Raw genomic sequence first — 72,089 nt, forward strand, 5'->3', positions numbered from 1 at the left:
TGCTGTACCCTTCCATTTTACATTTTTACCCGTTATGTCTGTTTGTTTTGTTCACAAATCGTTGTAAATATAATGGATTTTGATGCGACTATCATACAGGTGAGAGGTTTAGCTAGCTATAAAATTAGGTTTATTCCACCATTTTCTACATGCCTGTACAAAGTCAGGAATATAACAGTTGTTTTTCATTCGTTTGATCGATTATGCCATTTGATTGCGGATTTCCGTTTTGATTTTCCTCGGAGTTCAGTATTTTTGTGATTTTACTACCCAAGCTGCTTCATCAGGCCAATAAAAATACCTTGTATATATTAATGACCCATAATTTAAAGTTGTGACAACTGAACAAACTCAAAAGCCAAGAACCATATGACTCCAAAATAACAAAACTTCAACAGGAAAATTACCAAGGTGTACCATTAAAATGGTTGAACTCAAGATCTATGAAATTATTTTAGGACAAATCCAAAAGTAGTGAAAATTAATACATATCACAGAATGCAGCCATGACAAAGAGGGTCATTCCTGGATTATTGCAAAATAGTTCTGAAATTGAACCCATCATTCGAACACGAGATAACACTATTAGAAAATGAGAAATCGGCCAATCCAAAGCTTAACAAAACAGAATGTGTCTAAATTGATACATATTAGAAATGTAAAGAGGATTTAATAAAACCTGATCAACTACATCACTTGGTCTCTGGTGGATATTTGTCTCTTTTGCCAATAATGTCTAGAGCAATTGTAGAAAACGCGAAAAAAGAGTTATGTTGGGTATAGTTCCAATTTCAAATATTAAATACGTAATCAATGAAGATGTCTCTTTATTAATAATAGCTTTATTTGCAAAATGCATTCATATAGGTCAGGCAAACACAAATACAAACATATCTAATAAAGATAGAGAATCAATCGATTCTATTATGTATTGTCAGTTTCCCGTTAAATGCGTAACATAGAATTAGAATTTTTACTGCTTATGGCACTTGTTCTTTATGTCTGTAGTCTCTCTATATTTCATGGACCTTCCCCACATTTGATTCTTGATTGGCGCCAAGTAAGTTTTGTATCTTTTAAAGATATACGTTTGCCAGAACAGATTTAGAAGAAATGTAATTATAGCCAATCCAACAATACTGACATATACTAAAAACACTCCAGCAATGCTATCCATCCCAAGAGGATTGGCTCCACCAGTGCGAGATACTGTAGAACAAGTATTTATCTTTGGCCACCATTTATCTTTCCAGCGCTCTGTCATTCCAGCCTCATGCATTTTCATTATGCTGAAAAATTTAAAAATACAATTTACTATTTAAACATGTGTTTTATTAAAAATGTCTTGTCTTTGTTGCGGTTTATATATTTTTGGTTGCATAGATAACGTTTCAAGCAAAGTACATTGTATGCGATCATTACTATGCTTTATTATCTTCGTGACTGTAAATTCACTTCTTCGTATTACATTTTATTTAACTGATTAACAGAAATAGAATTTTTCAAGTCGTATTTAGCACAAGGTTTTGAATTGTTCTTTTTTTAAGCTCCAACTTCGTTATTTAGCAATCCAACTGTTTTGAGAGTCACTGATAAGTCTTAAATAGAAGACATGCGCGTTAGACATAACTAATTATCAGATGATATCTTTGATGATTTTTTTATTTTAACATCTTAATTATCAAATAGATATTGCAGGATTCATTAGGTTTCTATTTTTGTTCACGTTTGTATGTGCATTGTTACAGTTTAAAATAAATTACATATTTACAACTCATCGAAGGCTTAATGTGATAATTTTCCCAGCATGTCATTGTAAATCTGTGGACGATTACATAAAATTTGATAGATACCATTCCGTCAGTTAAATTAAATAATTCTGGTATAAAACCAGTTTTGCACATTTAATTTAGAAAACAAAAGACATCTACAGTCTACAGATCATGCATGCTGATTGTAAAAAAAAGGAAAAGAGCTGAAAATGAAAATAAATTTGAGTTTTATTACTTCAGATTGAAAGCTTCCTTGTACGGTGCGTTTTCTGGCATGACAAACCCCAATCCAGCTTGGTTAAAAACTTCCGCAGCTAAAGCGAAAGCTTCACAGTCTTGTAACTGAATGAACTCTAACTGACTTATGTCCGTCATAAAAGCGTATTCCCCAGTCCTTGCCAGTTCTACAGCAGTTGCACGACTTGTAACGTACGGCATCGTAGACATTTTCTCCCATACTTGTGTGTATACGCCAGATGAAGCTGTCTGAAAGTAATCATAGCCATTGAACGTGCAGTGATGTATGATCTTTGCTCTATGTTGAAGGCTTAACAATGATAAAGAGCATTATAAAACGCTATATATGTTCCGTTTTGAATTTGGTATTTTTGTAATTTTACTTTTGACTTAGAGCTTGTTTTTTTTCAAAAAGTGCTGATGGGATGTAATGATTAAATAAACCATAGCTGCTTTTATTTGTCAAGCAAACATCCTAAGAAATTCGGAGGAAAGATGTACACATAAGTTTAAAATAAAATTATCTCTGAAATAATGTTTAAATGTTTATTTTTTTACTGCCATTTCAATTCTTAAAACTGTTACTCATTGGAATTCTATAAATAAAGTAATCTCAAAGTAGTTTGGGCTGATGACTATGTCATCATAAACATAATTATTCACAGCAGTCATATTTAGTTATTAAAGTCATTAAAATTGTGATACATTTCGAAGTAATGGCAGTTAATAGTCGAGGCCTGTTGTTTAAATGTAATTTTTCACATTTATTTTATGTTTGGAATAAAGTATGTTTACGGTTTTTTTACGGTAATTTAACCATATGAGACTTCCAGTGCGTCGTTAAACTAGTTTTTGATTATCAATATAATAACCAGGGAAAAAAAGCATCGGCTGCTATTTTTTTCAGTTAAAATGTCTACCGAATTTTTATATTTTCTATACTAAAACAGTAAGTGGATCACCATATGCTCAATGCATCACTTTATTGTTTGTTCTAATGCTATTCTTTGATCTTGAGTAGTCTTGTATGCGTTTTAAAGACACTTTCTTAGACAAGTTATAGTATCGGCATTCTTTAAGTAGTAATATACAATTTTATACCTTCCCCGTCTTTTCATTTAACTAATGAAAAATAGTATTTACTTGAAAAAGCGTATGAAGGCTAGTTCCAGTCTTCACCAAAGGTTTTATTTTATCTTGCGCAATGAGTTCCGACAAGCTGTTAATCGGCTGCACAGTAATACTGACTGTCAAGTAGGCCGCAAGGTTTGCTGTATAGCTTGCTAACATCAATATGGTAAAAACCCACCAAAATCCTAACATAACTCTTCCAGAAGTAGCACTTGGACGTGGATCTACAGCTAATGAAAAAATATCTTTTATATGTTGTTACAACTTCTAATCGTTATTTGATTATAATTTGTTATTTTTTTTATAAATAAAAACAAGTTAATATCGTGTTCTTGATATTACAATACTTCGAAAGGTGCTGAATAGTCTTAATTTCTGTAACGAAGAAAGTATGTAAAATAAAATTTGCAAGGGGTTTATATCATATAGTGGCGTTTCTCGCTCCTTAATTTTGATTAAAAGGAGAAGTAGGATATACGTCATTTCGATGGTAACGCAGCGACGACATCTGAGGGACAACATGTGCATGGTACTCATCAATAGACAACTATCATATGATATCCACAATTCATTTGTATCTTAATCTTTTATTTATGGAAACAATATACAGTTAAACCTGCTTAAGAGACCACATGTATTAAGCAAGAACATCTGTTAAAAGACCATCAACTTTAGATCCCTCTGTTGTACATTTCATATACAATTGAACCTGTTTTAGAAGACAACCTGTCTTAAGAAAACACTTTTTTGTTCTCCCTTAATGAAGTTTGCTTGTCATGTTTTGGATTTTTTGTCAGATTTTCGAAATCCTCTGGTTTTATTCATTTGAATGCCTTAAAAAAAAAATGCCCATGAAACCTCATTTTTCTTTTTATAAATCTTTTACATGTATAATTATAAGCCATTTGTTAAAGTCTTATAAAATCTTATTTATTTTTAATAGTTTTTGAGAACTTTAACTGGGCAATGATTAAGCTATGAAAGTCAAGAGAGAACATTTTCCAGCCAAAATTCCAATGGCTAATATCTCGAAAACAAGCACATTAACCCCTTTTTTTCTTTTTTTTTTTGCTAGTTTTATGGAAAGTTATTTATTTTTAAACTGAGCAGCAAACATCATTAAGTGGTATCTTAAAATAGGTTTAAATGTAAGTAATAAGGTAGTGAAGTGAAATCGGTATAGAAAAAAAACCAAATAAGACGTATAAAACATTTTTGCATTTATGTTATGTAAACATCTACCTTGTTCGAGAAAGGATCCATAGATTAACCACATGTTTTCTTTTAATTTCTTTTGCTCATGAGCTGTGTCCACCATAAGGTCTTGACCATCGACAGTGTAAGGACTGAGTCGATTAACAATATACAAGAAGATGCCGACAACAATTATCACCATTCCAATGGCACCCCAAACTTTAAGCGTGAAAGGCTTTAGTGTTTTAAACAATTTATAAGGTTCCTCGGTGACTTTCTTGGTTAAGATTCCCACACCATCCTCCATTATTGGAACAGTAAAATCAATGACGGATTCCCTTATACTGGTGATAGTAAAAGGGGCAGCTGCAATGTCTATTTCCTGCAAATGAAATTCATATGGTTTTTCGATCAGCTCGTAGACGAATTAGTTTTGACGGAAACTCATTTTACTGAGTAAAGAGTTTATTTTTATTGTTTTTACCGGGGGATCTCAGACACTAACTACAAGTGTTAAAATCGATGTCCGTTCATAGAAAACAGTTTATTTTGTATTTGCACAATAAGAATACAGTTCAAGTTTGCATTTCAAACTTGGAATCATTTAGTACGAAATAACCATTTTATCAATATAAATTGGAAGATGTGGTATGAGTGCCAATAAGAGAACTATCCATGCAAGTCACAAGGTATAAAACGATAACAATTATAGATCAACGAATGGCCTTTAAAAGTCCTTTTTAAATAATATTTACATGCATTTAAGGTGGTACCTAACACTTTAATTAAAATTAATTTGGCTCGTTTAATTTTCTTAAAATTTTGACAAAGTATTTACTTTGACCCTTTGACAAAAATATAAGAATTTCAAAAAAATTGAACCAACCGTTTAATCAGAAAAATTACACTGGTTATATAGCAGTTTGACAAACACTTATTTTGATCATTGAGAAGCTTAATATTCCCTTATGAACACAATGTCATTAAAACGTTATGCTGATTTTACAGAGTTATCTCCCTGTAGTGTTAGGTACCACCTTAACCCCCTCAACATTTTGTAGGTGCCTATTTAAAATCTTACTGTCTGCAAACCCCTATACACTGATATTGAATGGTTGTCGTTTTTGCTAGATATCCTATTTGTATGTCGTTTGTTGTTTGTAAATTATCCAGTCCGTTTGTTTTCCCGTATAATTTGTAAAACATTTATATTTATTAATTATATACTGTCTGCCATGCAAAACTGGTTTTGCTCATGTTGATGACCTAACGGTGAAATTTGTTGATACTTGGCATATAGTGAACAGTTGTCAAATTGAATATTTAACTTTTTTTATGTATATATTAAATAAAAATATATAAAGGCAACAGTAGTATTCCGCTATTCAAAAGTCTAAAATCGATTCAAAGAAATGATCCGAGTTACAAACTACAACCGCGGGATAAAATCGAACTATAAGAGGATGTTTGTCATATACAAAAAAACCTACTCCTCGCATGATCATGCCCACCATTCCGGTCCATGCTCCATCTTCTTTAGGACCACCATATTGTCCATCCGAGGGCTGAACTACTTTATAACTATATCATTTGGAACAGCAGAAAAAAATATACAGAATATGAATAAATTATAGAGAATATGACAGTTGCTATCCATTCGTTTGTGTGTTTGAGCTTTTGATTTTGCCATTTGACATAGGGACATTCCATTTTAAATTTTCCTCGGAGTTCAGTATTTTTGTGATTTCCTTTTTTCATACTCTTAAATTTAAGACAGTAATTTGTTTATAGATAGAAATTTTATCTAATCTTTAAAACATTTGAAGTGAAGATATTTGTTATTGATTAAAACCTGTCATTGGTTGCTCAAGATTTTAATATTTAAATTTATTGTATTACGGACATGCAAACAACTGTTAGAAAAAAAGTAAGAGGAAGTTTCATAGGCATTTGTGCATCTTGTTCATTTTTTTCACATAACCGGTCAAAAGGTTGCCGTATACTATTTATTCAAACTTACCTAAAATTAAAACGCTTTGCCATCTCATTCAATATATCAAAACAGAAACCTTTGTATGTCGTCACGTTGTTGTTAGTTTCGATGTAAATGAATGGTTCTACCTGTAATTATATCCAAATATATCAATGAAAAACAATATGAAGTAGGGAGCACCAGTTCAACCTGAATGTATTTGCCATCAAAACTAAATCCATCAGTATTTACTTAAAGGGAAAACGGTACTATTTATTCTGCCATAGGCGACAATACTAACAATTCCTAAATTTACCACTTTTTATAATAAAAACCTGGATAAAACAGTTATGTGTGGTGTTAGTACTTTATTAATCTATTTTAAAAATTAAAGCCAAATAGTATCATGACCAATTTCCAGCGGAGCTTGTTTATGTTATCCATGCCCACCGTTATTTTACAACAAATTTTTGAAATTTTGGAAGCCTTTTCGAATAATTCTCTAGAAAATATTTCAATAGGTTTTAAAATTTATATTGTAAATTTACACACTGCTGTTATTCATAGATAATTAAAAAAAATATATTGTACCCTTATATCCAATCACAGCGCTCCTAATTTGACTTCCTTCACCTGCATTGGGTACACAAAAGGTCAACCTAATGCTGGGAAAATGTTATACTACCGTTTTCCCCTATACACTTACAGGTGTATTCATTTTTGTTCAACATGTAGTAGTAATATATAGCTTTTGATTTTGCCATTTGATTAGCAACGTTCCTTTTGGAATTTTCATCGGAGTTTAGTATTTTTTTTTATATTTATATAGCGTGTTTCAAAATCAGAATATGACCAATTTATAACTGTTTGCATTATATGACTTAAAACAGCAATTTCTCAAATTTCTCAAATTTCGAAGAAATAATTTGAAAACGTAAAGGAGGCTAATCTTAACTTGAACGATTTTTTTTTTGGAAGTAGAAAGTTTGTTTAATGTGTTGTCTTTAATAACAATCCCGGTACCACTTTTCATGCATCGTGTGCACATTTTAACAATAAATTTATGATCAGTAATGTTCGAAGCCAAATGTTTTAAAATGTACTGATAAACTAGAAAGGAAGACTAAAGGAGACCCTAACCTGAACATGGTTGAGAATCAATTATAAAAAAAATTAAAATGACGTTTATTATATCTTTTACACAAAAACAGTAAAATTTATCATGGTATATCAACATTATCGTAAAAAAAAACAGTACTTAAAGCTGAAAACAAATGTTTGTATTAATACATGTATAAATTATTGTGAATTTTAAATTCATATAATTTAGACTCTATAGATTGTAATAAACTTCCAGTCGATTTAAACAAATGTTGGTTTCCGACACTGTGAGATATAAATATTCAGGGAAAAGTCAACCTAACTACCTTGATATCCTTACAAAACGACTAGTTCTCTTCAATTAAATCACACCCAGTGTCCTGGAAACGAATATACATCAACTAAGTTGCTGATAACTTCTCTTTAATCATTCATTTACTGTCTTGCATGATGTTGTACGTTTGTTTCTGATAATCTTTAATGTCATCAGTTTACATATGGACGACATTTTTTTCTAGTACAAATAGTTAATAATTGTCATGAAAATTAGTTCATTCATTTTTTATATAAAACTATTGTGACAATAAATAGATTGGGAAGAAAAAAAGTATTTACACTTGCTTAAATTAAATTGATTTCGAGCTTGTATCAAACAACTATTTTCAAACGAGATTTAGAAATTAAAAAACATAATAATATAAGATATATAATGAAGAATCAAAACGTTTGACCTGCAAAGTTGCAACTGTCAAGGTTTTCCCGCCAAAATTTGTAAACTCGTTCCCAAACAATACATCATCTTTCAGTTGAAGACTATTTTCTGTTGTCCATTTTCCCATATGGTGTAAAGAATCTGTACCACCTTTTATACTGCAGAGTTGAAGTTCAGCTTCCGATAGATAACCATGTTGATCCCAATTTAAATTACCTGTTAGACCTTTTAAGTTTATCTATTAAGTGAAAAATAGAAAGAAAAAAGAAAACGAATTAAAAGGTAAGATTAGTACTGTACTTTGGTTGGGATCCCGCTAACATGTTTAACCCCCCCCCCCCTTTCCACAGACACACACACACACACACACATTATGTATCTGTGTGTCTGTCCCAAGTCAGGAGCCTGTAATTCAGTGGTGTCCTTTGTTTATGTGTAACATATTTATTTTTCGCCCATTTTTTTTATATAAATAAGGCCGTTAGTTTTCTCGTTTGAATTGTTTAACATTGTCATTTCGGGGCCTTTTATAGCTGACTATGCGGTATGGGCTTTGCTCATTGTTGAAGGCCGTACGGTGACCTATAGTTGTTAATTTCTGTGTCATTTTGGTCTCTTGTGGAGAGTTGTCTCATTGGCAACCAAACCACATCTTCTTTTTTATATTTATTCTTTGTGTATTAAATGTAAAGAATTTGGGGAACTGTTTACAAAATTTCAATTTTAATTCCATGTGTTCTGTCGATTTATTCAGTATTCTTAAACAAAAAAAATATCCAAAGATTTTCATATATCCTAGCATACTTTGGTGAATAAAATGCATTTTCATTTTCATTTTCGTGATTGTCCTTTTCTAGATTTCGGATAATTCAGTTTCACATATGAAACTCTATACAAAAGAGTTAGACAAAGAGACAATTATTTTTCGTTCTTCTTTTTTGACAGTTGTGTGCCTTTGATATATCGTGGCCTGTAGTCTTTTAAAAAGAGTTCAACATAATCTGTGTACAACTTGTCAATTATCTAGTCAGGTTTTTCGTTACCACAAGATACTTTTGTATGTGCATAATATATTTCCCTGTTGATACGATATTTGAGGGCTTGTGTTTCCTATATCGTGATTGCTTTGATTGAGGGTTGCAGCCAAAGTTGTTGATAAACAATCAACGTTAACACATCTTTTTGTCTATATTACTTTGTTCATTTGTTCTACATGTAAATAACTCGTGGACAGTATACTTTTTACTAAAGTACTTTTGCCCGCATTGTTTGAATAAATTCAGCAACATTGAAATCACTAAGAACTCGCGTCATATGACTTGTAAACGTAAGAACTCTTTTCAATCAAATGATAGCATATAACATCCTTTCATCGCCTTTAATTGAAAAATAATCGGAAGTTTTGACAACTGAATCATTTTCTGATACTGCCGGTGTATTTTTTAATTTTATTTGGGTCACATGTTCTCTATTTCTATTCGTGTTGACGTATAATATTAAAAGGTCATTAAGGTCACATCTATCACGTTCACAGCAATAACTTTGATAAGATCTTATTCAATTGTCTATTCAGTCACAGCAATAACTTTGATAAGATCTTATTCAATTGTCTATTTGTCTTTGTTATTTTCTAAATTAAAACTTCAATCAATCAGTAAAATATTCTATTTTTCTTTTTTACTTTGATCCTTTTAAAACAAGTTTCTCAATAACAACTATCAATAAACTGCACGGAAGTTTTTTCTCTGAGATGAGAAAGACCGAACGTAACCGGTTATTGTATTTTCGGATGTATTTTCTAAGATAGAGTCAAACAATGTTCAATTTACCATCACCATGACTAACATTACTTTTTTTTAAACCGAAGATGACAGTTGTAAAGTTATGGCGCGAATATTAATTATCTAAAATAGTTTACACTAATAATACGAAACAGATTTGTTCATTTTGTCTCCCTGCATTGACATTTGTAGGGCGTCCATTATTATTCCTGAAACATTTCATTCTCAATATCATTATAACATGTAACACGTATATTCAAATTATAAAAAGTTTGTTCTCCTCTTATATTTATGCGTTTCCCTCAGTTTTAGTTTGTTACCCCGATTTTGTTTTTTGTCCATGGATTTATGAGTTTGAACAGCGGTATACTACTGTTGCCTTTATTTAACAATTTACGATGCATAAACTCGAAATTATGTATAAGCATTTCTGGTGTTTTTTAGTCTATGCGCCATCTAATTTACCATCGAGGTGACCTTCCAACGAATGCTGACGTTTATATAACCCGTTCTAAACATAAACATATATATAAATAGATGGCGAACTCGTGCAATTTGATTTTTCTAGGTATGTTTGAAATGATATTAAAGATTTAAACAATATGTTAATTATCGTTTTGATCTGTAAAAGAATAAAATTTTGCAGATTGAATCAGTGAATCAAATTTTCAACCCTTGTTTAACTTTCAATGTTGATATTTTTTTCCTGTTACTAGCTCATCAAACCACCTCTAGCTTACAGGTTGAATTGAAGTTAACATCAATACGGATTTCATGATGTCGAATTATTCAGCTATATATCTACTTTTCTGTTATAACATTTACTTTCGAGACTTTTTGTTAACGCTTTTATTATACTAACATTTTCATAGAAAATTAAACATTGGTTGAGATAAGTTCTAAAACTGGTAATCAGGTTTTTCTATTCTATATTTCATATTATATCGTTAGGAAACTTTCTACAATTAATCCGACCGTGTAACAGATAATACCTTTTTCATTTCTGTAATCAATTCGTCACCAGCTGGCATAATGCGTGTTTGATTTCTGCAATCAAATGGTTTGAATGAAAAACTCGGAGAAACAGCTAAAATGTTTTCTATTGCTTTCTTATATACTGTTTTACCATCCTTTAGAATTTCAGTGATTATCTGAAATATTATTTGATAAACATTCTAAAAAAAATTAAAAAGCATCAAACTAAATTTAAAACAATAATTGAAGTTGAAACATTGTAACTTTTGTCTCCTTCAAAGCATGGAAATGGATAAAGAATAAGTGTACTTCTTGTGTTATTCAACGAAAAACTGTCAAATCTGATATGAAGGTTGAATGTGCCCTTAACATGATTAAAGGAATTCCTTCATGGTTATGTCACTTTCTTCTTATCCGACTGTAGTATTTAACGTCGTTTGCCATCAATTGAAAGGTATTGTGTCTCATAAAGTATGTTTTCTCTGATGTCCAATTTGATATTTACATACTGTTTGATCGAATTATGGGAAAAATATCGTGATTTACAAAAACTGCCATTGGGATTTGTAATCATAACGGTCTAAAGTTGAATATAAGTCATAGAAAACAAGAAGAAGTTGCACGCGATATAGGCTGAAGTATATCCTTTTTTGTTATAAGACATTGGCGAAAATGCTCGTGCTGAGTCGATGATGTCATAACAAAGAGTATCACCAAACACGAAGTGGCTGTCCGAAACATCTGTTACCCCGCTGTGTTTAATACTTGTACATTCAACTTGTATATTTATATGTTGTTTAGTATTAATCGTATGTAAGCTTTTCTACATGAAATTAAAGATAACTCACGCATGATATCTGTAAGTTAAGTAGAAAAATGACAAATGAACTGTTTCTGAATGAGATTGACAACAAAACGATATAAATTACGTTCTTGGCATGATAAAATCAAAGGAAGTAATATCAGATAGTTTGATTATTTTCTTTGATATGTTCCCAGAAGTATACCTTTTTAATATCTTAATTGGTATTTTGAAGCAATAAAATTCGGTATTGTTCAATATTTGATAAATATGTTGTTTTTTATTACTTGTTGATTTTAGTGTTACGTACACATTAGGCATTGAAGTTCAACATAACCTTTTAATAACAGGTGCCACGAGGATCTGGATGGGGATTCACAAAAGAGGGTACATTTGACAAAATAAAATAATGTTAAGGGAATAATGAGGTTCTGAAATATAAATAAAACGGGTTTTGATTTGACAAAAAAAAAACAGTGCAGAAAAATCTATAAAAAGAGAGAAAACAGAAAAAAAGAACATAAAAAATAGGGTGCAGAAATATAATGAATAGAGAATAAATGGCAATGAAAAATAACAAAAATAGAGAAAAATTGCCTTAAAATAAAGGATGTTGCAAAGAAGAACCCCCCATCGAAATCCTCTTATTTTATTTTTGTTATTCAGTACCGTTGAATTGTCTGGTAAATCAGACAGACATTTCTCGTTTTCCATATTCAGCTTCATGTGATATTGACGTAAGAAAAGTACTCTGGAATCTTGAGAGGTAATATTTATTGACTGTGGTAGTCTTATATCAGGTAATATAAATATCCAGGATTTCTTTGGGGTCAGTATCCCCTGTGCTTCTGCCTAAACACAAATATAGCACGGTGAAATTTTTTTAATTTAATTGTTGTTTTTTAAAAATCCGCATTTTATTTGTAGTCTTTCAAATTCGAAAATCAATATGTTTAAGCTACTTTTTAAATATTTTATCATCAGAGTAAAATAATTATTTCAAAAAATGGTCATACCGGTCTTGCTCTTAACGTGGACTCGTTTTCAGTGCTTACACCTGTAACATGGTTTTTTGGTTAAAGACTTCATATAACTTCTTCCTATGTGACGTATACATTTTCAGGAATATGACAGTTGTTATCCATTCGTTTGCTGTGTTTGATCTTTTGATTTTGACATTTGATTAGGGTCTTTCCGTTTGGAATTTTCCTTGGAGTTCAGCATTTTTGTGATTTTAATTTTTTTTTTGTAGTGAGCGAAGCCATAAATTGAACAATCATATTCAGAAAAAAAGAAAAACAAATACAATCCAAAAGCAGCGATTGCACACAAAAAAAAGATATATTTTTGTTTACATGTGACTATGTAGTTTTACTAACTTCGATTAAAATATCTTCCACCCTTTCTTCGTCTACAAACACAACAATAATACTGGGATTGTGGGACTTTGTTGTTGTGACAATCTGCTGGTTTGATAAAGTCGACGTACTCAGCATTCTTGACCTAACCGCAATCCTTGAAAAACGTGCAACTAGATCTTGGAGACATCTAGATTCTAGATTAATGCAATAATTTGTGTAATTTTATATAGATACATTCAGTTTTTGTTTCATCTTTACAGTTCAATATAACTAAATGATATTCCTATTGCAAATTGCTAAACCTTGTTGACCAAATTCTTGGTGTTATGATCATTTGTTTGAGGGAAAATATAAAATTGTCCTATAAGAAAAGAGCTGTGTAAGTCTGGCGTACCAAATTATAAGCCTGGTATCTTTGAAGAATTTATCCTGATCATTATCATATTAAACATATCTTTACTTAAAATATAAAGAAAGGTTGATGAGATCATCCCCAGTTCTTGGTGAGGTTATTGTTGCTATGTCTTCAGTTTTATGTTGTGTTTTGTGTACCATGAATTGTCTGTTTGTCTTTTTTCTATTTTTACCAGGGCGTTGTTGATCGACGAGTTTCCTTGTCCCTCTGGTATCTTTCGCCTGTCTTTTAGTGAGAGATATATATATATTCAAATTACCCAATGACTTGTCGTGTATAATGAATACATCCAACCAACTAAGCCTCGAAACTATGTTTGATAAAGCTTTGTTTACTTCTTTGCAATTTGGAATTATTTGGAATGTTTCTGGCTGATCACCGAGAAAGCATGGTTTTCTAGTGTACATAATATGAGGAATCTTTCTCGACTTGGCTTGGAACTCTACAGACAATGCACTGAAGCATCCAAGAAATGAAATGAATCCACCATATCCTTGACTGAGAAGTTCACAAACTGAAACACAAAGTGTAAAGTATCATAATATTAGAATATTTTCTAATGTCACTCTCTTTTTGCAGCTTTTATCTCAGCTTCTGATGTGGCCTTATGTTGGTATATCAAATATACCTTTAAATTCAAAGTAAATGGTCGATAAAAAATAAATAATCAAACTGACATTACCAAGAGAAAAAAAACGTAATGTAAAGCTCAAAAGAGGAGCTGGACGGAATGACTTAAGTCATCATAAGTTATCAAACCAATATTACCGAGAGAGAGTAATAAAATACCAATAAGGAAAATTAGCTAGACGGAATAACTAAAGGCAAAGCAGAAAGGTTATCTTACTATGACAGTTTGTGCGTATTTTGAAATGGCTTTCTAGTGCTCTGGTAGAACAAGAACGTCAGAAGCTGTATTTTGAGTTTTCCTACTTGAAACAGTACATTCTTTGTGCATTATTATTTTACATTTTTTACAAAGATTTCCACGGTTAGGACGAAATTGGATTCAGCTTTACTTTAAAAAATAAAATACGTTAAAAATATTTAATTTATCTGTCTAACTGTTCTCCTTATTTAAATTAACCTTATACCATTTGATTTCTCTGTAGAAATAGTATACCTTTGTTAGTAATTTTCAATGCATTATTTCCTGGAATTATATATGTGATGTATTCTATTCCTGATGAGACGCCATCAAAAGCAGACAGGTTATCATCAATCCAGTCTGTGTCAACAAGAACTCCTATAAATAAGTAAAAATTGCGTCAAAAAGGGAGTAGGGTATGTTTTAATGAAGTGTTTCAATTGATATCGCTGTAACAGAATGTTGGAAACAAATAAAGATGCGAACTTTTCAGTAAGTCTCCGAAAGTGTGTCAATAATGGAACAATACAATGCATTGCCAGCTTTTAAAAAAAAAACAACACACGGACCCCTTCTAAATTAAGTATTTTTCTAGTTTTCAGTCGCATGACTGTCTTATGTGCATCAACTAAATATTTTTGTTTCAAAACAAGCAAAACAAAACTCATAAATTTCATGATCGTGTACGAGGTGATAATACCGCATAATAAATCATAGTTATTTTTATTTGCGTCCAAACATTTGTTCAGGTTTCCTTTAACAAAGCTTACAGTTCTTGTCTAAAAAGTAAAAGGACCAATAAAGGCAACAGTAGTATACCGCTGTTCAAAACTCATAAATCCATGGACAAAAAACAAAATCGGGGTAACAAACTAAAACCAAACAACTGCAATCTTGTAAACAATCAATCATAGAGATTTAAAACTTATATATGTAATTCAATTCATTCCATAAACGTCTTTAGATTTCAGACAGCTTACCTATCTTGAAGGGTTTACAGGATATAATCACAGCTGACACAATTAACAATCGCCACATTTTTAATGACTGCTTCAACCTGAAAAGGAAGTGTCTTTGTCAATGTGCGGAAAGTATGACTCAAAATAGTGTTGCCTTTGTTAAATGCAATCGGACCAAGGAACCTAACCTCTGCATGATTATAATACGTTGATGCTATTTAAATTAAATTGATGTATACTTCATTGACAGCAACCCAACGATACATTTAAGCGAACGGTATGTTATTAAAAGGTCATGGTGGTAACGGTCGATAACAATATGAAAATGGCATATAATGTATCAAACTGTACATAGCCCCAAGTCTAAAACTTTTATTAATAAATTCAACAGATATGATCAAATATCCAAAATCAATTCTAAATCATTCAAGGACAAAATCATTAATATGAATTATATATCCAACAATGACCAATGAAAGGGTAATTGTATAAACTTTTGATACATTCTAGATTTAATTTTTGTTGGAAGCCTTATGTTCCATGTAGTTGTTTACATCCTTACTTTCATGGCTTACAATGCGGTTTTTCTTTCACTCATTGTTGAATGCTGTATGATAACATGCAGTTGTTTAACTCCTTGTATTCAAATCTTTTGGTAAGTTGTTGCTCAAATGCAAAATTACAATGTATTTCACGTCTTCTCATATTTATATTACGTCAACATTAGTCGTTTTAAGTATACCCAAGAGAAAACATGAACAGCTTTAAATGGCATAAAAATTGGTCTGAAGCTAAAGTTCCTTCAAGCAAATTCATTAAAAAAAAAAAAAAAGAGATTGTTCATCATTAAACAGAAAAGTTGGTTTAAAGTCAAAGTGCTAATAATTTAAATTTGTTTTTTCTTCACTTGTGTCTTCTAAATACACATTATCACTCAAAACAAAATTGTAAAATGCCTCATTCGATGCACTTGTGTTTCGCTATAGGTATAAATGAAAGACAGTTATAATGATCTTTTCTTCTAAAACTACAATAAAAACTGTCTGAGAGTAATATATTGTTATGCTCATTTGTTTTTAATGTATTTTTAATGCTTACTTTAATTTAGTCTATCATATTTTTCCCTAGAACATTGAGGTTTTATACGGGAAAAATTCGTGATATTATATTTAAGATTTTGAATACTGATTAATTGATATTTATCTTTGCTGAATCTCCAGTCAATAACTAATTTCCAGGTATTATCCACTGCTAAATTAATATCTTTAAAGAGAGTATAATCTGTTCTCAGCATTTTGATTGATATTGAATTTTGAAAGTATCCAAAGAAAAAGCAAACAGGCATGCATTTCAATGTTATGTTTGCTCTTACTTAAAGTATTTCCGGTTTCTTCCCACGGGGTTATTAATTAATGAAATGTTTACTGATGACCCCGGAGTAAAAATAATGTTTTCTAATTTAATTATACATATACAACAAGAAGATGTGGTATGATTGCCACTGCGACAACTCTCCACAAGAGACCAAAACTGACACAGAAATTAACAACTATAGGTCACCGTACGGCCTTTAGCGTCACTGATGAGTCTTCTGTAGACGAAATGCGCGTATGGCGTATATACTTAATTTAGTCCTGGTATCTATGATGAGTTTATTTACAACCACTGGGTCGATGCCACTGCTGGTGGAGATTTATTTCCCCGAGGGTATCACAAGCCCAGTAGTTAGCACTTTTTGTGCTGACATGAATTGTCATTGATATGGTTGTATTTATAAATTTAATGTTTACAAATTTTTGAATTTTTTGAAATACTGAGGCTTTTATACCTCAGGCATAGATTACCTTAGCTGTATTTGGCAAACCTTTTAGGAATTTAAGTTCTCAATGCTCCTCAACTTCGTACTTTATTTAGCCTGTTTAACTTTTTTGGATTCGAGCGTCACTGATGAGTCTTTTGTAGACGAAACGCGCGTATGACGTATATACTAAATTAAGTCCTGGTATCTATGATGAGTTTAATTTCAACAATGAGCAAAGCCGTTACCGCATAGTCAACTATAAAAGGCTGCACTTTTGTAATGACATGCAGTGTGGTGTTTAACATCTGCTGTTAAATCTAATGTACAGAGTATCACACATGGGTTTTTTTCAGAATTAAACACATTTTTACGCTTCAATAATTACATTAGATGTATGTTTCATTGTCATACGTTATTCTGATTGGCTACACTGCAATCTCGCGTTATTCCTTAAGCAACTTCATTACATAATAAAATTTATCATTCATGATGACACGATGTTCCACAATAAAGTGCACAGGTAAATTAGATAAAAACTTGCTAAAAATGTTTTTTCACTTCCTAGCTAAAAATTATAATTATAAGTATTGAATTCTTCTTTTTGTAATTTCATAGAGTTGTAAAAGCGTTGACCGTGCGCACATTATTATAATAAAGCGCTTCCGCTTCCGCGCTTTATACAAAATGTACTTCGGTCAACGCTTTTACACCCCAATGACGTTACAAAATAAAGCATTCAATTCTTAAGTACTGCACTGTGTATTTCCCATTGTGTATTTTTTGTATGAAGGAAAAGGATGGCATAGCAAAATGTCAAAAATCGATAACATAACCTAATGGGTTCAACAAGACAAATCACTAACATTTTGTTTAAGCTTCATTGTACGTTCAAGAACCCTGTCGACAAGTATTCGGATGATCCTTAATTTATAAGATATCAAAATATTCTTACAGTTGTCTTGATATAATTGCTTACATCATCTTCATATGAAATCTGGCGGACAGTTGCCTCATTGACCAGCTAGGGTACCACATCTCCTCATTTATATTTATTATTCATTGAAGGTTATGTGGTTAGTTTAACCTTTATTGGGATTAATTTCCCTGGGGAGTATATTTAAATTCTCAAATAAATCTTTGATTTAACATCATTCATATTTATCTAGAATGTATTTAAACTGGAGTTATTTACAAATTTAAAGATGATCGCGTCGAAAAAGAAATTAACTGTTCCACTATTATCTAACTAAACTTCTTTGTGTCGATCATTACATAGCAAATGAACCTCATTGTCTTAAGACGTCTCGAGACAGTCTTGAGACATACACCTTATGTCTTGAGACATAGAGCATACATCTTAAGACATGAAACCTTTTAAGATGTGTCTTGAGACATGGAATATATGTCTTAAGACATATATCTTCAAGACATTTTTGCAACTTCAAAAATTGTATCCTCTTATCCAAGACGTCTTGAAAAAAAATGTAAATGTCTTGAAGACATTGAAACAAAAAAATACCAGTGGCCCTTAAAATATATTTTAAACACATAAAAATCGTTTTTATATGGGAAAAATATTTTGTTAGAAGACAGCTAACAGACAGAAGATAATTTAAGGTAATTTCCGTGAATAATGACAAGAACTTTTTATACATACAATTGATGATTTTTTACTTCTTCTGAGATCAACAATGCTTCCTGATTAATGTTTTTTAGAATTCTAAAGTTCCTCTGATGTTCTAGGTCAAAACATGTCATGGAGGATTGAATTGTGTATACTTCACTGCAGAGATAAGTGGATGTTGCTCCACAAATAACTATTTTTTTTAACTTGGAACTATTTTTAATTATGGAATTTGCATAATTTCTAGTGTTTAAAATTTAAAAAAAATCCATGTTTATTTGGTATTATGATCATTTGAGCGGTTCATAACATTTTCCATATATTGTATTTTGGTTAGACAGTGTTCTGCACGGCACAGTACATTCTATTGAAAATATAATATTTTCTTTGTAATAGAAAGTGTTGTGCGCAGCACAGAACATTTCAGTATAGAATAAACATGGAATTTATAACAAAAATTCAATAACAAGAAATCAAGCAAATTCCATAAATCAAAGTAATTCCAAGTTCAAATAATAGCCTGTTTACTGCAAATGTTAACCGACCAGTCAATCAAATTGACATGTTCTCATTCTGATATGCAGGTATTTGCTACTGGCCTTAAAACACAAACCTAACCCTGTGCCATCAGCATTATCACCATATTTTGTCTAAGCATCATTCATATTATATATATAAAAGCCTTAAATGAAAATAACCTTCAAACCTGTGATTGCGATTTTAAATGTGTGCATAAATAAATTTCTTGGAAGAGGGGTCTAAATACAGCACAAACAACATTTTCAATCACAAAAAAATGAAAAAGTATATTTTAACAACTGCATTTGACTAGCATACTAACAGGTCCCCCAACAAATGATCTTAAACCCTGCTGATTGCAAAATAAATAGATCACTAGGTGTACAGAATGGATCTTAATATACTAAACAAGTTTAAATTAACAGATTTGGTTTGAATGCCAATGAGACAACTCTCCATCCAAGTCACAATTGGTAAAAGTAAACCATTATAGGTCAAAGTACAGCCTTCAACAGAGCCTAGGCTCACACCAAACAGCAAGCAATAAAGAGCATCAAAAATTACCAGTCTAACCCCTTTCACACAGGAAAATCAATGATCTAAGATACATAAAAATTGAGAAGCCAACAATTATTAAACACATAATAAGCCCACTTAACATCAGGTTCCTGACATAGGAAAGGTGCAAACAAATGCACTGGGTTTAAACGTTTTATCTGGCACCAATCTTCACCCTAACCTGATACAGTGGTTCAATCATTTAAACCAGTATTGTTCTTTATTGAAAATGTATAAACACTTCCATGACTTTAGTTGTCATATCTGATTTTATAGCCATACACATGATACATGTACCTTCCAAAATAAATGTTTCTCAACCCTACAAATATTCACAGATGACAAATATTTCAGTTCTGTTTTTTCAAATAAATATAATTGTATAAGCAACAAAAATGAACTAAATTAATGTCAAATATTTGGTTCCAAACTATGTTTCTTTTTTCTTGCATGCTGGAGTTGTTTTCTTGTCTGTAAATAAAGATTGAAATAAAATATTAATTTACATAGCATTATGAGTTTGTTTATTGATAATTTCAGCTTTTAAAAACAAATCACCACAGTATCTACTTATAGGTGTATTATCTGTTCTTGATATGAACTCCAACATATAGTATTACCATGATTACACTGTACTATCTTTGCATAACTGAACTAAAGCAGAATTGAAAATCAATAAAAGAACAGATTTCCAGTGTCCCCCATGTTGCACATATTTTATCTATTAAAAACAAGGCCAATAAATCAATAAATGGTGAATTTGTTCATGTGACACACATATCATATAAAGTTATAAAGGGACATAACTGAAGAACATGTAAATGTGATGCTCCCCAAATTTGTACTTTCAAGACCAGAGTTTTGTGGTAATAAGTATGGTGTATAAGTTTCATACCATTTTGAGAAGGCAAACTCAAGTTAGTGAACCGAAAGGAAAAATTCAGCAATTTTTCCATGTTTAAAGGATCATAATATAGATAGATTACAAGATGTGGTATGAGTGCCAACATGGCCGATGAGACAACTCTCACTCCCAAGTCACAATTTGAAAAAAAGATTATAGGTAAAAGTATAGGCTTCAACATAGAGCTTAAGATCACACAGAACAGTAGGCTATAAAGGGTCCCAAATATGACTAGTGTAAAACTATTCAAAAGGCAAAACCAACAGTCATGACAGTCTAATCTATGTAAAAAACAGAAAAAGTTTAAATTCTAGATCATTAAAAGCAGACAGCAACACCACTTAAATTCAATCTTGCTCTGGTTTTTTTGGTAATTAGTATTGTGTTTAGTTTCATAACTTTTGGTTGAGGCTAACTTAAGTTAGAAATGGAAAATTCAGCAGTTTTTCCATTTGTAAAGGGGCAAACTCTAAAACTATTAAATTGACGCCACCAAAATTCAATCTTGACACACGTTTGGGCTAAAAAGCATTCTGTATATCATGGTATATGTTTCATAATATTTGGTCAAGTTATTCAAAAGTAAAGTTAGAGATTGGAAACCAACTGTCTTTGATCATTGAATATTGTTTTTCCTGGTATTAATATTGATTTTGTTATCAGTAAATTCATGAAAATAAAATTAAAGCAAACTAAATATTACTGTAATATATATACAGATTCATAGATCTATATTCTGTCTCTAACTGTATCTGGGCATTGCACAAAGTCATGTTTTTCTATTAATATGACTGTTTATGACTTCTTAAACTAAATCTATTGGATGTTGGATGTGTACTGATTGATAAATTAGTCTGAGATGCATGATTTTTTTATTAGTCTAGATGATAGTGGCTTTGAACTAGCTGCCAGTAACTGTGAGTACTCTCAGATCTGCACTTAGTGTCTTTTTGTTGTTGGGATAAATATACAAGTACTCAGCTCATCTACTCTGTGTTGTATTTCTTTTTGTCTCATTTTATGAGTCAATAAGCCTTTTTCAACTGATTTTTTTAGTTTGTTCTTATGACATGTATGATGTACTGTCACACCACTGTCCCAGGTTGGAGGGAGGGTTTGGATCTTGCATGTTGAGCCCCAACCCCACACATTCTGTATGTATGTGCCAGTCCCAAGTCAGGAGCCTGTTATTCAGTGGTAAAATGTTTGTTGATGTGTTACATAATTTTTTTCCCGTTAATTTGTTCATGTTGTTGTACATACATGTAAATTAGGTGGTTTGTTTTCTTGTTTGAATTGTTTTACATTCGTCATTTCAGGGCCTTATATAGCTGACTGTGGTATGGGCTTTGCTCATTGTTGAAGGTTGTACAATTAACTATAGTCATGATCATGATGATAGTTGTTAATTTCTTTGTCATTTGGTCTCTTGTGAAGAGTTGTCTCATTGGCAATCATACCACATCTTCTTTTTTTATATTTGGGACATTGAAGGAAACAATTCTTTTAAAAATATTTGATCTGATATGATTTTCAAAATTGTCTAAAATATTGATGACATAAAACTTAAAATAAATTTCATAACAAGAGTGCACAAACTGAAATGTCTCGCCTTCTTTACTAATCATTGATATTATGTTTAGTCCTAAATATATAGACATTAACTGTTTAGTGTCTTTAAATATCAGTTGTATTTGTACGAAGCTAGGAAACAAGGTGTATGCGAGCTTTTAGTGAGCTGTGCGACTAACATATAGTTCATACAATATTTCCATACACCAAATAATTAGTTGACCATATAGTTTTTAGAAAAAAAGGCCAAAACTTAAAAACTTACCTTTGACCACTGAACCATGAAAATGAGGTCAAGGTCAGATGACACCTGCCAGCTAGACATACATGTACACCTTATAATTATTCCATACACCAAACATAGTAGACCTATTGCATACAGTATAAAAAAACTGACCAAAACTCAAAAACTAACTATTACTGCTGAACTGTTAACTATTTAGTTTAGGAATTTAGATATCATAGTTTAGTCTATATAGTCTTTAGTTCTATTTGTATGTATCTTTGTATTTACAGTGACTTGGTGGGTTTAGATTAAAGATGTACAAAGAATACTTCAGTCATTTATAGCCAAGCCAATTAACAGAACCATAAAAATTAGGTTAAGGTCATATGACACCTGCCAGTTTGACATGTACATCTTTAGCTTACAATCATTTCATACACCAAATATAGTAGACCTATAATTTTGCATACAGTTTAAGAAAAACAAGACCAAAAACACAAAAACTTAACTACAACCACTAAACCATGAAAATGAGGTCAAGGTCAGATGACACCTGCCAGTTGGACATGTACACCTTTCAGTCCTTCCATACACTGAATATACAAGACCTATTGCTTAAAGTATCTGAGATATGGGCTTGACCACCAAAAATTAACCTTGTTCACTGATCAATGATATGAAGTTGAGGTCAAGTAAAAACTGTCTGACGGGCACAAGGACCTTTCAAGGTACGCACATACCAAATATAGTTATCCTATTACTTATAATAAGAGAGAATTTAACATTACAAAAATCTAAACTTTTTTTCAAGTAGTCACTGAACCATAAAAATGAGGTCAAGGACATTGGACATTTGATTGACGGAAACATCATAACATGAGGCATCTATATACAAAGTATGAAGCATCCAAGTCTTCCAACCTCTAAAATATTAGGCTTTTAAGAAGTTAGCTGCTGCCGCCAATACCACCGGATCAATTTCCCTATGTCAAGCTTTCTGCAACAAAAGCTGCAGGCTCAACAAAAATCTGGATAAGAATTGTACACATTAGAGCACTCATAACTTCATAAGGCAATTTTCCATTTGATTAATGTTTCTAAGGGGCATGTATATGCATTACATGTATATGCATTATCTATATATATACATGCATATCATGTAAATGTTAATAGTTAAGTCTTAATACCTTAAACAAACAGCCTTCAAGTTCCTCAGGTATGCCAGGATTGCCCAGGAAACACTTTCTAGTAAATAAGATGTGTCCTATCCCCATTGATTCATTCTCTGGATTTTATATGCAAAATATTCCCCTGAAAAAAAAATATATGATTACTTATCTAATTCATGTGATCATGCATTTTTATATCATGAATTTGTTGTTGAATAACTCAATGACATTGGAAACAAATGTATTGCATTACTTATCAATGTTTATTATAAATACATGTACATGTACTTTGACCAAGAGGATAACATTCTGTGGAAAACTTTCATTTCTTTTACAATAAATATATATTTTGTGTACATGTACAAAAACAATTTCATTAATCTCAGGGATATAACTTCCAGTGCATACATGTACATATTTTTGCCAGCTGGAACTCATTTACTTTACTGAATAAGTTAGTTTGGACGAAATTTTGCAATTGGTATACATATATATTCAGGGATGATTCCACTATATAGTTTAGGGCCGCTTAACGGCCCTTAAATCGGCCAGCGGCCCCAAAAAATGTTGTAAATATAAATTCCCAATTCACATGATTCAGGAAAATAAAACAAAAATCGGTATTTCCTGAAAAGTTTCCGTCACCGATTAAAGCAACTATAAATTTCATAGTTTGTCGTCAAAACGTAGTAAAATCCTGATAAGAATGCTGACTATGATCGCATTTTATTAACAACGATTTAATTATGTCAACATGAGGTAAACAATTTTTGCGGCCGGATTCTATTAAAGTTAAAATGTTATCGGGGTATTTAGTCTCGTAAAAGTAGATCGCTCAGCAGGTTGATCAAAAATATGCTTTTTGTCAAAATGAGTGTCAAAACAGACCTCGGCAAAGAGCAAATTCAAATTTTGATATAATAATAATAATAATAATAATAATAATAATAATAAATTCTTTATTTAAAGAGGGTAACTCAATTAGAAATAGTCTAATTTTCATTGAGGCCCTCAAACAAAATACATGCATACAGTTAACATTCATACATTCATACATTAATTTACAATATACATTACTAGTATATACACAATTCAATCATTGAAATATACCAAGGGTAATAAATGACAATATTTGATATAGTTTTGTTAGAGGAAAACAAATTAGTTAACTTGCATATAATTTTCAAGAAAATGATTATAACTATGTTTCTTGAATAATTCCACATTAGGACATTTCTTTATTTCGAGTGGTAAATTATTCCATACTTTGGTTGCAGAATAATGAAAAGATTTTTTATAAAAATTTGTATTTGGTCTTGGAACAAAAAGATCATTATTAGAGACAGATCGTAAGTTGTGGCGTTGCACATCATCAATATTTAGTATTGCTAAGTAATCAGGTGTTAGCCCATTTACAATTTTATACATTAGAATTGATATAACATTGATGAATGAATTTTAATGTTAAGCAGATCGCCCAGCAGAACCGGTTATGTAATTTGATTAAAACTTGTTTTGTAAAAGAAATTATTTTATATATTTTTCACTTTTTTCCGCAAAAGACAAAAGTTTGAGCGTTTTTGAAAATAAGTTGATGATAGACCATTCATGAAATGAGACCACCACCCCCCCCCCCCCCTTCTCCCCCTTCCACTTAGAATACGATGTCATCATTATGGAACTGTTTCAAAAGATATGAAAATGATCCAAATAATTTTAAAGTTCACTGGTTCAATTGCTTCAAATATCTTATTAATTAAGTATATATATATACTTTTGTAATTGCTTTTCTGAATTCGACAATTGGCCAGTTCTATTTGAAATACATTTAAATCAAGGTAAGTTTATAAAGATGATCTGTTGAAAAATACCCAATGGATGATTTTTTTTTTCACTGGTTAATATGGCAAGCCGTTTTGCTATTTAATCTAACTTCAAGATATATCATAAACTTTATAAGATATCTTATATAATAGTTCATTAGATAATTGATATAGTTTGAAAGATATCTTATAAACTTTATAGTTCATGATATATCTCAAATAATTTATGAGATATTTTATAGTTTATAAGATATCTCATATAATTTTCTTTATCAGATATCTTATAAATTATATAAGATATCTTATAAACTATAAAAGATATCGTATAAACTATATAACATGTAAAAGATATCTTATATAAAGTAAATTTGTAAGATATCTTATATAAAGTATGTTTGTAAGATATCTTATATAAAGTATAATTATTTATAAGATATCTTATATAAAGTATATTTGTAAGATATCTTATATAAAGTATATATGTAATATATATATTTTAAAATCGATATTAGATATCTTCTTTATTATATAAGATATATATTTTATATAAGATATCTTATAAAAAATATTATTTATGATATCTTATATATCATAAGAAATATTATTAGAGATATCGTATATAAATTATAAGATATTTCATATAATTTTCTTAATATGATATCCATTAAATTATATAAGATATTTTATACAAAACATATTTATAAGATATGTCACATACTTTAAGATATCTTAAATAAATCTTATATACTATATGAGATATCTTATATATTACATAAGATATCTTATATATTATGAGATAATTTGAAATTCGAATAAATAGCTAAACGGCTTGCCATAGGTTTATGTTAGCTGGTACTTGTGGTATATATGTTTTTGTAATAGGCCTCGTTTACCAAAGTTAAGATGATAGTGCATCATATGCAATGATATTCATGTATTACAACTTCCCAGGTCCGAATCCAATAATTTCTTCAATCAGTGTACAGGTGAAATTAACTTAATATTCATTTCTGTTTTTACAGGAAAATGGTATTATTTCGTCTTAGATTGTTTGCATAAAAAATTCCCAATTGGGATAAAAATTCCCAATTTGATATTCAAGGGACCATTTGAAAACACCTGGAATCATCCCTGATATTGTAGTTTGCTGTACATGCCATAGTCATGATAGTAATGCATTAATAAGTAATTGGTACTGAATTGTATTTCAAATAGTAAATCTAGCTATTTAAAATGCAAAAATATTACTAGATTTGTAATTGCTAGCAATAACGGATGGCACCCTCGTCCTCCCATTGCCAGGCGATCGGCAGCCATTTTAAAATTCCAAAGTCAAAGAGTGCATCTACACATGCAAGTTATCATTTTTGTTAAATTTCATTAAGTTTGGAGCATTTTGAAATTTTGGACAATTTTGCTGTTTCCATGGTTACGGCGGCCATTTTGAAATTCCAACTTCAAAATGAAACTCTGCACATGTCAGTTACTATTCCTGCAAAGTTTCATGCAGTTTGCAGCACTTTATTTTTTTTTTTGAAATTTTGAACATTTGTGCTGCAACCATGGTTACAGTAGATAATTCCAAAATTCTAAAAGCAGACATCTCATTGCCACATGTCATGTTATATATCAATACAGTTTCATTTACTTTGGTGCAATACTCTCTGAGAAAATGCTGATTTTATGCATTTTTCCATAGGGTCAATGTTAAACTTGTCCCCAGTTTCCAAATATCGTCTTGGCATCTTGGCATACTGGGTAACATTTTCATTAAGTTTCATCTAGTTGGGTCATATAACGACAGAGTTAGAATTTTTTGATATTTTAGCTGTTTCCATGGTAACGGTAGCCATTTTGAAAATTCCAAGATCAAAATGCAGCTCAGGCCATGCCTGTTACTATTTAAGTGAAGTTTCGTCCAGTTTGGAACACTTTGAATATTTTCGGATTTTTGCTGTTTCCATGGAAACGGCAGCCATTTTGACCATTCCAAAGTCAGGTGCACAACTTCACATGCTGGTGCACATTGTGGTATAGTTCCATCAACATTGGTCAACTCAATTCCAAGAAACTGTGTGGACAAAATGTGTGGAAGAAGAATAAGGAAAAAAAGAATCGATGAATAACAATACGTCACCCCAACTCCGTTGAGGGTGCCATAATAAAGCATTCTATATAGAAAAACATACAATGTACGCTGGGAAAAATGTCTCAACATTGTTTGGTAACCATGGTATTTTTACCCGAACTAATAATATAATAGATATCAAATTTTTTTTTGGACCATAACTCTGGACTTAATTATCAGACCAGAATACCAATTAAACTTGATCTAGATAACTTGTCATGATAAAACTTTTCAACAAACATTAAATCAATATCTTCAAGAAAGAAGAAAAAAGTGTGGAAACTGATTTGCCCGACTGATGAATTGACAGACAGACGGACAGAGTGTAAATCTAACGTCCCCATTTATTTCATTGGTAGGGGACTAATTAAAAGCAAATTACAAAATCAAGATTCTTTATTTAAAGCAAATTTATTATAAAGTTATTAACATAAAGAGTAAGCAATTTTTCTTCTTAACATTTATTTAAGGTACAAAAATGTAGCAGGATAAGCTGTAACCCTTCACTCCCAATCCCAACTTTGGGAACACTGATAATTTTTATTTTAATATAAATACTTACATATCTGTTTCTAGCTGCAGCACATGTCTGCGTTCTTATTTCTTGTGTACTTCATTTTACTCCTTTAGCCTTTCCAGTCCTGGGGCAATTTGCCAAATGTGTCATTTCTTGTGAGTCCTAGTAGTCTAGAAATAGAATATTAAAATAATATTTGTGTGTTTCCTTCTACAATTCCTTTATTCATGTTATTTATTCCAATAATAAGTAAAATCAATAATCATGTAAATATAATGAATTTATCTCTCGCAAATATTTTCCAATCATGTTCATTGATCATGTTGATTTTTGATCAGCTAGGAAACTAATATAGTATGTTTGAATTTTAAACAACTATTTTTAAGAAAAATTCTTTATTTGATAAAATTGAGAATGGAAATGGGGAAGGGGTCAAAGAGACAACAACCCGACCTTAGAGCAGATAGCTATTGACAACAGCAGAAGGTCACCAACAGGTCTTCAATGCAGCGAGAAATTCCTGCACCCAGAGGCGTCCTTAAGCTGGCCCCTAAACATTTTTTTCACTAAACAAAAATACATATATACTAGTTCAGTGATAATGAACGCCATACTAACTCCAAAAACTCCAAATTGTACACAACAAACTAAAAGTTAAAATAATACAAGACTAACAAAGGCCAAAGGCTTCTGACTTGGGACTGGCGCAAAATTGCGGTGGGCTTAAACATGTTTATGAGATCTCAACCCTCCCCTATACAAGAAGTAAATCTAACCAATGCAGAAAAGTAAACAACAATACGCACATAAAAATTCAGTTCAAGAGACATGAGAGAAGTCCGAAGTATATACATACATGACATACTGGTACTTCCAATAACATATCAGCAGCATATGATATGTTTAATGTTACACAATCTTCACGATTAACCACAAGCTGCCAACTTAAATGTATTTAAAGTATATATTCAAGATGCAGATCTAGGATTTTGAAAATAGGGGGTCCTAAGGCCCACGAAACTAGGCAATGTTTGGACATGTTGGAGTAGAACATGTAAAATATTCTATGCATTAACCTAATATGTTGCAGCACTGTAAAAAAAAAAGGGGTGGATAAAATTACAATGACCAATTTGTAGCTAATGTTCCTTGTCTATTGGATAGAAAATACCGTGGCAGATGTAGATTAAAGCATAAATAAAAGATTTATTTAAAGTTGGTTATACATATATAACAATACAACATGAGCTCTGTAGAGCTTTTATCCGACATAGATTATTAAAGTATTATCAGTTTCACCCCAAGAATATCATTTTTTCATGAATAAATCTTTAAGTATTTCACCTTTATTTTTATAAGGTTTGCAAAAGAACATAAAACATTCCTATTTTTTAATATATTTTTAATGGTACGTGTTTACAGTGCCCAGTGGTACGACTTGCCATTGGTACGAGTTACTCTGGTATTTATGAGTTTTCGGTGGTACGAGTGAATCCATGACAAATCGCCCCACTTTATAAAAAAACGCCCCACTCTTGTTTATCAACTCTCCCCACTTATGAAAAAGGGTAAAATCCCATTGCAAAAAGGTTGAACAACATACCCCACTTATGCCATCTAGCCTCAATCGGGCCAAATAGATAAACCACAATGAATTTATAAGTGTCAATTCGCCCCACTTATAAAAAAAGATGCAATCCCGTTGTATATCTATGACTATGTCCCTGTCCCACTTCAATACCTATGAAAACCTCAGTGAAGCTCAGTTTGGGACCCCCATACTTCAGAATCAGGCTATCTCGAAGATAGAGACGGTCCAAAGGCGAGCTGCAACAGGTTTCATAATACTAGTAGTGTATCAAACATGCTGAACACACTAAACTGGCATATTTTAACACAATGCAGACTGCATGCATGCCTGGTTATGATGTACAAGATCACACATCACCTTCTTGTTATACCATCTAGCACAATTCTCATTCCATCAGACTCAAGAACCAGCTGGGGATCCAGAGGTGGGGTTCCGGGGGGTTGGACCCCCCCTTTTATGACGATCAATGCATTTGAATGGGGACATGTAACTGGAACCCCCCCCCCCCTTTGTCCTGGGTTAGGAACCCCCCCTTTTTAAAATGGCTAGATCCAACTCTGTCTCAAATATTATTTAAAAAGCTTCATCTCCTGTACATAGTTTTAATCACTACATCTGTTCTTTGCACCATTTTGTAAATAACTAAAATATTAACGGGATTTTACCCTTTTCACAAGTGAGGATATTTTTTAAAAAGTGGGGCGAGTTGGTAAACCCGTTTGGGGCGGGTTTTTTTTTAAAGTGGGGCGAGTTGGTGAAAAAGTGGGGCGATTTCGTGTGGGGCGATTTGTCCTGCTTCCGGTACGAGTTAACCTGTTAACTTGCTTCCATCTCGTCTAACCCTTCAGACCTATTTGCAATCGCATTTTCCACTGTTTCATAAGTGGGACGGGCGAATTGGTAAACAAGAGAGGGGCGATGTTTAAGAAGGTTGGACGAGTAGAAATCTCGGAATTAACAAGTTAATATATATGGATTTCTGGTCATGTTGGGGAAAAAGTGCCTGTGGAAAAAGTGGGGCCATTTTCCAATGGGGCGAGTTGTTAAGGTTCATGTGGACCCTATGGCTAAAATGGCCGTATTTTCACCTCAAAATTTACTCTGAGTACAGACAAATCTGCGCATCTGTAAAAAATTTCAGGCATAGCATGCCCTAGATAAATAAATTTCAAATATGTTTTTTCATTCCTCCAGAAGGTGCCAAAATAAACTAAGTTGGGAAACAGGTTTGAGAACTCCCCCACAGGTAATAATTGAAGTGAGCTGTATTGCTTGACATGGACATGAGATGGACAATAGATACCTGACAATAATTGGTTATTTAAACTGTGTACCTGAGTGGACCATATCAAGGTAAACTCAACTGTTTGTTAATTTTATCATCTTCTGCAGGGACGAAAAAAAGTGTACGGCTAAATCCAGTTAAGTTAGGAATTTTCTAAATCATACATTGCATTTGAATTCTATTTATCTAGGGCATGCTATGCCTTAAAACTTTTCCAGATGCACAGGTTTGCCTGTACTCAGAGTAAATTTTGAGGTGAAAATACGGACATTTTAGCCATAGGGTCCACATGAACCTTAAATGGATTCTAACTGCAGGAAATTATTGAAAGGTGAAAATCAAATATCTCAATCTGTAAAGAAATTACCTTTTCTTCGTTCTCCTTAACGATGCTATCATATCTATCTTTATCTAACTCTGGAAACCGGTCAAGATGCACTTTCACTGCTAACATAATCCTTCACAAGTTCACACAAGTGTTGTAACTTTCACTTCCGGTATGACGTAGTTTGACAAAAATCGTGCAGACGAAAATTTTAAGGTGAGGCCAAACAAACAAAAAATATGAATCTGACAGTATCTGATATTGTATGTGTAAAGGTGTGATATCCAACATAGTGATATTTTCTTAGTAGCATTTTTTATTAAGCAGTTTTTTTTTCTAGTTTGCCCAAATATCAGAATGTAGAAACATGGTCTTTGAGTGTCAGAATATGTATTTCCAACTGAAGGTAGCCAGACCAGAACCAGCATATTCATTTTCTGCTACTCTAAAAAGTGACATAAAATCTGCAACCCTCTCCCCCAAATGATCGTACCCTTATAAAATCCCAGTTTGTATGGTTCAGATCCACAGGCATAGGTGAATTTAGGTGGGGTAGGCTAAGGGGGCCCCTTTTCAGAAAAAAAATGGTTGGTTATATGTCTAATGTCTATAGTGAATCACTGAAGCAAGACTGGAGCAGGCCCCCTCTTTGGCAGTCAGTGGGCCCCCGCTTATGAACATTTCTGGATCCGCCACTGAGATCCCACACTTTGGTAGGATAAAGTGATAAAAAAAGGGACTACCTGAGTGGAAAAAAGGGGGTGGGGTGATGAGGTAATAATGTTGATTTTTCTGGTTGCTGTTGCTGGTCTTAATTGAATAGTTTGATATATTATTTGATTTGATTTAGTTTTTATTTCTGCAATTGTTTAAACACTTCTACTTCTACTTCTACTATATAATGACCGCCTTCAACACATTGAAGTTTACGTCACTTGTACTGCGCATTGCTTTGTGAAGATAATTTTTATATATACAGTGAAATATAACAAATTTGTGATAGTAAACAAAAAAACGAAACAAAAGATTTTACTTAGTGGTAGTGCATATTTTTAAGGCACTGGCTACGGTTACATGGAAATGTAACAATAATAAAAATATTATTGTTACATAGGAGACTAAATGCCGGAATGCAAAGGCGGATAAGGAACCGATTAATTACGAATGTAACAATAATTACTGAGGCTATGGTTACATGGCGTTATTGTTACATGAAAAACAGCAATCATTAAACTTAAATCTTGACTAGTTTTGTTGCCTTAATCTTGCATATGTACGAAATAATACTTGTAATAATGATAAATAATAAATATTATCGTTAACAAATGGTGTTTAAATTGTTTTTTCTAACGTATAAATGGTTTTGGTGTTTTAAAGATACTACTTTAAGTAGTGCCAAAGGCGAAAATATAGACCAATGGTTTGTTGTTGAGAACTCGGGCTGAGAAAAGTGTCCACTTTAAGTATTTAACTGCACACCTACTCGTATTACTGTCATTATTCAATGCACAATGGATGAAGAGATTCTTGGGACCAATTTTGTTGTGGGTGAAAAATTTAAAACTTGGGATTCGTTTGAAACAAAACTGAAACAATATCAAGACACAAATTTCATTCAGCTTTACAAACGCAGTTCTAAAAAAATTGATTCATCTATAACAAAGTTTGCTAACTGTGAAGTAAAATACTGTGAACTTCGGTATACATGTATCCACGGAGGACGTAATTTCGTTTCAAAATCAGACGGAGCTCGGCCAAACCAATGGTAAGTTATTTTTACCTATAAACGAATATCAATGGGTCAAAATATTCATTTCGTTTCATAATTCAAAGTTTGAATTGACACAGACCAAGTCTCCAACTCTTTTTTGCCATCTTTCTACGACATATTTGCTACATCTACATCATTTAAATGCAGAGGGTCTAAGACCCATTACGCATGTAAGTTAAGTCATTCAATATGGTGCTCATTAAAAACATTTTTATATGTGAAATTAAAATCAAATGTTTGTTTTGTGACAAAAAGGGATATCGCAGAATGGAACTGTACAGTATTTGATACGGACGTTCACAGTGCGGCATCACTGGTGTGTGATGGCTGCTTGGAGTGGTTTCACCAAAAAAGTGTCGGACTCAGTAATGCTCCCAAAACCACTTACTGGATATGTAGAAAATGTCATTGCAAATAAATAATTAAAGAATTTATATTTAATAATTGTATGTATTGTAAATATAAAATAAATGTCTTTAATTTTTGTTATCTAGTACATTTTAATAGACCCATCGTATATTGCTATTTTTCATGTAACAATAACGTTATGTAACCGTAGCCTCAGTAATTATTGTTACATTCGTAATTAATCGGTTCCTTACCCGACTTTGAATTCCGGCATTTAGTCTACTATGTAACAATAATATTTTTATTATTGTTACATTTCCATGTAACCGTAGCCAGTGCCTATTTTTAATTTATTATTTTTAAATATTAAATCATTGTAATCATTCAATTTATTGTAAGAGAGGGACGAAAGATACCAAAGGGACAGTCAAACTCATAAATCTAAAACAAAATGACAACGCCATGGCTAAAAATGAAAAAAACAAAAAGACAAACAATATTACAAATGACACAACATAGAAAACTAAAGAATAAACAACACGAACCCCACCAAAAACTAGGGGTGATCTCAGGTGCTCCGGAAGGGTAAGCAAATCCTGCTCCACATGTGGCACCCCTCGTGTTGCTTTAATATGTGATATCAAATCCAGTAAATAGTCTAATTTGGTAGGTTACATTCATGAAAGGGAAGGAGATTGTAGTTACGACGTAATTATTCAGCTCAACTTTGGATGCTGTGATTTAGGCAATTTAGGTTTTATGCCCCATACACCTGTGATAGTTGAGGAGCATTATGTTTTCTGGTCTGTGGGTCCGTTCATGCATCCGTCTGTCCTTCTGTCTGTATGTTCTTTCACCTGTCTGTCCCACTTCATGTTAAAGTTTTTGGTCAAGGTAGTTTTTGATGAAATTGAAGTCCAATCAACTTGAAACTTAGTATACATGTTCCCTCATGCAGATATGATCTTTCTGATTTAAATGCCAAATTAGAGTTTTGACCCCCATATCATGGTCCACTTAACATAGAAAATGATAGTGTGAGTGGGGCATCTGTGTACTATGGACACATTCTTGTTGTATTCTACATGTTCTATTCTATTATTCTATTAATCATGTTAGTAATAAGTGTGAATATGATATAGATATAGGAAGATGTGGTGTGAGTGCCAATGAGACAACTCTCCATCCAAGTAACAATTTAAAAAGTAAACCATTATAGGTTAAAGTACGGCCTTCAACACGGAGCCTTGGCTCACACCGAACAACAAGCTATAAAGGGCCCCAAAATTACTAGTGTAAAACCATTCAAACGGGAAAACCAACGGTCTAATCTATATAAACAAAACGAGAAACAAGAAACACGTATATATTACATAAACAAACGACAACTACTGTACATCAGATTCCTGACTTAGGACAGGTGCAAACATATGCATGTATGGCAAGCAGACAGAGACAATTATTTTATAATATTTTCTTTTTTGAGGCCAGAATACTTATTATTTTCATTTGTGATATTAAAAAAGAAATTATTGCCAATGAGACAACTATCCACAAAAGACCAAAATGACATAAACATTAACAACTATAGGTAACCATACAGCCTTCAACAATGAGCAAAGCCCATACTGCATAGTCAGCTGTAAAAGGCCCCAATAAGACAATGTAAAACAATTCAAATGAGAAAACTAACGGCCTAGATTATGTTTTTCAAACTTTACATTTGCTAATTGCTAGTAATGGGGTACAGAATATTTATTTCCAGAATCTGCCATCAGATATTGTCAGAATCAAATGCCATGGTCATACAAGCTAATATTTGTACAATTCTTTCTAACACCAATATATACAATAAGGAGATAGGATGCCTATTAAATGAGACAGCTTATAATTTACCACTGTTCAAATGAGTGGTCTTGTAAGCAATTATTTATTGGCAATCATATTTTGTAGCCTTCAACAATGAAAAAAAAAAAACATACTGACTGTATATTTAGCTACAAGGGAACCCAGCTTAAAAAATATGACACCATTCTATTTAGAAAAACTACTGGCCAAATTTATGTTTCATTGGTCAGTGTTTAAGTCTTCCAGCTTAAGTTAGTTTTTCAGACACTTCATGTACTGGTACCTGTATCTGTAAACCTTAAGGTCAGCTAAATTTGATGTACAGAATGATTGTAAGATGTACATGTAAGTTTGACAGTGTTAATCTGACTATGACAACATTTTCATGGTTCGATCCTTGGCCAATTTTTAGTTTTCCTGATTAAGTCAGTTTCTCAGATACAATTCAGTAATAAGGTCATATACACCAGTCCAAATCAATATATACTAGTCTGGGGTATCAGATTAGTGGCTAACGGTTCAGACTGTCAATGTTAACTTTTTCTGCTATATTAAAGTCAGTTTCTCAGATTCTATTCAGTAAGAAGGTCATGTATAATTGAGGTCTGGAATAAATGTGAGGTGCACATGTCTGTCTGGCATGGTTCATTTGACCTTGCCTGAATTTTCATGGTTCATTGGTTCTGGTCTGTTCTGTCTGTCTGTCTGTCTGTCTGTCTGTCTGTCTGTCTGCCTGTTCTCTCTATTATGTCTGTCTATTCTGTTCTGTCTGTTCTGTTCTGTCTGTCAGTTCTGTCTATTCTGTCTGGTCTGTCTGTCTGTCTGTCTGTCTGTCTGTCTGTCTGTTTGTCTGTCAGGTCTGTATGTCTATTCTGTCTGTCTGACTATTCTGTCTGTCTGTCTGTCTATTCTGTTCTGTTTGTTCTGGTCTGTCTGTTCTTGTCTGTCTGTCAGTTCTGTCTGTCTGTTCTGTCTGTCAGTTCTGTCTGTCTATTCTGTACTGTCTGTTCTGTTCTGTCTGTCAGTTCTGTCTGTCTGGTCTGTCTGTCTGTCTATTCTGTCTGTCTGTCTATTCTGTTCTGGTCTGTCTGTTCTGTTCTGTCTGTCAGTTCTGTCTGTCAGTTCTGTCTGTTCTGTCTATTATGTCTGTCTATTCTGTTCTGTCTGTCATTTCTGTCTATTCTGTCTGTCTGGTCTGTCTGTTTGTCTGTCTGTCTGTCTGTCAGGTCTGTATGTCTATTCTGTCTGTCTGTCTATTCTGTCTGTCTGTCTATTCTGTTCTGTCTGTTCTGGTCTGTTCTGTCTGGTCTGTCTGTCTGTCTGTTTGTCTGTCTGTCTGTCTGTCTGTCTGTCTGTTTGTCTGTCTGTCTGTCTGTCTGTCTGTCTGTCTGTCTGTCTGTCTGTCAGGTCTGTCTGTCTATTCTGTTCTGTCTCAGTCTAGGACTTCTGATGTCATTATAAAGGCAAATTTTATATATTTATACTAGTCATATAAATTTGTATCAGATATTCATGATATTTTCATAAAAAATTACAAAATAAAACTAATTACTTTTTACTTTACAACCAATTGGTACTCATTCATTATATTTATTATCAAATTTTCCAGGCAGTTGAATCTACAATGATCTATGGACCAAAAATTGAAGAAGAACCGAATACATGTGTGAATAGATACTGTATTGATTAAAACAAAACTGCTAAGGTCAGTATGACATTAAAAATTAATTAATTGTGATTAAATCAGTATAAAAAACATATTTTTTATGAAAGCAGGCAGCAAAAGAGTTTGTCCATAAGAAAATCAATTTTAAAAGTATCTTTTAAAGGATTGAGGGTTATAAATGAAGGTATAGTACAATACAATACTACTACTAGTCAAGGATTAGCTTCTTAAAAAGTTGATCAGAGTAAGTTAAGAAAGGATGATGATTTTACATGTATCACAAAATTAATTGACATATATATCATGTATATTGGATTAGTCAGGGATTTGAAAAGAAAGAATTTATGTGACATCAACAAACCACAGACTGTAATGACTTCACAGGAATGGTGAAAATTTTACACACAATTTTTTAAACAAGGAATAACAAGAATAGGAATTAAAACGTAGCTTCAACTTAGAAAGAGCTCAATAATACCAATTGACCAACCAACAATGATGATTAATTATAAAAACAGTAGTTTAATGTAGACCTGAATGAGGGGAAAAAAGACACAGGATGTTAGGACTCTATTTAGATTGGACCACTTACATGGCAACACTTTTACAACAGGATTCCTACTAGAGTTACCAGATGAGCATAATATGCTGAAATTAGAAGATATCTTTTCCTGTCCAGTGGCAAGTAATATCAACTGCATTTTTTGGAGGACCTCTTTAAACAGAGATATTATAAATGGTAGAAAAATACAAAATATATTTGACACCAGTTCAACCTTATCAGCCTTTAATGAATCATTCTACATGAAACACATATCATGCATCTCCCACACTATTGCAATCTTTGGATTAAATTATGGGGTAGCTGGCGACTCACAATTACCCATACATTTGACATATATATATATACAAGACATCTGATCAATTAGTCTGATTTGTAAAAGGATGAAAAACAGCTGAACCATACTGCTTCAAAACATATGAAGTTCGAAGCTTGAAGAATAGCTTGTGATTAAGAGAAACTTCATAGAGTAGCAACTGGAAACAACTGATACTAAGGTAAACAAACATTTACAACAATGTTCGTACGTCCTTTAACAATGTCAGAGCAAAACCCATACCACAAATTAAGTCAGCTATAAAAGGCCTTGAACATGTTGAAAGAAAAACATATAACTTTAAATTTAAACTAGAAAACTAACGGCTATTATCAAGTTTATCCAGGCCACAGAAACAGAGTTAAACAACCGTACTAGATTTGATAAATCCTTTCAGTTTCTGACAATCAATTATATGTAAATTTCACTCTCATTTGTATGACAAAGAAAGATCCCACCTTATACAGATTTTGAATATTGGAGTGATTATACTGCTCTCAATTAATGACTCATCAGCAATTATCATTATTTGTGAGAAAATTTACCAGAAATAAAAATATATGTAGTTCAGAGACAATTGAAACTAGCAGAGCAAACCAGAGCAAACCAGACGTTTGTGACAGATTTAGAAACTACTAAAAAATGAGAACAACCTGACGGAAGAGCAGAAAATAGCCAAAGACAGGCCTTCTTTGAATTGTCAACTCAAGTTGGTATAGTCTGTCCACTGACAACCGAACCCCCTAGTTTGACCTTTTGAACCTACGTGAGTTAACACATCACCAACCATGGGTCTGGGCAGTTTTAGTGGAGTTTCAAGATGGCGTCAAATAATAACAACAAACAAAATTGATACAAAATAACTGTTTTTTGACTCAACAGTATATTGCCGGCTACTGATGGGATATCACATTCAAAATAAATCAAAGCTCTTTAAAGGAAACCAAGCCACGCCTGCCTCATGTGCCTAGAAGCCAATTTAGTGAACTGGAATCATTTTATAAGACTTCAGGAAGGATTCAGTGGAGGTGTACAAAATGGACCAATATTTTAAATAATTCACCCACCACTGAACAGCTATCTTTTTTTAACATCGATTTGCATAAAATGCTATAGGCAGGTGACACAGAAGGGGACTGTACCATCAATTTTCTGAAGGTTACTGTAATTTCACAGAAGATATGGATGTTATAAAACAATATTTGATAGGGACAAATTATGAATATTTAATTTAAAACAGGCAAACTTATATAACTTCCTTATCTCCTTCTATCCTTGTTTTAAAAGTTTTGAAAATTATATGAAAGAAATATTTCTAAACCTTATTCAAGTTTTGTGCTACATATCAAGTTTCAGGATTCTACAACATGTACAATAACTTGTTTATATTAAGTTTTACCATTTTCCATCTGTACAAAAGTCCCAGAGCTGGTTTCCATTCTCTAACTTTAGATTGCCCTTACCAAATGTTATGAAACTTATACACTATGCTTATAACCACAAAATACAGATCAAGTATAAATTTAAGTACTGCTACTATAACCATTTTTTGTACTTGTATAAATTTAAAAAATAAGCAGAAGCATCATATATGTGTCCCATGGACACTTTCCTCATTCATTCATGCAGCCAATGTTTCCTATTTTATTATATTATACATATATACCTACACACATCCAAATATAATGAACAAGAATGTGTCCATAGTACACAGGTGAACTACACACACTCTCTTCTTCTATGCTCAGTGGACCATGAAGTGGTGGTCAAAACTCTGATTTTACAATTTGAAAGATCATGTCATAAGGAACATGTATGTGTATCAAGTTTCAAGTCATTTGGACTTCAACTTCATCAAAAACTACCTTGACCAAAAATTGTAACCTGAACACTTGAACTATCATTTTCTATGCATTAAAATTAGAAGGATCATATCATACATGTCAAAGGGAACATGTGTACTTAGTTTCAAGTTGATTGGACTTCAACTTCATCAAAAACAACTTGACTAAAAACTTTCACCTGAAGCGAGACAGACAGAGGGACGAACAAACAGATGCACAAAACAAAAATATAATGTCTTAAGCTTGGTTTGCTGCTTGGTTTTTATTGTAATGGGCCAACAATAACTTGTGTTAACAAATTGTAACATTTGTCCACTTTGATTACTTGTAGATTTTTTAAAGCAAAGAGATTTCCATAATTTAGTATGTATGTTCAACTGAGTTTTTAAAAAGAAGAGAGCTGTTCTGACAAGTAAGTATCTATAATTACATACAATATGTACATGATGTATAAAACCTCGAATAAAACCTGTGATTTTTATACGACCGCAAATTTTGAAAAAATTTTCGTCGTATATTGCTATCACGTTGGCGTCGGCGTCGTCGTCGTCGTCGTCGTCCGAATACTTTTAGTTTTCGCACTCTAACTTTAGTAAAAGTGAATAGAAATCTATGAAATTTTAACACAAGGTTTATGACCATAAAAGGAAGGTTGGTATTGATTTTGGGAGTTTTGGTCCCAACATTTTAGGAATTAGGGGCCAAAAAGGGCCCAAATAAGCATTTTCTTGGTTTTCGCACCATAACTTTAGTTTAAGCTAATAGAAATCTATGAAATTTTGACACAAGGTTTATGACCACAAAAGAAAGATTGGGATTGATTTTGGGAGTTTTGGTTTCAACAGTTTAGGAATAAGGGGCCAATAAAGGGCCCAAATAAGCATTTTTTTTGGTTTTTGCACAATAACTTTAGTTTAAGTAAATAGAAATCAATGAAATTTCAACACAATGTTTATGACCACAAAAGGAAGGTTGGTATTGATTTTGGGAGTTTAGGACCCAACAGTTCAGGAATTAGGGGCCAAAAAGGGACCCAAATAAGCATTTTTCTTGTTTTCGCACCATAACGTTAGTATAAGTAAATACAAATCTATGAAATTTAAACACAAGGCTTATGACCATAAAAGGAAGGTTGGTATTGATTTTGGGAGTTTTGGTCCCAACAGTTTAGGAAAAAGGGGCCCAAAGGGTCCAAAATTAAACTTTGTTTGATTTCATCAAAATTGAATAATTGGGGTTCTTTGATATGCCGAATCTAACTGTATATGTAGATTCTCAACTTTTGGTCCCGTTTTCAAATTGGTCTACATTAAGGTCCAAAGGGTCCAAAATTAAACTTAGTTTGATTTTGACAAAAAATGAATCGGTTGGGTTCTTTGATATGTTGAATCTAAAAATGTACTTAGATTCTTGATTATTGGCCCAGTTTTCAAGTTGGTCCAAATCGGGGTCCAAAATTAAACTTTGTTTGATTTCATCAAAAATTGAATCCTTGGGGTTCTTTGATATGCCAAATCTAACTGTGTATGTAGATTCTTCATTTTTGGTCCTGTTTTCAAATTGGTCTACATTAAAGTCCAAAGGGTTCAAAATTAAACTAAGTTTGATTTTAACAAAAATTGAATTCTTGGGCCTCTTTGATATGCTGAATCTAAACATGTACTTAGATTTTTGATTATGGGCCCAGTTTTCAAGTTGGTCCAAATCAGGATCTAAAATTATTATATTAAGTATTGTGCAATAGCAAGTCTTTTCAATTGCACAGTATTGTGCAATGGCAAGAAATATCTAATTGCACAATATTGTGAAATAGCAAAAAAAATTTTAATTAGAGTTATCTTTCTTTGTCCAGAATAGTAAGCAAGAAATATCCTATTGCACAATATTGTGCATTGTGCAATAGCAAGAATTTTTTTTAATTGGAGTTATCTTTCTTTGTCCAGAATCAACTTAAATCTTTGTTATATACAATATACAATGTATATACACTTTTTACTACCAACTGATAAATTTAAATAATCTTTACCATTCAGTGATAACAAGCAGTTTTTTTACATCTTAATATTTTATGATGTATTTAAATGAGAAGTTATTGTTGCAAACTCCATTAGAATATTTTAATTGAGATTAGTTTTGGAATAAGGGAAAGGGGGATGTGATTAAAAAATTGGGTTCAATTTTTCTCATTTGAAATTTCATAAATAAAAAGAAAATTTCTTCAAACATTTTTTTGAGAGGATTAATATTCAACAGCATAGTGAATTGCTCTAAGAGAAAACAAAAATTTTAAGTTCATTAGAACACATTCATTCTGTGTCAGAAACCTATGCTGTGTCAACTATTTAATCACAATCCAAATTTAGAGCTGAATCCAGCTTGAATGTTGTGTCCATACTTGCCCCAACCGTTCAGGGTTCAACCTCTGCGGTCGTATAAAGCTACGCCCTGCGGAGCATCTGGTTTTCAGATAAATTATGTTTGTTTTTTTTGACAGATCCTAATGTATGATCTGACCCAAAAGATATTTTGGACATTTTTTCACCATAAATATATATATTAAACTTCCTACTTTACAAAATTTTTCTTTAACACGATTTCATCTGGGAATCCTGAATCTGACAAGGATCTACTTTTATGCTCACCTGGCCAACTCACCTGCTCACTTGGTGCCAGTCGCCTGTTGTCAGTCGTCGTTGTCCGTCGTCGACCTTAACTTTTTATATTTGAACTTCTTCTAGAGAACCACTGAATGGAATGGAACCAACTATGGCAAGAATGTTCCTTATAAGTTGCTGACCAAGTGTTGTTACTTTGTAGTCCATCCATTATCCAAGATGGCCACCAGCGGGGGACTTAATTTAACATTGGACCCCAGGTATGGAATCTTCTTTGAGAGAACCACTGAATGGATCGAATCCAAACATAGCATGAATGTTCCTTATGAGATGCTGACCAAGTGTTTGTTGCTGATCCATTATCCAAGACGGCTGCAAGCAGGGGATTTAGTTTAACATAGGACCTATGGGACTTGTTTTAGAGAGCCACTGAATGGAATGAAACCAAACATAGAATGAATGTTCCTTATTGGATGCTGATCATGTGTTGTTACTTTGTAGATGATCCATTATCCAAGATGGCCGCCAGCAGGGACTGAGTTTAACATGGGATCCTATGGGAAATACATACAAATGTCCTCTTTAAGAGAACTTCTGAATGGAATGAAACCAGACAGGGCATGAATGTTCTTTATGAGATGCTGACCAAGTGTTGTTACTTTGTAGCCATCTACATTTGGAATGAATCCAAACAAAGCAATATTAAACCAAATTTGGCCTTAAACATCATTATATGTCTCTGTTACAATTTATTGACTTTTCAATATTATTTCAAAATCCCAAGTAGAATCAGGTGAGCGACACAGGCTCTTGAGAGCCTCTAGTTATAGTTGACTTTGATAACTGTTGGGTTTACTTAAAACTTTTCTTATATTAGTAGACCTTACAAGTATTCAATTCTAGCATGTCTAGCTGAAAAACTATGCTAGTACGTACAAAATAAGCTTCAAATCATAATTATTCAGTTAACTTATAAAAAGAAATAATGGGTTAAAACATTCAATCCAACAGAAAAAAAAAATAATAAAAGCATGTGCATGGGTAAAATACAGGCTTCAATAGCTAGCTGCTCATACAATGTGTCAAGTTCTTAATCTAAAGTGATGAATAATACTAGAGCTGATATATCCGAACTTTTTAGACTAAAGGAAAATATATATTCAGATATTGCAAACAACTACAGAAGAATTTCTGAACTTGGGTTATGGAAATAGTTTACCAAAAATAATAACAACAATTTGTAGAGTTATTGCCTTGCCTAGGACATGATGAAAAATGAGTATTTCAATTCAGATTAAGGAGGCTCCAGGGTACAAACAAGTTTCCAGGGTACAAACAAGTTAGCAAAAATATAAACATTTTTGTTTTCATTACAAATTTTATTTATTACACCATTAGTTGTAACTTCATGATATGGTACAAAAATCGACCAAAACATCAATTTGTTTTGGCCACAGATGACTTTTAAAATGTTTATATCATTAAAAAAACTCAAAATTATCTCCCTTTGGTGAACAAATGCTATTTTTTTGCATTGAAATTTAAATATCTTTTTAAACTCATCAGTGACCTATATATATATTTTTTTCATACAAGCTGTACTTAAACTTAACTATTGTAAAAAATAAGCGATTTCTGTAATTAGGTTCTTTTTTTTATTTGATGTTACCTTTTTATCTCCTTTTAGTAAAACAGAAAAAAAGAATCTTAATAACAAAAATGCATGCTTTTTTGGAATGCAGATTGTGAGCTTAAATGAAGGGTAACCACATGATATTTTTATTTCATTTTCCTATTAAGTATTGGATGTAGTTAATATATACCAAAAAAAATAGTGATATCCTATATTTCAGAAAAAAATTCATTTATACCTGCAAGCTCCCTTAAGATCATTTTCTGTTTATCTCAAGAATAAAAGAATGATAACTGTAGTTTGTAAATTAAATAATTTTTCATTATTTTTTTTCAGAGTACTAGTGCCAAGATCTAGACATTGATTTGGGATCATAAGAAGACTTCTATTAGAAGTGCATAACATCTGCCATAGATTTCGAATCCTGCCCTATAATGAAGTCATTTTGGACATCAATTTAAGGAACAGGCTCAATTTGAATTGGTTAAAAGGTCAGTTAAATCTCTAAATTGGTATTTTTCATATATTCTTTTATATATATATATATATATATATGTTTCTTGTTGCTTGCTTGCTCATTTGGTTTCTTTTCTAGACTTATAATAATCCACTCCTCTCCTGGAAGTGATCAGATTTTGATTTAAATTGAATGTTAAAACTGATCATTGACTGGGTAGGTTTGGAGGAAAATCAACAATGTGTTATTTATATTGGACTTGTATCTTTTTGTAACAATGGTACCTTTGGATTGCTCTATGTTTTTTAATTCTAGATGGGTTTAAACTTTTATTGTTAAAATATGCATTGGCTGTGTCTATGTTATTTTGAAGATAGAATGGAAATTTCAGAAGTTTTCATGATTATATTTTCCGGCAGATATCAGTAGTCTGAACACAAATTTTTTTTTTATTGTAGTTCACTGTTGCTCTTGTTCATCATTCATTATTAAATTCAGCTTTTAACAAGATTTTCATAAATAAGCCTTCCACAATCAATTGCATAACAATGTATATTCACCAGTAATGGCAGTATTCATAATTCAGCATTCTACCAAGTTACAGAATAAACTTGTACTGATCCAAATATTTTTGTATGATGCATACTCCCCTAAAGTGACGCAATCTTCTTTACTGTGAAGTGCATTTTGGACTGTCTTTTCATTGATTTTTAAGTCACAGTGTTGTCTTTCCTTATTCAAGTTGTGAGTTTTGTCATTTCCCCCATTCCCGTTTTTGTTTTCTTTCTCTTTCCTCATATAACTTGAAAATTAAATTTACATTTAAGCTGAAGATGTCAAATTCTAACTTATTGAAAACCCATAACTAACTATGAAGATTTTGATTTATTGATTTAAAAAAAGGGAGAATGGGGGAGGGGTTTTTGTTATTTATTTGGTTTATTTGGGGGTTTATTTTGAATTTCATTGCCTTAAGTTTCATTAAATCTTCCTAAATATTCATACACAGAATAAAGGATGTGGTCTGTTTTCAAATACACCAAACACTATTCTAAACCAATGTCTCAAGACATGGATGTGACAAAAATGTGTCTTGAGGCATATCTCAAGACACACTTTTATATGTCTCAAGATGTCTTTGAGACATGTCTTCAAGACACAGTGTCTATAAGACGCGTCTTTAAGTCCGTCTTGAGACGCGTCTTGGAAATTTGTCTCAAGACATCTTCAGATGTCTCAAGACCATGAGGTTCATTTGCTATGTAAACTTAAAATTGTAATCAAACTCCCAAATTAATTTATCAGATTTGTATATGGTCAACGTAGTTTTAACAAAATATTGTGTAAACTTTAATTTAAGTCAGATTCTAAAATTGGAGTTACCATACTTCATTACAGTACAAAATGTTTTTATAGCGTATATAGTTATCAAAGGAACCAGGATTATAATATTATATCAAAAGTACTAAATCTTTATATGAAACATTTGATAAAAAAAAACACAAATTGATATAAAGTATTATTACTTCAAAGGATAAATCAAAGAGAACATATTTTTTTAATCATGCTAGTATAAAACTATACTAACATAGACAACTTTCAGATACATATACAATGTTAGGTAAATATTTTTTTTTTGTATTAGGCTGAGAAACCTCAGTTTTGCGCCGAGTACAAACAAGTTTATATTTTCCTGACATTGACCCAAGTTTATATTTTTACTGCAACTTAAATTTAAACATTGATAGCTTTTTAAATCGTAACGCAATTGTCAAAACTCATCCCTTAATGGACACCTGATTGTGAAGAAAGTGTTCTATAATGAAATTGACATTATACAAAATATAGCTATGTTACTATATTTAGGAACTAAACACCGCTAGTTGCAGTATAAATAGTTTGTAATCGGCAAGTAATGATACGATTGCAATCTAAAAGTTTGCAATGATATAATAACTTTTGTTACTAATGATTATTTACCTATCATATCAAAAAATAATAAGCAAATTGATGTAAATCCGAAAAATACCAGCCACAGTTAATGAACTAAATCACTTTATTTTGCCTTTTTAACTTTTTTGATTCGAGTGTCACTGATGCGTTTTTTTGTAGCCGAAACGCGCGTCTTGCGCAAATATAGATTTTCAATCCTAGTATCTATGATGAGTTTATTATTAAAATTATAATTTATACCTAATCAAAAGATTTAAAGGTTCCATCTTTTAATTTTATCATTATAATACTATAAATGTACATATGTAGTAATCTGCATGTGAAATCTGAGACGTCACTGAAACAAGCACACATCTCACCAACTGAAAATTTACACAAATAAGAAAAAGAAAGGGAACATCTCCATTAAGGTAACATTCGACTGTATAAGAGTTCATTTATATTGAAAAGTTATTATTGTTGTTTTCATGTATTAAAAAATATTTTCATAATAAAGGAGATTTTTCCTTGATCTTACTTATTTTACTCTTCCTCTTTTGGTATCCTGTCCTACACATCTAAAAAGAATTTCCTTGATCCTTCTTATGTTCGATTTGTTATCCTCTCTATTGCATTTAAGATGAAGCGAATACATATATAGCTTTGAACCCACTAACAAGAATCTTCATTTCAATCAATTTTAAGTTTTTGAAAATATGGAAATCTATTTCTTTTAAATATTCTTTATTTTTTACAATGTAGCAATTAATATCCTCAAAAATATTAATAAAAATGGCATTCAAAAAGTACATTTAATAGTCAAATAATGAAATGTGTATTTACTTACCGCAAAGAGTGCCTCTCTCTTCATTTACTTGACAATAAGGAAAAATCCTGTTAGAGTAGGAATCGATATTAAGTTAGGTGACATGTTTATAATCATCTTTAATTAAAAGAAAATTGATATAAAAGTTTGAAACAGAAGCGAATAGAGGAATTGGTTTTATGACAGGAAAGTTTTTGATGAGTATTCCATAGAGTATAATTTGAATATAAACTTCCCTCAAACCAAAATAGATATGGTTATGAATTGAGAAAAAGGTAAAGTAGCTGAAAACTCGTGTTTGTAAAAATGATTGAATTAAAAAATATTAAGAATTTGCATATAAAATTATATATTTAGAATCAATGATAAATTTAAGCAAACCAGAGTAAAAAAAAGCATTATTCATTTTACTAGTAAAAGGGAGTATAAAATACATATACGACTCAAATATTATTTCATTCACATCTAACATCTAATGGGTTTAGTATAAAAACGTCTTTAACATGCAGAGAAAAACACAACCTAGTCGATGCCAAAATACATGTACCGATAGATTGTAGGAACTTAAAAGTATATTTGTGTATAACAATAATATTTAATAGAGTTTAAACTATTGATAACACAATCGATATTAATACATGTATCAGTAAAATGATATTCAAAGATATAAGTATAGCGTTGAATTTGTAACCTTTTTAAAAAAGCTCATATAAATTATTTCGTAGTTTACCCATATCGTATGAAAATTTACAAAACCGTGAAAGTTGTTTGAATGAGTCCCCAACGTGTAAATCTTATAGGTATACACAAGATCCGAAAACTTTACAATTTTAGCTGCACAAACCTGTTAATCATATGTAAAAGCCAGATATTTGTATATTTAGATTGTTTGCACATTGCTTCATCATTGAAACCGGTAGATTGAATAACATCTTAGGAAAAGGGTTTTGCATTATGTGCGATAAACATCTGTTTGAAGACGAAAACCATTACCGGTATATTTAATATGTGACAAATATGTTCAAAAAAATATATACAACCATTTTCGTCGAGAAAAAAGTAAAAATTACAAAAATACTAAACTCCGATGAAAATTAAAAACGGAAAGTCCCTAATCAAGTGGCAAAATCAAACGATAAAACACATCAAACGATTTGACAACAACTGTCATATTCCTTACTTGGTACAGGCATCTCAAATGTAGAAAATGGTGGATTGAACCTGGTTTTATAGCGCTAAACCTCTTACATGTATGACAGTCGTATAAACTTTCATTTTATTTATAACGATGCGTTAACACAACAGACATATTAGGTAAAATTGTCAAAATAGGGATACAGCCATCAATACCGTATCATAATCTCAATCAGAACAAAACAAATATAATTTATAACAAAGACGTACAAAAAAGATATATAAAATTAAACAACCACATGCATTACTACTTATATATGTATTTAAAATCAACACAAATGACTGCATGGCGAAGTTCCGCGTGATTGATGTTGGAATGTGACGTCATACAGGAAAGAAATATAAAATAGGTTTGTCGTTCAAAGTATTTCAATATTATAATAGAACAATAAAATAATGGCATTATATGTAGGACAATAACATATATGGTGGAATGTTGAAAGTACAAAACTACGTCATATGTACTAAAGAAACACAAAAAGAAGCACGTACAAAGCACCCAGTAAAATTGAAAGATATTATAAACAACCCATTGATATAAAACAATTTTGTAGTTTTTTCATAGTCATAATAGAACATTCAAGGGGCACCAGCTACGAGATATATAAAAAAATCCAATATATTATTTGTTTTGCACAATCATAAATGAAATGCAAATAGTGAAATAATAAATCGCTTTAAAGCAGCCAGTATGGTTCAATTTTGTCAAAATTATGAATTATTTGCTTGCAATTCGACCTCATTGAGTCAGTATTCATGTGAACTTCATTTTAACCCCTTAGCTTGAGATGGAAAACACGTGAATTGTATGTTTAAAGTTATTTAAAGGTAAAGAATGTCAACATTGAAAGTAAAACAAAGGATAATCATTTGATTGACTGATTCGATCCACAAAAAATCATTCTAATAAAATTAAAACGATGACATTTATTTTTCATCCATAATATAAAATTAAATAGACCTAGAAAAATCCAACAGCACGAGTTTGCTTAATCTATTTAAATCTATATTTAAGTTTACATCGCTTACATGTATATGGTCATCGGATGACTTTGGAGGTAAACTCGATGGTTAATTAGATGGCGTCTATACTAAAATACACACAAAACGAAACTACGTATTTTCATTCCAGTACCATGTTTATTGTTTATTTTAGACTTTTAATAGTTTGGATAAATGTTTTACATTGGTATAAATCAATTATAAGAATTCGACTAAAATCGGTGAACATGAATTTGACAGCTAGTACCCCTTTAAGATAATGGCATTTTAATAGAACAAAAACCTTAATGACGGGATGAGAACCTCATCTTATAATAAAGTTAAATAATCATTATCTTCTTATAACCATAAAGTGCCTATAGTCTATGTTATACCTTTATTTAGTTGTTATTCATAATTTAATGCGCATATTTCATTATGCATATTAGTTGATGTCATTTTTCTGCCAATGATTCAATGGTGTTTGTAATTATAAAACACATATGTCATTTATAAATCAGGGATGATTCCAGGTGTTTTCAAATGGTCCCTTGAATATCAAATTGGGAATTTTTATCCCAATTGGGAATTTTTTATGCAAACAATCTAAGACGAAATAATACCATTTTCCTGTAAAAACAGAAATGAATATTAAGTTAATTTCACCTGTACACTGATTGAAGAAATTATTGGATTCGGACCTGGGAAGTTGTAATACATGAATATCATTGCATATGATGCACTATCATCTTAACTTTGGTAAACGAGGCCTATTACAAAAACATATATACCACAAGTACCAGCTAACATAAACCTATGGCAAGCCGTTTAGCTATTTATTCGAATTTCAAATTATCTCATAATATATAAGATATCTTATGTAATATATAAGATATCTCATATAGTATATAAGATTTATTTAAGATATCTTAAAGTATGTGACATATCTTATAAATATGTTTTGTATAAAATATCTTATATAATTTAATGGATATCATATTAAGAAAATTATATGAAATATCTTATAATTTATATACGATATCTCTAATAATATTTCTTATGATATATAAGATATCATAAATAATATTTTTTATAAGATATCTTATATAAAATATATATCTTATATAATAAAGAAGATATCTAATATCGATTTTAAAATATATATATTACATATATACTTTATATAAGATATCTTACAAATATACTTTATATAAGATATCTTATAAATAATTATACTTTATATAAGATATCTTACAAACATACTTTATATAAGATATCTTACAAATTTACTTTATATAAGATATCTTTTACATGTTATATAGTTTATACGATATCTTTTATAGTTTATAAGATATCTTATATAATTTATAAGATATCTGATAAAGAAAATTATATGAGATATCTTATAAACTATAAAATATCTCATAAATTATTTGAGATATATCATGAACTATAAAGTTTATAAGATATCTTTCAAACTATATCAATTATCTAATGAACTATTATATAAGATATCTTATAAAGTTTATGATATATCTTGAAGTTAGATTAAATAGCAAAACGGCTTGCCATATTAACCAGTGAAAAAAAAAATCATCCATTGGGTATTTTTCAACAGATCATCTTTATAAACTTACCTTGATTTAAATGTATTTCAAATAGAACTGGCCAATTGTCGAATTCAGAAAAGCAATTACAAAAGTATATATATATACTTAATTAATAAGATATTTGAAGCAATTGAACCAGTGAACTTTAAAATTATTTGGATCATTTTCATATCTTTTGAAACAGTTCCATAATGATGACATCGTATTCTAAGTGGAAGGGGGAGAAGGGGGGGGGGGGGGTGGTGGTCTCATTTCATGAATGGTCTATCATCAACTTATTTTCAAAAACGCTCAAACTTTTGTCTTTTGCGGAAAAAAGTGAAAAATATATAAAATAATTTCTTTTACAAAACAAGTTTTAATCAAATTACATAACCGGTTCTGCTGGGCGATCTGCTTAACATTAAAATTCATTCATCAATGTTATATCAATTCTAATGTATAAAATTGTAAATGGGCTAACACCTGATTACTTAGCAATACTAAATATTGATGATGTGCAACGCCACAACTTACGATCTGTCTCTAATAATGATCTTTTTGTTCCAAGACCAAATACAAATTTTTATAAAAAATCTTTTCATTATTCTGCAACCAAAGTATGGAATAATTTACCACTCGAAATAAAGAAATGTCCTAATGTGGAATTATTCAAGAAACATAGTTATAATCATTTTCTTGAAAATTATATGCAAGTTAACTAATTTGTTTTCCTCTAACAAAACTATATCAAATATTGTCATTTATTACCCTTGGTATATTTCAATGATTGAATTGTGTATATACTAGTAATGTATATTGTAAATTAATGTATGAATGTATGAATGTTAACTGTATGCATGTATTTTGTTTGAGGGCCTCAATGAAAATTAGACTATTTCTAATTGAGTTACCCTCTTTAAATAAAGAATTTATTATTATTATTATTATTATTATTATTATTATTATATCAAAATTTGAATTTGCTCTTTGCCGAGGTCTGTTTTGACACTCATTTTGACAAAAAGCATATTTTTGATCAACCTGCTGAGCGATCTACTTTTACGAGACTAAATACCCCGATAACATTTTAACTTTAATAGAATCCGGCCGCAAAAATTGTTTACCTCATGTTGACATAATTAAATCGTTGTTAATAAAATGCGATCATAGTCAGCATTCTTATCAGGATTTTACTACGTTTTGACGACAAACTATGAAATTTATAGTTGCTTTAATCGGTGACGGAAACTTTTCAGGAAATACCGATTTTTGTTTTATTTTCCTGAATCATGTGAATTGGGAATTTATATTTACAACATTTTTTGGGGCCGCTGGCCGATTTAAGGGCCGTTAAGCGGCCCTAAACTATATAGTGGAATCATCCCTGTAAATGATTGTAGTATATTTGTATATGTGTAATCTACCAGCTGTGTTGCTTTTGGATAAAAAGATTATTTTATTTTTTGCTTGTTGATAGCAAAAAATTACTATTTATACACACTGTATACTAGCTACATTTGAAGACTTTTCTTTATTGCAATTTATCTCTGCATTACAATACTGTTATTTGTTAACTTTATACTTTTACATATGTTGTATTTGTTCATATTTGGAAAATAATTGTATTGATGTAAAATAACTTTCTTTTCATTGATATATGTTCGATCAAACCTGTCCAAGTTGTATGATACTTAACACTTTTTAAAAGCAAAATAGTATAACATGCATATTGTTATCAAAGGTACCAAGATTCTAATGTAATACGCCAGACGCTCGTTTCGTCTACATAAGACTCATTCGTGACGCTCAGATCAAAATAGTTTTAAAGCCAAACAAGTACAAAGTTGAACAGCATTGATGATATAGACAGTACAATTGTTTAGATTCCATTCTCTTCACCCTCAACTTCAGTTCTATAGCAAATATGTGATACTTTATTCTCAGCGAGAATACCACAACAAATATAAAATGGAACAAGGTACATGTAGGTTCCGAAGACTAGTTTGACTGAAAAAAACAAAACATTTGACTTCAACAAACATCAAAACTGGTATGTGGATATTGACAGAAAAACATTGCAACATGCGAAATGCGGTCCTCAATATAATTGTTGCACTAGTTTGTCAACGTGCTAAAAGTTGACACCAGATCCTAATATTTGTGTATCAAATTTAGCCACATATATTATGTACGGATGCATCCATTTACCCATATGAAATAAGTTTTATGACTTAAAAATCGCTTATTGAATTAAGCGCAACATTTTGTGCGCTCCCTTGACACCATTTGCGAGTATGGTCTTGAGGAAACGATGATAGTCCGTCGGAAGGGGACGATAAATGGCTGACCAGTGTTAAGAGAGAGCTATATCTCCTGCACGTAAAAGATACATTTGTAGATTTCGAAAAAGAGCAGGATAATGCCGCTACAAGGCAGCACTAGCACCCGCAAAGTGGAAAGGGATTAATATAAGTCGTTTAAACTTAATGCAACATTTGAAAGAACATCCTGTGAAAGAAAAGTTATTTTATATTTCTAACCTTGAAATCACTTTGCAATCATTCACTAGGGAAAACATCAACTAAAATCAGTTCGAAATTATTATCAAAATATTAATCAGCGTATAGTAAATTAAATGCTATTTAGCTTGTCCATATCGGGGGTTATATCAAGAATGAACTTTGTGTTTAATTGTTGTTCTGGGAGTGTTCAGTATTTTTACCAAGAAGATGCCATTTTATGATAGCTCCCGTCATTGTGTTATTGTGCTATGGTAAATGTTTGTATTTTGTCTTTCATGCGGTGCTTTGTCGGTATGACTATTTGTGTTTCTTTGTTACATATTTGCTTGTTGTTTGTTTTTTAGTGATTAAGATTATAACACAATGTTGACTGTTGTAATCTATTTTGACCTTTTGACATATTATGTTTATTTGTATTGTACACACATCGTTGCCAATATAATGGAATTTTATGCGACTGTCGTACAAAGGAGGTTCTAAAGATACCAGAGAGACACTCAAACTTCTAAATCTAAAATAAGCCAACAACACCATGGTTGAAATAAAACAGACATACAATAGAACACAAAAGACGACATAGAAAAATAAGGTCGAACCCCATCAAAAACAGGGGGTGATCTCAGGTGCTCCAAAATAATTATCAGATCATCCTCTACACAAGAGGTTCAGTTATTTTAAAACCAGGTTAAATCAAGAATTGTCTACATAAGAAGATGCCTGTACTCACAAAGTCAACAATATGACGGTTTTTATTTATTCGTTTGATGAGTTTGAGATGTTGATTTTCCCATTTGATTAGGAACTTTCCGTTTTGAATTTTCCTCGAAGTTCGGTATTTTGGGGATTTTACTTTTCCAATATAACTATAAATACTGGTAACAACTTGTGGTTTGTTAATTAATTGGTTCGTTAAACAACATTACATATTTTATAGTGTGTCTTCTATGTTGTAATGTTACAATATTGTTTCAGATAAGGGTAAAGGTTGGTACCTATAACAACGTTTAAACCCGCTGCATTTATTTACAACTGTCCAATGTCAGGAATCTTATGTTCAGTAGTTGTCGTTAGTTGGTGCAGTGCATAAGTATTTCTCGTTTCTCGATTTTCATATTGATTAGACCGTTGGTCTTCCAGTTTGAACATGTTGAATACTTTTACACAAGTCATTTTCGGAGCCGATTATAGCTTGCTGTTCGGTGTGAGCCAAGGCTTCGTGTTGAAGACCGTACATTCACCTATTATGGTTTACATTTACAAATTGTGACTTAGATGGAAAGTTGTCTCATTGTCTCTCATATCACGTACACCTTCTTATATCTATGACTGTATTTTCAATGAGTCAATTAAGTGTCTTTTTTTTATAGCATTTATATTTAGCTAGTACGATTCGTTTTTCATAGTATAAGCTAATTTTTTTCATTATTTTATTGTTTTTTTGTCACTCTGCGACATTGTTATAATAATACAAACTAGAACACATCCGCGAAATCGCGGGCATTTAGAGCTTGATTGAAAGTATGTAAACTGTTGTAGGGAGAATTTTTGTAAAAGATTTCATGTCTGGAGAATTTCAGAAAAGGTATCAAAATTCATAGGTACTTGGAAATAGTTTAAGCCCTTTCCCTTGCTTCCAAAGTCCGTTATTATTTTTTTCTGTTAAATTCCATTTTTTTGCGTTTCTGTATACTATGAACATACATATACTTTAATTAAAGTGTATTTGCTATCAACTATCAAATTCAAGTTTCCTCTCCGAGGCGATCACTGCAGTATATTATATAGAGAGTCTATATCAACGCGACTGATGATAATTATTGTCCTGTGCCCGAGTACTTTGATGTGCAAGTTTTAATTTTAGGATGCTTGGTTGAAAGTATGTTTACTATTTAAGGATGAAATTATATAAAAAAAATTATGTCTGGAGAATTTAAGAAATGATATCAAAAATCATATTGCTACATGGAGACAGGACGATAGTTTTAAGTCCTCTCTCTTTTATTTTAAGTCCGTTATCATTTTGTTTTCTGTTATATTCCATTATTTTCGCATTTCTGTATACTATGAACATACGTATCTATATTATAAATATTAAAGTGCATTTAATTTTCTATTAACTATTAATTCTAAGTTTCTTCTCCATGACGATCACTGTTATATTATATAGACAGTCTCTATATATATTATAGTAGTATATTAATCAAAGTATACATGCAGAGAAATGCGAAAATAATTGTCCTGTCCCCGTCCGAGCACTTGTGAAAATTATGTGCAAGTTTAAACCGAGGTATAATAGTACTGGTTCCTACGATCTAAAAACGACGATATAGACAACGCCCTGATTGGCTTATTTGTTTTTCATTTTTGTTATCTATCATACGATAAGTTCTCAATATTAAAACCGGAATTCATATTTAACTTAAAAGTTGGTTTGAATACGGAATCAATATCCGGACGTCTTTATTTTTATTTTCTCCCAAAATAACCCAAACTGAATAATCATAAGAATGAATGACAAATGCGACTATGCATGGTACCTATAGGACACAGAGGCATGATGATTAATTTATTGTGGGAGGAAGAGAAGCGACACACAAAATGAGGTCTTCTCGTTTAAAAGTATAGATACGTAATTAATCGCAGATTTTATAATAAGTGTATACGTAAATTCAATAAGTTATGTTGCCGCTGAATAAAATACTTTTATTATCTATTGTTCGTGTATAGAAAACAAATAGTTTTATACACAAAAAAGAAGAGCTTCACTTTAAACCTTCCGATTTTCTGTATGCTCTTAGCCGTTATTACAAATTTATCTCTTTATAAATTACGATACTTTCATTGGTATAAGTTTACTTTTACATATATTGTATTTGTAAGTATTTGGATGTGTTTTGATGTAAACCTATTTGTTCCTTTCCTAAATAACTGCTCGGCCACTGTCTATGTTGTATGAAGATTAACACTTAATACAATTAAAGCACGTACATAGATTTCAGTCCTTTTCATCTATGATGAGTTTATTTACAACCACTGGGTCGATGCCACTGCTGGTGGAGATTTATTTCCCCGAGGGTATCACCAGCCCCGTAGTCAGCACTTTTGTGCTGACATGAATTATCATTGATATGGTTATGTTTATAAATTAACTGTTTACACATTTTTTAAATTTTTGAAATACTAAGGATTTTCTACCTCAGGCATAGATTACCTTAGCTGCAAAACTTTTACGAATTTTGGTCCTCAATGCTCTTCAATTTCGTACTTTATTTGGCCTTTTTAACTTTTTTGGATTCGAGCGTCACTGATGAGTCTTTTGTAGACGAAACGCGCGTCTGGCGTATATACAAAATTTAGTCCTGGTATCTATGATGAGTTTATTTTCAACTTTTTATCTAATTTTAGTGGCGAATATGATGTAATCAGTTAGAATTAAAAATAAATTTAAACTATACCAGGTAGGTTATGCGGATTGCGCATATGAGATGACAGAAAATTTGACAGTATTAAGTATAAAAAAGAAATGATTGCCTTTGATAGAAAAGATGCGGGTTCCCAAAAGATCTATATATATATATATATTACAGCTGACTATGCGTTATGGGCTTTGCTTATTGTTGAATGCCGTACGGTGATCTATAGCTGTTAACTTCTTGTGGCGAGTTGTTTCATTGGCAATCATACCCCATCTTTTTACATATAACAAGTGTCCTCAACGTACTGATGATGATACACTCCCCTATCACTGGTGGATCGGGTCTAGGAACATACAAACTCAAATGAACTCCGTATCAACGCAAAATGAAATCCTTTTTCAGAGCTAATACAATCCACTGAGTAAATTTAATAAACTTCAAGCATTTAAGAGAATATCCCGATAAATATCAGTAAATGTTTATACATTCTAACCTTGAAATGAATCAATTCTCAATTATTCACTAGGGAACAAATAAACTTAAATCACTTGAAATGATCCAACAAACATTTAATCAGCTAATTGTAATTAGATGTTATTCAACAAAGCCATACCGGATATCCTATCAAGTTTGAACGCTGTTTCTTACTTTGTTTAGGGAGTGTTCAATAATGTTTACCCAAAAGATGACACTTAATGATAGCTCCCATATAACTATGAAAACTGGTGTCAACTTGAGGTTGTTTTTACTAATCTAATTATGCATCGTATTTGAACGAAAGATTAATTGAAAGTATCACGATTATAAGTAACAGAAATGATAGTCTAGTTCGATTATTACTGTGCTTAGGTCTTATAGACATCAAGGTATTGTTTACTTAAATGTGTCTGTCGGGGATAAGCAGAACATGGCATTTCAATTTAACGCAAGATGGCGGATTTTGATAAAGAAGAACACTACAGATGCAGAGATAAAATCGAACTTCCGAAGATAGACACGTAAATGAAAGATTCAGTTCTTTCAATCAAAAAGAATTGTAATAAATAAACAATTAAACCTCTTTGAAATTAGATGATGAAACGATAACAGATTTTCTCATTGCAAATGTATGTAGAAAAACAAAAGAATTGTTATTGTAACACATGTAACAGTGCATATGCAATTATTTATATTACAAATTTTAAGGTCACGGTTGAAATTTTTTAATAAATATACTAGTAGCTAAAATTTCAAGTTTAAATCTGTATTTCTGACACACAATGTCCTCATAAGATGGTCGTAGTTTGATTTGTCCTGCAATTTGAAAATATTAAAAGAGCAAATGAAGAATTAAAACTGAAATTATGTAATCTTTTAAATTTTCCATGCATTATGTTTATTTGACATAAAGATTATGTACGAAATGTTTTGTATACACGTGCAATACTACCTGCTTAAAGTAATTACTGTATATATCTTTTATTTTATTCTGCTCTTTGTTTGGGTTATTGTCATTTTCATTCCATTCTCAATTTTAATCGTGCATTGTTCACTTTCCACACACGAAATTTGTTCTCTTGTAGGTAAACTGATGCCCAAAAAAACATGACTGAAAATATACAAGGGGAAAAGAAAAAAAATGATGGATATTCGCTCCTCTGTTTCAAAATAACAAGCTTTTCAATAGACTGCTATGAATTAATGGTATATAAATAATGAAACTTAAAAACGGTAAAAAATGTCATTCGTAATAACCATGTTTTTTTCATATAGATGAATCATCAATTAGAATTCAAAGGGTATGAAAAGGATTCTCTCCAGATTATTCATGCTTTAAATATAGACCGTTTTTATCTATTACAAAATATACAAACTATGAAAAATTTACAATAATTTTATAACGTTTCCAAATTTGCTTATCAATTATATGTAGTAAAATTACGACAAGAAAAATGGGGATAAACTAGGCAAATTTGTTATTGGCGCTTCATGGATACAACTAGAGGATTCCCAATATCTAACAAAACGTAAAAAAAACAAGAGAAGGAAACATCATTAACATAAGCAAATGATGACGCGAACTACTACCATTTCGACAAATAACTATAATCAACGCGCGGAGCAGCATGTCAAAGTAGCGTGTTTGCAAACCACTACGTGTATTAAGTAAAAACCAGTGACTTGTATGCAGTTGTCTCATTGGCACGCATTCAACATTTGGTTATTTCTATGATTTTGATTAATAGTAATATGACGTTTTTGACAATAGCAGTTCATTTTAAGCCAACAGAAACAAAAAACAAAACATGTTTAGAAAATGGTGAAATTAGCAAAGACCAATAAAAGACACCTTTAATTAAAAAAATCAGTTTAAACTACAATATGTTTAAATCTGGATTAAAAAATACAATTTTATAACTATCAAAATGTTGGAATATGTAAACTTATCATTATGAATTATTCATTAACATTTATAGATTTAGAGAATGGTCAGTATCAAAGAGCAGATGTTGTCATTTCGATTTCTTTGGTATCATGTCGATCACTGATATCAATTCCATTATCGCAGTGATCTACGTTTTCCTCCAGGCTGCATGCTTCTGTTTCAATAGCAATGTCCTTATTGTCATGGCAAGTATCGTGAGAACGGTCAATTTGGGAATTTCCACTGTCATCCCTTTTGTTTACTGGCAAGTTATACTTCTAAAAAATAATTTTAATTTGCCATTAATTGTATGACTTTATCAATGATAGTTGACTTATTTTCTTATTATCAGACGATTATTTGGGGTTTTTCAATTTTTAAATGAAATTTGATCTTTAAGACATTAGAAACAACGAACAGATTAGGCTGTTTAATTCATTGAGATGTTTTCATCACAATTTTTATATAAACCGAAAGGTTAGACCAAGAAACGGTCATCCAGGGTGTTTTTTGTTTAGGTGATGTATGGGTTGACATTACAATTAGCCGAAAACCGTAATGCATTTTTGATATCGAACAACATACCTGGCGTTTTATTCTTCTAAATGCAACTTCAATTATTAGAACGGTAAATGCTGACACTACTCCTAATATTAAAACATAGAAGCTACTTTGTAGTTCTTTCATAGAAAGACCCTTGTTTTCATCTAAAGAAGTACAAGGTGATTCTTCCTGCCACCATTTACGTTTAAGAACGTCAAACGTTTGAGTCTGCTGTAGAAAAAGCAACCTGAAAAAAGTAAACGCGATTCAAAAGATATAAAACCAAATGTTGATATAAGGCTAATCTTTAAAATGTTTTAAAAGTTGAATGGGCATGTTAAACGCCAAGATATAACATATGTCATACATTTTTCGAAAGCGAGCTTGTGTGAATAAGTAGGGTATATATTCGTAAAACTTTTATCTGAAACATTTTTAAGAATATTTACTCGGGTGGTGATACCTTATCTGAAATGAAGTGTGATAGGAATAATAATTAACATGAGGGTCATTGTGATTCGTAGCAGGTAGTTGCAGACCCGATTAACACTTTATGGACGGGTTGCTAAATTAATGTGCTTGCAGACAAAAAAATATTTATTTTTTAAAATGACAAATTTTAATACTAGTATATAAAACCAAAACATCTCACTTGTATGACACTCCATTTAAAATTCCATTATATTGACCACAATGTGTAAACAAAACAAAAAAGACATTATAACTAAAATGTCAACAATAATTGCTTTAATTGGTAAAGTTTAAATGTTTCATTAAATAATAGTCTACCACACTCTTACAAACTTGATTCAATGTCGTTTACAAAGTTTCAAAAGATTTAATAAAATATGTAGATTTTATCGACTAAAGAAGATATGACATTGCATCAAACCAAATTTCCCTTTTAAGTTTCTTCGAATTAAGCAAAATATAAGTAATGTCGCAATAAAAATTTACCTTTCTGAAATGAGTTGTCTATACTTGGAGCCTTTAGAGACAGCCAATCCTATTGGATGTAATGCAATTGGATTTGACACTTTTTCCAGACTGCAGTTTTTATTGGTTAAAAATGTAGCTACAGACGAATCAACAATCACTTCATATCCCTTATTTAAAAATGTCAAGGCTGACTCGAGTGAAGATGGTAATGAGTTACGATTAATATTCTCTAGAAGATCAGTAAACATCATGTTCAACGGAAATGACCATACTGTATAATTTGTGACATTATATATATTGTCCGTCACAAAATTCTTCCAAATATTTGAAAAGTATTGCTCATATTCGGCAAGTTTTTTAATATACTCAATTTCCCATGAGCCCGTTACGACTGTAAAATTAGTAACATCATTTTTGAGTTCATTTAACACCGTACTGCTGTCGTCTATCAGTCGAATATTGGTCAGAAATGCAGCCATGTTAGCTGTGAAACAGGCCATAAATATTGAAGAGAAAAACCAGAAACCAGCTATTAAGATGCGTGAATATCCATTTAACCATGAATTGTCACAACCTGTAAACAAAGGGTAGAATGAAATGTAATGCTTCAACACAATTATTGCTACCTTTGAATCAAATAAAAAAGTGGAACAGATACGAGCAGCACAATTAAAATCATATATTACAAACCCTTACCAAACTGGTGTGATCCCAGATTTTCTTAAAGGGTTACCAATGCCTGCTCCATGAGTGGCTTCCGTCGTGTGACAAATAGCAAGTTTAACATTCGATGTAAGTCGCATTCGGACACAGTTGGAACATATTCCTGGTCACTGAGACACAGCTATGTCATATACGTCAACCGAATCATATAAGCGTTAAGACATTTTTGGTGGGATAAATTCATTTTACCATTACAAACCATTGATTCAAAACATTTCTTGTAATCACTAATATTGGAGATATTAAGCTGTTGTCAATTTGCTACACGGTATGACGTAATATTTTATATTACCCCTGTTCAGAATTATTTAATCAATCTTATGAATTTCAAAGCAAACGTAAACGAAAAAAAATCGTACGAAAAACGTTGCCACAAGAAATAAAAGTACATTCAAGTATTTCTCTCTAGATTGCATATAAAGCTATGTTTGCCTTCTCTTGAAATTTTGGATGAAAAAATACCTTCTTTTTTTAATTAATATTCTTGTCTCTTTAAAAAATATAGGGACAGATTTAAATAAAAATAAAAATAAAAATAATAAGACTACAAACAGTTAAATCGTACTTTTTTGTAAAATATCTAAAAGATTTTATTTTCGCAACATGAAAATCAGACACTTTTTAATCAATATCGCAAGAATGTTATGCTCTCTCTAACTGGTGTGGAATGTCATTTAGAAATTTGAAGAAATGGGTTAATTATTTCGAATAAAGATCAGTAACTCCTAAATCATTTTTGTATGTGTAACAAGTTATCTTCTGTATTTTAACCAGTAATTGATTACAGACTTGGAAAATAGTATATTCTAATAAACTTTTTCTTGGAATTAGGAAGGTCATCAATGAATCTTTCCATATTAATTCAAATACTAGTATTTATATAATTCTTAAACAAGACAGAAGATACCATCTTTACATTCATAGATCGAGTGCATCTTAAACTAAGTAAATACCTTCAAAACATAGAGAAGAAACAACAAACCACACTGCGTCCCCAAAACATGTTTTCTTTGATGCAATGGAATCAGCATGGATGTGTTCAACTGCATATTTTTGGAAGATAAACAATATGATGCTTGTTAAAAGTAAAACCAGTAAACAAGACAGCCAAACAGATAAGGAAAACACGTCTAAGAATACAAACGCTTCTGGTGTGAGGTGAAATCTGAGAACTTGTAAACCAGTTGTTCCCAAATATGGCGATACAAAATCAATAACGGAATCACGTTCGGATGTAACTGCTAAAGGAGCCAAGGCAATGTCTGCTTTCTACAAAACGAAATATGTTCAAACAAAAATACATTTTTATAAAGATATTACCAAATGAATACATTTTATATCAAACCGTTTTTATTTTAATTTATTACTCAAAATGTATTATTTCACATGCTTTTTTATTAAAATTGTCAGTTCTTGCACTTTCGATTTGAATAGACAGGTTTGTGTTAAGGAAATATAGCTAATTCAGTAATTATTATAGATCTTGGAGGATTAAAATATTTGTATAGAATAGTGTATTTCACACTTAATATTTTATTGTGTACTTATAATTGTAAGGACAAACTAAGCCTATTACCCTCTACTATACATAAATGTATATGTAGTACAGTATTGGGGGAAATGCCCTTATCAGTATCATGAATATGGCATTTATGTTTGAATTTACATGAAATTAGAAGCATTCGGTAATATCTTAGAGATACAAGTTTTCAAATTTAACCAACCGTTGGATATACTCCATTAGGTTTGGGGAATTTTGTTTTTCAAGAGACAGTAGTCTTGAATAATCATAGTTTTTGGATGTTATATTACAAAATACAAACATTTTTAATTAAAAGTTATAAATGTTTCCTTTCTGTTTTTTTACTTGTCCTCATGTGTTAAGCCTAAATTGTGCTAGTTTATTACTGTTTTTCTCGGTGAGCATAACATTTTAGTCAATCTTAAAGAATAATCTACAACAAAGCTGGCATTTTCATTTTCCAAATTTGTTTTTTATGCCCCACCTACGATAGTAGAGGGGCATTATGTTTTCTGGTCTGTGCGTCCGTTCGTCCGTCTGTCCGTTTGTTCGTCCGTCCGTTCGTCTGTCTGTCCCGCTTCAGGTTAAAGTTTTTGGTCAAGGTAGTTTTTGATGAAGTTGAAGTCCAATCAACTTGAAACTTAGTATACATGTGCCCTATGATATGATCTTTCTAATTTTAATGCCAAATTAGAGAATTTATTCCAATTTCATGGTCCACTAAACATAGAAAATGATAGTGCGAGTGGGGCATCCGTGTACTGTGAACACATTCTTGTTAAATACATGTTGATCGAATTAATATCGGTTTCGTCACTAAACAGGTTTATGGTTACCCCGTTTCCTGTAAATAGACCATGATCCCGAATACATAGAAATGACCGCAAACATGTTTTTAATGTTACCGTATCGCCTATCATAGGGACAGATTACATCTTATACCATTAACTTATAGCATGTACTGACAATTATAAAACAATGTGACTGTAGCTGCATGTGAAGCAGGAAATGAGCTCGCTAAAGCACTTGACAGCACTACCATATTCAATAGGGTTGAGGATTTATTACATTTTGATTTTCATACCAAAAGGTATTCTGCACTTTCCTGAATTGTGAATTTTAAGAACTCGACTAGAAATGTAAGGTTAATTCACAAGAAAATGTGCAAAATTGAAATATGAAAACAAATATTCTGATGTATCATAATGATATTGTAATAGTATCTTCGAATGTCAATATTTGAATTTATTTCTGTTTGTGTATAATGATTCTATATAATACATGTCCTGGTACTCGTAAACTTACATGATGAACTAGATCGCCAATACAGCCAGTCCATTGTGTTCTGTCCAGAATGCCATGTACACCACCACTACATTCAGTTATGATATAAGTAAAGTTGCAGTGTTTTGATATGTCATTTAATATGTCAATCAAATATCCAGAATAAAAGACATTATTATTTAGTTCTTCCTTGAACACATACGGTGGAACCTAAAATATAAATGAAAGCTTACTCACGTTTTTTAGGCCGTCCTGCTTTAAAGAGAGACGAAAGATAGCAAAAGGAAATTCAAACTCATGACTCGAAAACAAGCCGAAAAAGCATAACAAAAAAGAAAAGACAAACATGAGTACCTAAAAACTTAGAAAACTAAAAACTTAGCAGTTCCAATATTTGTTAGTAAAAGTAAATTCGCTGTATACTATTGGATTGGCGATTTACAATTTTATGGATTTCTGCTACTGAAACAATAGTTATATCGAATCTTTACAAAAAAACAGTTCTTCATACATATGTATAAGAGAATGTATAATAAGTCTTATAAATAAAATGAATTGATTGTTTGAACATTTTGGTATAAAATAAATTTAGATCAATTGAATAAGAACAATCACAACAACTCGTCATTGTTATTGACTATTAAAGGGACAAAGAAACAATCCATTTATTTACGTTAAATTCCTTAATTCTATATTTAGATTGGTTTTGTTTTGCTTTATTTCGCTCTCTCATATAAAATATATAGTTTAATTGGGTTTGTCTTTTTTGTTCTATGTATCAAAACCATAATTCTTTAAACTTTCATTTTTCGTAATACAAAAAAATAAAGATTTAACCCTTAGTTATATTCACTTAAGGAATCGTTTTTTATAAATTGGGAATCATTGGAATCTAACGACTATTTCCAAATACCATTCATAAAAGTCGTGCATACTTTTAGATTAAACTTACAATAATGATTGAAACTCGTAAGGTTGGTTCCCGCTGAGGTCGTTGTAAACTTTCGTTAGAAACATTCTTGAAAGTACCGCTCTGTAAATATTGAAACAAAACCTAAATCATTCTTTATATATAATATTGGAGAATTGTCCCGCTCTTCATTGTTACTGTTTGTTATTCTAACTTGTGATAATTAATAACAAACCAATATTGTAAACATTTATGAAAACATGCTTATTGACTGAGCTATTGATTTTCCTTCTAGAAACTGCTAAAAGAGCTACAAAGAAAGCAAATTTCAGAACTAATGTGTTCTTTTACAAACAACGCATTTGTACTATTTTTAACATCATGTAATCACGAAATATGCAAGTGAACAGTGCAATTTGTCAAAAGAACTAAAAAAAAAAGAAATTTTAAAGAACATAGGTCTCCTAAAACAAAACAACACATTTGTACTTGCATGTGAACAGTACAGATGTACTTACCTCATTGTATTTTGCAGACTTGGGGCGGTGATAGGCTATCCATTCAAAATACTGAAAAGTTACAAAGTAGAACGGACATTGTGAAATATCCATTTAAAGCTTAAAATCAAACTTCTGTAATATTCTTTAGACTTTTTGTAAGGAATTGTAAAAAGAACTCACTCATATATATATAGATATTATGCTATTATTTTTTTTTAAACAACAAAAAAAAACTAATTATTCGTATCCAATCGATTTTAAGTCGAAATAAAGATTCCATCACAACAACCAGTGTCTTAGTAATATGATATTGTTCAGCTCGAGACAGATAAATTTTGGTATTTAATGCGCCAGGCTTGCACAACTCTTTAAATAAGTAAAATTTACATGTTGAGAGTGGAGTAATTTCGTAATACAAAAGTAATGTGGTGTAATATGTTTCTCTAATAATTTTATCCTTCCTTTTCAAAGATTTGCAAAAAGATGTGTTCTTTATATGCGACATCATCAGGCATGGTCGCCTTTTTTTCATGACGTCACATTAAAAAAAATCAGAAGAAACCCAGAAAATTTGACGTCATAGTTAAATTTCGCCCATTTGTTGAGAACATATTAATATTCAAATATTTTTCTCATAACGATCAGGAAATGTAAAAAAAAAAACACAAAAAATTGAGAAAACATCTTCAAATGAAACTAGGACAGAAAAAACAATCCCTGGAATATCGTTTAAACTGGAATGATAAGTATTTTTGGTGCGACAAAATCTTAAATCAAATACAGTAGTTATCTACCTTTTTCAATTTTAATTTCATAAAATAAATATTTTAATTCACTTACCGTACCATTTGTATTATTCCTAATACATTCTGCTGTAAATGTTATTTCTGTAGTGGAAAGATCCTGTATAGATATATTAAATCCAGAACTTGTAAAGTACATTGTAATAAACTTCAATTTTGATGTTTATTACAATGTACTATTCAAGTTCAAATAGATGTAAGAAGATGAGGTATAAGCAATGAGACAGCTCTCCATCCAAGTAACAATTTGTAAAAGTAAACCATTTTTGTCGAAGTACGGCCTTCGACACGGAGCCTTTGCAACATGTTTAAGTGATACAATATCACGTAGAATCGAAGGGTTATGGTTTGAGGTCAGGTATCATCAGTGCATGAATATTATATAGTATAGTGATTTGAACGTAATGTGTACAAAAACTGAATGAAAATGTTAAACCTCTGCTGGTTCAAGGGATTGGTCGGCTATTATTTGTATACAAGTATTGAAATGTTATTCATGACGAAAACAATAAAGAAAATAACTTTGTTTACTCTTGAAGTTGGTCTCATGGTAGAAAACAATAGCTGGTTTTTTTTCTAATATCCATGTGTGTTTGCATTGCGTTTAACAGACAAAACATGCAAGTAACGCATTATGATAGTTAAATAATCTGTAATACCTCGGAAACTTTTTCCAGGAACAATTCCGCTATGTTATCGTCTGTATTATTTACATCAAGTGACATGGAAGCTGATTTGTAATCTGCATTTAGACATGTAACCTGAAATACAAATTGTTTTGAGATAGATATGAGCTTTGATACAAACCATTTGAATGTGAAAGATTGAAAAGTACACGCGGAAGACTATATACATATTTTTATATAATAACCAGTGAGACAATTATCCAACAGAAACCAAATAACAAAGAGGTTAACATCTATAGATCGCCGTAGCCTTCAACAATGAGCAAAAACCATACCACAAAATCAGCTATAAAATGCTCCAAAATGATAAATGTAAAACAATTCAAACGAGAAAACCAACGGCCTGGTTTATATAAATACCAATGAACGAAATGCATACATGGTACATGTATACAACAACAAACGACAACCACAGCATTACATGGTCCTGACTTAAGACATCCACATAAAGAATATGGTGGAGTTAAACATGTTTGCGGGCGCCCATAAGAACTAACCAAACTCTATTTATTTTGAAACAAAAAGTACCTATAGGATATAGAATTGTAGTCTTAAATTGTTATATTTGTATTGACATTTCAAATCGTAAATAAAGCACGGAAAATTTTGAAAAAAGTATTTTAAATCAAACTCAAGTTTTTAATATTTCAAGAAGAAGCATTACGAATCTTTTTAGGTACTACAATACCTGGTATCTATTTGATCCTACATCTCATAATAGTAAGATTATATTTTACCGTTCTGTTCAAACTGCTACAATAATCGTCCGAGAGAACTAGTATCAGACCATCTTCTGACAGGGTATACTGTTTAAAGCCATCAGTTGGTAGAATAAACCATACATTACTGGACGTGAGTAGACCCATCGTTGAGCCCTGAAAATTTTTGTCTATACTGTATTCATAAATATTTGCAGTATACAGTTGGGGTGTGTTTAATGCTAACATGATTATCAAACACAGTTGTATGATGAGGTTGAAATCAAGGACATATTATTCCAAATTTGTCGTTTCACAAACACTTTATTTCTGATAATTATTTTCAAAATCTTCTGGAAACGTCACATTTCAGGCGTCATTGTCAAACTGGTTATGTAAATCTCAGATAAAATTCACATTTGTTTTTAATATTTATCTTTATGATTAAATTGTGATTAAAAGTTGTATTATGATTTGTAATTGTTTCTTATTACAAGTATGTCGCATGACAGGCATGGTATTCATCAGAGTGAGGACCATATTGTTTCCAGAACATTTCAATTACCATCATGAATAAGCTCGAGGCATTGGAAAAACAATTGTTTGATAAATGCAAATGTAAAGTGCAGGTTAAAATATCTTTGTATGCATACAACTTTGAATATTGTCTTATCCTCATAAAACACTGAAAAATCTAGAGAGACTTCGAAAAAGCAAGGATTTGTATAGTAAACTCTTACTATACAAATCCTTGGGAAAAATAATTTAAAAAAAAACAATATTTGTAACATACCATTTGTAGAACAGTTGTTATTAATGTTCTATTGCCGATAACAATGAAATGTCTGGCCAACGGTAGTAAATATGGTTCAATATCCTCGTTCAAGAAAATAACAGCCGTCCCGTCCTGCAAACGGTGTAAAATTGAGTTACCTATAACTAAAGGAAAAAAAAACATGTAAGCAAAATATTCAGTTAATTTTGTTCAGTTCAGTTGAAGAGATGAGAATTCGTTTATTACCTTGTTGCACACAATTTTTAAAGCTTAATTTGACAATTTAGTCAAAGTAGCTTTTAAATGAAATGGAAAACTAAATTAAGGGATAGCATTTATCATGTAAATTTATCAAATATTATATAAACACTTTCATCATTTCTAATGAAAAGAAAAACTACAATTCAACGTTAAATAAACTAATTGCGCAGTGATCAGTTTAACATACATACATAAATTAGATAATATGATTCAACATTTATAAAAGATATACATTCATGAAAAATGCCATAAATACACATTACGTGATCAAATTAAAGTTTTAAAAGATGTTAAATGTAAAACTTCTTTAGTCTTCTGGATGTAGTCATTTCAGGTTTAGGAATTTTTGTCAAATGTTCTGATTCCTTGACTTTTTCCTACGATAAAATTGAGAATGGAAATGGGGAATGTGCCAAAGAGACAACAACCCGACCATAGAAAAAAACAACAGCAAAAGGTCACTAACAGGTCTTCAATGTAGTGAGAAATTTTTTGTTAAAAGATACCAGAGGGACATTCAAACTTATAGATCGAAAATAAACTGACACCACCATGGCTAAAAATGAAACAGACAAACAATTGTACACAAATAGAAAACTAAAGACTAAGCAACACGAACCCCACCCAAAACTGGGGATGATAGCAGGTGCTCTGCAAGGGTAAGCAAATCATGCTCCACATGTGGCACCCGTCGTGTTTCTCAAACCCGGAAAATGATCTAATTCGGACAGTCACATTCGTGAAATGCTCTATTGATTTAATTAATTTGGTGATTGCTGGGTGCTTAAACTTTTGTCCTATTTCGTAGCAGTCAGTATTCGAATGTATACTATTCTCTTTCGTGTTTGTTCTCATGATTTAATTTTTAATAATAACATATTTGATTTACGTATTACCTGCTCCAGATTCATCCGTTATTATAGCCATATCGTCAAGCTCAATATCCCACATTTCAAAAATATAATAAAGTAATCTAGTGTAAAGGTTTCCGAGACTGTCAATGAAGATATACGAAGGTGGGTATTGGATACTGTCATGGCCATCAAAACTAGAGATGTAGGCAAAATGAGATTCAGTATCATTAAATGGCGGTATAGGCATGTCCGTACTGGTATCAATTAAAATTCCTCGATCTTCTAAATGAAAAATAAAAATCATAAAATAACATTATAGTGATGTGAAATATTTTCATTTTTTTTTCAACACAGATTGATGATATTTTTTTTTTTAATTACACGATCTTTTATTATATCTTTAATTTGTACGTTGATGCGTTTCCCTCAGGTTTAGTTTGTAACCCAGTTTTGTTTTTTCTCTGTCGATATATGAATTCTGAACAACGGTATACTACTGTTGCCTTTACTTGTAATGTCTTACAACAACTTTCTGCAAAAAAAAGCTGTTTAAACAGTGTAAAAAGAAACGGAAGCTAGCGAGGTGGTGTAATATTCATTTACAAGGTAAAACAAATTAACTACATAATTCATTACCTAATGTTCTATTTAAACTCAGGATCGAATAATTTCCTGGAATTAAATTAGGCCTATTTTCTGAAAAAGAGCACACACATATTTATAAATCATTACTTGCACATGTAAATTAAATATGCAATAGGAAATAAAACATTAAGTTCAGCTTCGAAAAAAAATATACTAAAACAGATGAATTTAACAAATATGCTTATATGTAGTGATTTACAATATATAATACGTAATGGAGATAGTCTTTTGAATCAGAACATAGGACAATAGGTACATGTATTGATGGCTAAAGGGGCCTAAATGTTTTGTAATAATAAGCTGCTTAATAAGTTTTCATATCGAGGTTCGACTTTTCTCTCTCTTCCTGAGGGTATCACCATCCCAGTAGCCAGTACTTCGGTACTGGCATGAAAATACGGATTTTTTTGTATTATTAAAATTTGCTGTTACAAAATGTTAGAAATTATTATAAATTAAGGAATGTATCTCCCTCGTGCAAAGCTCTGATTCCTTTCACGGATTTGGCTATACTTTTTGGACAGTCAGGATATTTCCGTGAGCTTTAAACAAGAACAATCAATCCACTATTGGATGACTGAATTCTCTAATGGGTTCTGTTAGGTGAGCTTTAAATTTATGATATTTTTTCATTCAATTTATTTAGTAAAATGAAAAAACTCTAAGTCTGAGATTTTCTGCTCGTATATCGGTTTGCTAACAAATAAGCCTGATTGCTACTGATGAAAGACTAAAAACGAACGATATTAGAATCATATTAAACACTCATCTCAACATGATCACATGATCAGTGAAGCCAATCACATGATATTGTAGATATCTAGTGCTCCGGTATTGAAATTTTTTCTCAAGGTCATATTTCGTATTTTGATGATGGTTGCGGTGTCCTTGAAAGTCATAGTTTTAGTTTCTTTGTTTTTCAAATAATGATTATTCCATGTTTGCTGATTTTAAAAATCTTACTAATTGGGCAATTATTTGGAAATAAAAGATAATAGTTCATTGTACATGTAGGCAAAAAAGGGAGCTTTAAATACTAACCTTTCAGTAACGAAAACACTATTACACAAACTAAAACATAGTCTCTACTCCTCATTTCCTAAAACAAAAAGTTACTTTGATAAAAAGAATCATTATCTTTTATGTTTTGAAATTATATAATTCATCTGATGATGAGTGCAATTATATATAATTTTAATAGTTGTTTTCAAGCTTCTATGAAGTTTATATTATGTCATACTAGTGTGTAATTTATTTATATGCTCGCAAATATAACAACTGCAGCTCGCAAATATAACAACTGCAGCTCGCAAATATAACAACTGCAGCTCGCAAATATAACAACTGCAGCTCGCAAATATAACAACTGCATTGTCATAACATAAAGTGTAAAACTCGGCTATATCCATTCTCCTGTCCTAAGTCAGGAATCTGATGTACAGTAGTTGTCGTTTGTTTATGTAATTTATACGTGTTTCTCGTTTCTCGTTTTTTTAATTTTATATAGATCAGACCGTTGGTTTTCCCGTTTGAATGGTTTTACAATAGTAATTTTTGGGCCCTTTATAGCTTTTTGTTCGGTGTGAGCCAAGGCTCCGTGTTGAAGGCTGTACATTGACCTATAATGGTTTACTTTTATAAATTGTTATTTGGATGGAGAGTTGTCTCATTGGCACTCACACCACATCTTCCTATAT

General features: G+C 31.5%; 2 protein-coding genes and 1 long non-coding RNA gene across 3 annotated transcripts; all 3 read right to left on the minus strand.

Annotated features, from left to right (window-relative positions):
* Nucleotides 1-973: 973 nt before the first annotated feature.
* On the minus strand, nt 974-5,906 carry LOC139490064 (glutamate receptor 2-like). The gene is made up of 5 exons (XM_071276915.1): nt 5,825-5,906; nt 4,383-4,716; nt 3,153-3,370; nt 2,008-2,258; nt 974-1,289 (listed from the first exon to the last, which is right to left on the minus strand). Exons 1-5 carry the CDS (start codon nt 5,846-5,848, stop codon nt 974-976), a joined length of 1,143 nt encoding a protein of 380 aa, XP_071133016.1. The 5' UTR covers nt 5,849-5,906.
* A 14,237-nt stretch (nt 5,907-20,143) lies between these two features.
* Nucleotides 20,144-31,465, minus strand: LOC139488613 (uncharacterized). The gene is made up of 4 exons (XR_011656048.1): nt 31,365-31,465; nt 28,167-28,291; nt 23,672-23,795; nt 20,144-20,253 (listed from the first exon to the last, which is right to left on the minus strand). It is a non-coding gene; the product is annotated as an uncharacterized lncRNA (long non-coding RNA).
* A 27,701-nt stretch (nt 31,466-59,166) lies between these two features.
* On the minus strand, nt 59,167-71,552 carry LOC139490370 (ionotropic receptor 25a-like). The gene is made up of 14 exons (XM_071277181.1): nt 71,434-71,552; nt 70,384-70,443; nt 69,790-70,029; nt 68,651-68,796; nt 67,897-68,034; nt 67,133-67,234; nt 66,511-66,573; nt 65,689-65,739; nt 65,213-65,293; nt 64,282-64,470; nt 62,408-62,723; nt 60,750-61,305; nt 59,835-60,039; nt 59,167-59,527 (listed from the first exon to the last, which is right to left on the minus strand). The coding sequence occupies exons 1-14, from the start codon at nt 71,486-71,488 to the stop codon at nt 59,321-59,323; spliced, it is 2,409 nt and encodes an 802-aa protein (XP_071133282.1). The 5' UTR covers nt 71,489-71,552; the 3' UTR covers nt 59,167-59,320.
* Nucleotides 71,553-72,089: the final 537 nt, after the last annotated feature.

This window comes from Mytilus edulis, chromosome 9, assembly GCF_963676685.1.
Source record: "Mytilus edulis chromosome 9, xbMytEdul2.2, whole genome shotgun sequence".
NCBI lineage: Eukaryota > Metazoa > Mollusca > Bivalvia > Mytilida > Mytilidae > Mytilus > Mytilus edulis.

Bases quoted from the DNA above. Each gene is read 5' to 3' on its own strand.
- LOC139490370 (XM_071277181.1), bottom strand. From the start codon at position 71,488: ATGAGGAGTAGAGACTATGTTTTAGTTTGTGTAATAGTGTTTTCGTTA. The intron at 68,035-68,650 runs GTATGTTACAAA...AAAAATTTTCAG, and splicing joins TAACAACTGTTCTACAAATG to GGCTCAACGATGGGTCTACT. The intron at 65,740-66,510 runs GTAAGTGAATTA...GTAACTTTTCAG, and splicing joins GGAATAATACAAATGGTACG to TATTTTGAATGGATAGCCTA.
- LOC139490064 (XM_071276915.1), bottom strand. From the start codon at position 5,848: ATGGTGGGCATGATCATGCGAGGA. The intron at 3,371-4,382 runs GTAGATGTTTAC...TTTTTTCATTAG, and splicing joins TGGATCCTTTCTCGAACAAG to CTGTAGATCCACGTCCAAGT. The intron at 2,259-3,152 runs GTAAATACTATT...GATTACTTTCAG, and splicing joins GCCTTCATACGCTTTTTCAA to ACAGCTTCATCTGGCGTATA.